The sequence below is a fragment of the Lampetra fluviatilis genome, chromosome 58 (assembly GCF_964198595.1).
Source record: "Lampetra fluviatilis chromosome 58, kcLamFluv1.1, whole genome shotgun sequence".
Taxonomy (NCBI): domain Eukaryota; kingdom Metazoa; phylum Chordata; class Hyperoartia; order Petromyzontiformes; family Petromyzontidae; genus Lampetra; species Lampetra fluviatilis.
In genome coordinates, this window is record NC_136332.1 from 1,168,550 (window position 1) to 1,240,638 (window position 72,089).

General features: G+C 46.3%; 1 protein-coding gene across 1 annotated transcript; it reads left to right on the forward strand.

Moving 5' to 3' along the window:
- The first annotated feature begins 8,765 nt into the window (after window positions 1–8,765).
- Window positions 8,766–48,873, forward strand: LOC144950582 (phospholipase B-like 1). The gene is made up of 11 exons (XM_078880725.1): window positions 8,766–8,874; window positions 17,782–18,007; window positions 18,924–19,007; window positions 20,953–21,091; window positions 23,965–24,126; window positions 35,802–35,946; window positions 39,108–39,308; window positions 42,175–42,315; window positions 45,283–45,468; window positions 47,701–47,807; window positions 48,346–48,873. The coding sequence occupies exons 1-11, from the start codon at window positions 8,820–8,822 to the stop codon at window positions 48,523–48,525; spliced, it is 1,626 nt and encodes a 541-aa protein (XP_078736851.1). The 5' UTR covers window positions 8,766–8,819; the 3' UTR covers window positions 48,526–48,873.
- Window positions 48,874–72,089: the final 23,216 nt, after the last annotated feature.

A 72,089-nucleotide genomic window follows, 5' to 3' on the forward strand; every position in this document is an offset into this window, starting at 1 on the left:
CTCCCAAGCCGTAGTCAGGTTTGGAATATCACAGACCTTGTCAATATCCGAGTGAAGCACATCATTAGTAAATGCCTGTATGCTGAAGTGTCTCATGGAGTGCTTCTCAACCAATTTAGGGGGGGCTTTGTGTCTGGCTGATGATCTCACCCCAAAAATGAAGGAGTGATCACTAAGGTTATTACCTAGAACACCAGTCAGTGCGAAATTGTGAGGGGCATTTGTCAATAGGACGTCAAGCAGAGATGACTGTCCCGGATTTTTTAGGTTGGGTCTTGTGGGGACATTTATTAATTGAAACAGGTTAAATTCATCTGCAAAATTTGTGGCCACGGCCGGCGGGTTTAGCCAATTCCAATTTAGATCACCCACTAAAACTATTTCACCTTTAGGGAGGCCCCCAAGAAGCTCTCTCAGTGCAGATGCAGCTTCAACATCCTTACCACTAGGCGGTCTATAGCAGCACACTACCAATATGTGTTGATTATTAGGGAGAGTTATTCTGAGAGCCAGACCTTCAAAGCAACATTTTTTAAACAAGGAGTGAGCTGGTGAACATGCAATAGTATTACGAACATAGATGGCAATTCCACCTCCTTTAGATCCTCGGTCAAGCCGAAAAAGGTTGTAGTTGTCAATCGTAATCTGCAAGTCATTGACGGCAGGAGTGAGAAATGTTTCTGTTAGGCAAAATATGTCTGGGTCAAGATTTGCTACTTCTAGTTTTAGTTGACTTAATTTAATCAAAAGCCCTCTGATGTTGACATGTAGAACACCAACACCTTTTCTGCCAGAAAAATCTACAGAATTATATGAGTTCTTTACATTTGGGCCAGGATGAAGCTCAATACCACCCAGAAATAAGAAAAGTATAATTAATAGTTTGCACAGGTATTTTCTGTGAAAGGATGAAGAGCGACGAACCTTGGACGAATAGCAGCAGCTCACAGATGGTGTTATTTTTAAGAGCAGAATGAAGTTTGGAAGGAGTGCTGGTGAAGTAATGGGACAAAGATAGGGTTTAAAAGGATACAATGATGGAGTGTAGAAGTGTCTATAAGTTGTTTCATTAGCAGGTGTAGTGGCAAATTTAGCAATAAGTATTGACGCGAAGTAACGCGGGTAGCCGTTTGTAGAGTTGAGTGTGGCACTAGATATGGCCGGGAGGGACAGTAGTAAGATACACAGCAGGTGAATTGACATCTTTAAAACACTAAATTTAAACACACACACAGCTCACTCACACGCAGCTCACCCTCACCCACTCTCACGCACAGCCCACACCCATGCAGCACAACGCACACACGGCCGCACACGCCGCCGCCATCTTGCTGCTGTTGTTGTTGCAGCTGCTGTTGTTGTTGCAGCTGCTGTTGTTGTTGCAGCTGCTGTTGTTGTTGCAGCTGCTGTTGTTGTTGCAGCTGCTGTTGTTGTTGCTGCTGCTGTTGTTGTTGCAGCTGCTGTTGTTGTTGCAGCTGCTGTTGTTGTTGCAGCTGCTGTTGTTGTTGCAGCTGCTGTTGTTGTTGCAGCTGCTGTTGTTGTTGCAGCTGCTGTTGTTGTTGTTGCAGCTGCTGTTGTTGTTGTTGCAGCTGCTGTTGTTGTTGTTGCAGCTGCTGTTGTTGTTGTTGCAGCTGCTGTTGTTGTTGTTGCAGCTGCTGTTGTTGTTGTTGCAGCTGCTGTTGTTGTTGTTGCAGCTGCTATTGTTGTTGTTGCAGCTGCTGTTGTTGTTGTTGCAGCTGCTGTTGTTGTTGTTGCAGCTGCTGTTGTTGTTGTTGCAGCTGCTGTTGTTGTTGTTGCAGCTGCTGTTGTTGTTGCAGCTGCTGTTGTTGTTGCAGCTGATGTTGTTGTTGCAGCTGCTGTTGCAGCTGCTGTTGTTGTTGCAGCTGCTGTTGTTGTTGCAGCTGCTGTTGTTGTTGCAGCTGCTGTTGTTGTTGCAGCTGCTGTTGTTGTTGCAGCTGCTGTTGTTGTTGTAGCTGCTGTAGCAGCTGCAGCCGACCCAACTGCAGTTGCAGGAGTCATACACGAAGCAGCCGCAGCTGTGTGTACTACAGCAGAGCAGCAGCGGGCGTGCGGCCTGGAGGCGCCGAGGCCGAATAGTTGCGTGATGTGGACGTGGAGAGGCGAGATGTTTGGCCCATCAGCTTCATTGTTCTGCTTCCATTGACGAGCACCCTCCACGTAGGCCTCGACGTAGGCCCCCACGTAGGCCCCCACGTGGGCCCCGACGTAGGCCTCGAAGTAGGCCTCGACGTAGGCCCCGACGTAGGCCTCGAAGTAGGCCTCGACGTAGGCCCCGACGTAGGCTTCTATGTAGGCCCCCACGTGGGCCTCGACGTGGGCCCCGACGTAGGCCTCTATGTAGGCCTCCACGTAGGCCTCTATGTAGGCCTCCACGTGGGCCTCGACGTGGGCCCCGACGTAGGCCTCTATGTAGGCCTCCACGTGGGCCCCGACGTAGGCCTCTATGTAGGCCTCCACGTAGGCCTCGACGTAGGCCCCGACGTAGGCCTTCTATGTAGGCCCCCACGTGGGCCCCGACGTAGGCCTCTATGTAGGCCTCGACGTAGGCCCCGACGTAGGCCCCCACGTAGGCCCCCACGTGGGCCCCGACGTAGGCCTCGAAGTAGCCTCGACGTAGGCCCCGACGTAGGCCACGAAGTAGGCCTCGACGTAGGCTTCTATGTAGGCCCCCACGTGGGCCTCGACGTAGGCCCCGACGTAGGCCTCTCGGATCCCTCAGGACAGCTGTTTTTCACCTGAGGACGGCTTTGCCAATCAACTGTTGGATGATGGCCTCCCCATGCCCTGCAGGTTGCTGTGGTTATTTTGACCTTACTTCCACGTGCTGGTCTCCTCCTCCTCCTGCTGGTCTCCTCCTCCTCAGAGCATGGGGCCAGTGGCGATGCAGTTGCATAATGAACTACATGGAGGAAAACTGTCCACGTGGGGATCGCATTCGACGATAAAGATCTCCGCTGTGCCGCCGAGGACACGTGGCAACAACGTAAGGAGAGGCTTACCACCAAGAAGACCCAAACATCACCCTCCACCATCATCACGTATCCTTGCCCAGTGCCGGAATACTCGTGCGGGGCCTGTAGCATATGTTATAAAGGAGCCCTAAATAAATATAAACACATAAATATTAAAATACAATTGTTTTAGTTACATATTAAAGTAATTGTATTTTTCCATTTGCTATACAGCCAGATAATACGACAAATCGCTAACCTTAAACACCCAGTCGTTCATAAAAGTTAAGGTACTATAGTAAAAGAGCAAGTGCAGAATCACTGAATCGGAATTGATAGCTTGAAAGCATTTAGCGCGGGGCCCTTGAAAGAGCGGGGCCCGTAGCATATGTAGCTGCTTTTGCTACTAGGATAATCCGGCACTGCGCTTTCCCACACTGCAGCAGAATCTGCGGCTCTCGGATTGGCCTCTTCAGCCATCTGGAGATCCACAAACGGACCCACCAGGAGGGCAGTCATACTTGATCCCGAGTGATCGCTGATGACAATGAGTTGCTTAATATTCCTTGAAAATTACGGGGAAGATTTGACTAAATATATTTTATGCAACCAACCACAGGTTTTTCACCATCCTTGACGGGAAACTGAGGTTTGCATAACAGCAGGGACTGCGCCCTGTTCCACTCTTTTGTAATGTCACTACCACGTGCCTGGGTCTTGATGGTCCGGGATACAGAGGTTGCTTCAACTGCAGTTTACACATGCACTGCTGGCGTGCATCATCGATTCGTGAATTGAACTGTGCCCCGAATCGGTTGAAGGGGAGGCAAATGCTACAGCCGCCATGCAACGAATCGATCTACACCCTTAGATCAATTGGAATGATGAATGTAATGGGCTGATAATTTTCCACTCAAGGCGGGTACTAAAACTAAATTAAACAATTTGGTATTTTAAAAGGTAAGGGCCACTGAGCTATATAGCTCTTTTTCAGAATCGACCTGGCCGAAAATGACAGTCTAATGAGGTGGCACATGATGTGCAAATTAAACACGTATTTATAAATGTGGAGTGAAAACCCGGAAGATGCGGAGAAAAATCCACATGATCACGTGGAGAACAACACCAACTATACAGCAGGCGTCATGGTCGGCATCTAACCCACGACCTCCTGTATACCAGGCGAGGTAGTTAACATCTCGCCACCGTGGCCCCCCATTGTGGTGAGGTATGGTAAACTGATAATGCAGCCGCCGTGACTCATAAAGTGTGCAGAGGGCTTTCATCTAGTAGTGGATTGTCAACGGGATTTAAATCAACGTAATTCTATGACCATGCACGGAGATGTCTCGTACAAAAAAAATCACCAGAGGACAATGACTCTGTAAACAAAATATCAGAATCAAAATATAACTTCACCTTGGATTTTCCAATCATGGAGAGTCAAAAAAACAATTCAATCAACGTACATCATCGGTCTTTGGCAGGGAGAGATGATGACCCGGTAGTTGAGACTTGCTTAAATGAGAAAACGAGCCCAGGGAGCAACGTTTCCCGTGGAGATGGAGCAACGAAATCGGCTCGCGTGCAGACGCCAGGTGGATTTGGTGCATCGCGAGACAGTGAGGGATGGCGACGACTTGGGGAGACCTCCACCCAGCCGTGGTTGATGATGATGGTAATGACGATTATGACTATACCAAACATGCCATCCAATTCAGGAACACTTAAAAATTAGGCAATGTCCAACCTTTGTTACAAAGCAGAGCAACAGTTTAACACGTATGCTGTCGCGACCAATATCATCCATAATACAGATTTATTGGCTTAGAAAATCGAAATGCGTCGTTAAACCCGCTAACACCCGACACAGCCAATTAGTAAGGTTTGTAACGTAAACAGAACGTGCCAATGCGTCGCTCGTACAGCACACCGGTGTGTTCGAGAGCAAATCCACAACATTTACTATCTGAGTACGACGTTTCGCCAGTAATGACAAACGGCATCGTCAAGCGGCAGCCAGAGCAACATTCACAATCACGTGATCCTTATGGCGCTACCCCGGGGTACCAAATTATACAAAATGGCCGAGGCAATTGAATATTTTATTTCTGGGACACAATTTTTTCCAGGTGTGTACTTAACTCTGCGACTGGGGTACCAATCAATCCGAAATCAGTGCTACTCCACGATGTCGAAACGCTAAACATTAGCATTAAAAATCTATTATCGAAAAATTATACTTTGAATAGTGCATCGTGCACAGCTCGTCGAGATGAGTTTATGATTGCTGCATCGCCGACCGTCAACAGACTAAAAATGACTATCACGGACATTAAGCGAGAGCCGGAGTACTATGGTACCCCGGGGTACTACCATAAGGTTCAATTGGCTGTACTGACACGAGACTGTAATCCTTTAACGCGACATCATGCAGAAAATAATCAACCTCGCAACCCTGTCAGCCCAAATATCAGATTTGTATCATTTTTATTATAATCTTCTTTTTGCCGATGTGATACATTAAAATGAACTCTACAACGCTACTTGCCTCTAAATCTAACCACGCGCGGCTAAACCTTGAAAACAACCAATTGCAGGCGCTAACAGCCGACACTTTCCATCCTCTGACTGAACTAAGAACGCTCAGCTTCACGACGAACCAACTGTCGGCTCTACCACTAGGAGTGTTTGATTGTCTTGAACACACACTGGCTCTGAAACGCAAATAGTGAATATGTATTATTTTTGTTTTAATCTGTAAGGCCCCACTGAGCGATGTAGCTGTTTTTTTCAGAAGCGACCTGGCAATCACAAACGATAGCTCAATGAAGTGTGCAAATTAATTGCAGCCAAATACACTAAACGCGTGACGTTGATTCTAAATGCGGAGGAGGAAAAACGGAGGACCCGGAGAAAAATCCACGCGACCACGTGTAGAGAGAGACACGCAGACGTCAGTGTCGGGATTGAACACACGACCTCCTGCATGCCATCTCGTCACGGCGGCGCCCCTGCAGGCCAGGCACCTCGGCTTTGAACAATGGAAAACCTCACCTTGGGTTTTCCAACGTGTGAAATACACGTGGCTTCTGAAGAGTACCCATCTAGTGACAGCCTAGGACTGGTGCCTTAAACACTATCTCCAAGCCCAAATATACAGGCTTCAGGGTCTGGATCAAACCCACGACCTCGTGTATACCAGGTGAGGAAGATAACATCTCACCACCGCGGCGCTGACGCCTTTTGATGACTTCTGGCCAAACCCCATTTGGTGGAGTCAGACTGAACCACCCCACCGCCAAAAACAGAAATTCACTACCGTTGGCCACGCGGAATGTCCCAACGTTCGCTGGAGAGAGGCTGTCGTTCTTGGGTCAAAAACTGGATCCGTACTGTCTAGACCTCTGTGGAATACAGGGGGTCCGGTTAACTGGTTTTGGCTCCGGTCACCATAAAGCAGTGATTCTAAGAGTGATCCCCCGATCACGGAGCTGTTCACGATGGTCCTCCAGGTGAGGCAAATTGCAGGTTGATTCGTAAATTATGACGATGATTATACCTTTTGTTTCGGACATTAATTCATATATTAGTGATGACATTTATAAAAGAAAACAAATGTAGGTAAACTCCCGGTTTAAACTACTCTAAGCTAAGATCGAAATGCTCCACAAAAAACAACCTTGTGAGCTGCGTGTATAAAAACACATGTGTTTTTCATGTAATGTGAATAATTTAGCACTCGTGGTATTTCGAGATAAGTGAATGCGTTTTATCTGCAGGGGGTGAGGCCCGGGCGGTGCACGGAAATGTTCACATGGGCTAAGCGGTCTGCAAGCCAAAAAACTGTTTGAGAAACACTGCCATGAAGGGTGGAGAAATCCTCCACTGGGGCCAGGAAACGGCCAAACAACAGGGAGCGGCTCTTGTTCAGAACAAAACAATTTCGGGGGTATGGGAGCGCGGAGACAAGGTGTGGAAAGCTTCTTCTTGGTTCTTTCGGTAAAGTCAGACATGTTCTTCACCTGAGGACGGCTGCTTGCGTTGTGGCCCAAACGTCGTGATAATTATTTTATTATGTTGTATTTTTTTTAATTATTTCCCTTCTACGTGACTTTACCGAAAGAACCAAGAAGATGAATCCCTGCAGTCACGAAAGAGTGTGGAAAGCTGTAAGTCCCAGGCTACTGTGGGCTCACCTCCGCATCAACGGGAGTCGAGGAATGGTGGTGGTGACTTATACTGCGACAGAAGAGTAACATCAGCAGAGGAATGCAGATCAGGCTGATAAGTCAGCCTGCTATGACCTACTTTCCCAGGCACTGACTAAAGTGGGTGATTTTATAGTTCAATTGGTAGTCATGGGCCAGATAAATAATAATAATAATAACTAGCCTTTTGCCCGTCCAAGGACGGGTGTGTTGCAGTAAATCTGAAACTTGCAAGCGAAAAGCAGATCGCGACGTGATATTCATTGCATTAATACGTGTGCAATTTGTAAGGGCGCGGTGACAGACCTATTTCATTTGAAGGTTATAATCCCTTGTTCATCATGATGTCCTTTTTACTTTGATGTCTCAATAGCCTTACGGAGATCGCGTGACGTGAGGGTTCTGGCTTTGTAGTGAGGGTTGTAAGTTGACTCCGAGGAGGGGGTAGGAGCCGAGGAGGCCCCTCTGTCCCCCACGTGGAGTGACGTCGGCCGCTAATCATTATGAATGGGGGGGGGGGTGTCCATTTGGAGGAGGTCACCTTATGAGTATTAATGAGGGGGGCTGTTCGATGTGGAGTGACGTCACCTGCTCATGAATATTAATGAAGGGGGCTGGCTGGTCGATGTGGAGTGACGAGCGTTGACAGACATTCCTGGGTGATTATAGTTGGTATAATAGTAGGAGGCTGCCGGACTTCTGTGCAACCAATGGACGTGAAATCACCAACTAAGTTGTTCCGTATTCAATGCATCCACGCCACATCATGGATGCATGCCGGATCCAAGCAAGAACATCTGCTGGACTACATGGGGACGGAACAGCGGATGCGGGCCCATGTCCTTGACATCAGCACCTGCCGTGGAGCTGATCTGCACACTGATCATCGGCTTGTCATCCTGTACGCTGCATCTGCCATGCATTCATTGCAATGGCAGGTGTCCATTTACGACCCCATTGAAACAAACAAAATCGCCTGGTCTCGGCAAAGGAGAATATTAATATATTAAAAACATAATTTATTGATTTTCTCTGTGTTTTATCCAGACTTTCGATCTCAGCTTGTTGTTGAATATGGATCATTATAAATGTTGGATTCAATTGATTGACGGCATAGCAGCGACACTCACAATAACAGTGGGGAGCACCGGTGGTGCATCTCCCAGTCACCTCAGTCCACCCATGGCACCTGGGTCTGTCCCGTGAGCTCCTGCCAGCAGCGAGCCTTCCAGACTTCAAGTGGCCTCGGGGGTGAGCGGGAGGGGAGAGGGTGGGAAGGGGGAAGAGTGAGGGAGGGGAGGGGGGGAGTGAGGGAGGGAAGGGGGGGAGGGAGGGGAGGGGAGGGGGGCACGAAGGAAGGGAGGCAGGAGGGGGGGAGGGAAGGGAGGCGGGGGGAGGGAAGGGAGGCGGGGGGGAAGGGAGGGACGATTACGTGCCCAGGAGGTGCGGGCTGCTAGTTAAAAAAAACCAAAGGTGTTGTGGTTGTGTTTCGCGGTTTCCTGCGCACGAGGGCTGCAACACGAAGAGTGGTGGTGGTGGGCGGCAGAGTCGGAGCAGCTTTGGCCGAGGAAGCTGCGCGCCTCCCGCAGGGGTTGAGTTCAAAACAAGTGCCGCGCACGCTGGTCACAGTGTCACCATGTGGCTCTACCCAGCCGCGTTCATCCTCTCCGCAGTCTCTCTGGCTGTCTCGGGTAAGCCCGCGCAGTCTCTTTTTCTAAACTGCCCGCGTGATGGCAGCCGGTCATAGCCACAATACGAGTGTTGACAGCGAGACCAACAGAGTTCAGTACAATTGTCTGGTCCGGTTGGCTCACCTTGCTGCTGACCGAGTCACCCTTGAAAAAAACCGAACAGCTCAGTGGGTTCTTTGCTCGGATAATAAATTTCTGAAACTTCCAATTGGAATGTCGCGAGTCAAAAATCCAGGTTGATAACATAAAAAAACACATTAAAAAACACTTTTTGCTGAAGTCATCAGTGGTTTGCCCTTATACTTTGTACCCACAAGAGGAATGTGGCATTTCCACAATTGGCTCAAGTTTTTAGGCAAGAGATAAGCATCTCCAATGGCTCATTTCATAATTAAATAATTGTACCTTTTTTCAGATTGTGTGGTGGGAGTTAAATGAACGTTGTAAATGAACTGTGCGGGCGCTGTGCGCATTTAGAAACGTGCATTGAGATTATTTTGCTGCTATACATGTCCACGTTATGATAAGCCACTTCGTTGAGCTATCATTTCTAGTCGGGTCGCTTCTGCAAAATAATTTGATGCATCCGTGGACTTTGACTGGTCAGATACAAAAGTAGTTTAGTTTGGCGTGTATATTTTTAAAGTGATTTGTTTACTTTTCTCATACTTTACACATTTGAGTGTTTTTCTATTGTCTTGTTGTAACTTTCTGACCGACTGGACATCTGTGAAAATGAGCTTCATAGCTCATCGGATTCCTCAAGTATAAATAAATATTCTGATTCTAATATATTATTTACAGAGTCGTTGTCCTCTGGTGATGTTCTTTTTGTTTAATAAATATCTCCGTGCATGGTCATGCAATTACATTGATTTAAATCCCGTTGTCAATCCACTTGTGGATTAAGGCCCTCCGCACACTCTGAGTCGTGGGGGCTGTATTGTCAGTTGACCGTACCTCACCATGATGGGGTGCCACGGTGGCGAGATGTTAACTACCTCGCCTGGTATACGGGAGGTCGTGAGTGAGATCCCGACCCCGACGCCTGCTGTATATTTGGAGTTTGCATTTTCTCCCCGTGGTAGTGTGGATTTTTCCCCAGGTCCTCTGGTTTTTCCCTCCACATTTAGAATCAACATGCGTTTAGAACATTTGGCTGCTATACATTTCCACATGATAAACCATCACTTGTGACCAGGTCGCTTCTGTAAAAGAGCTATATAGTTCAGTGGGGCTTACCTGATAACATAAATAGAAATAGTTTGCATGTTTTACCACAAGTTTTTAGTTCATAGTTTAGACATTGCTTGGTCGATAAAAGTGAGCACCACTTTGGGAAACCAACAGTTTATTTCAGTAGAACGATGGGTCCCCACCATAGGCATGTGGAGTCGCCAGTATTACTGGCTCAGCACCAGGCGTGGCCTGTCTGGCATCAGCCGCTATTATGTTATTTATAAAATGCACGACGACACATTTATATATTTACGCGATCTAACCCCAAAAAAATCTCTTATGGATATTGGTCGCGAAAGCCGACGTGTTAAATTGTTCTAACAATTTTACATTGTTGCCAGTAAATAGTGTATCATATCATACGACTATGCACATTTTTAATAGATGTAAGTATAACAGTGGAGTTGGCCGCACTGCGATTTACTGCCCATGACGTGTCGCCAAATCCAAGAATTATCCAAGGGTAACCCCTGCTTAGCTAGCATGATAACATCTACAAACTATGAACTAAACAATTTTTATTTTACCATGTATAAAGGCCCACTGAGCTATATTGGTCTTTTTCAGAAGCAACCTGGCCACAAATGATAGGTCAACGAAGCGGCTTATCATCATGTGGAAATGTATAGCAGCCAAATACTCTAAACGCATGATGTCAATTCTAAATGTGGAGGTGAAAAACCCGGAGGGACGTGGAGGAAAATCCACGTGACCGCTGGGAGAGAGAGACACGCAAACTCCAAATATATAGGGGTCAGGATCAAACCCACGACCTCCTGTGTACCAGGCGACGTAGTTAACATCTCCGAGCCATCGTGATGATGAGATAGAAAGGCACACAAACTCCAAATATACAGCAGGCGTTAGGGTCGGGATTGAACCCACGCCCTCCTGTGTACCAGGTGAGGTAGTTAACATATCCGAGCCACCGTGGGGCTTCATTAAATTGGGCACTTTCACCCGACTTGCATTGTTATGTATTGTATTGATTCCGAAGTTTACCCTGGAAAGCCTTGCGAATCTCGTGACTCTTTTTCAGGAGGGCCCTTCTGAAATCGGTTTGCAGTAGGGGGGTGATGGTTCAGTAATTTGCGGCTCATTTTCACTTTTAAACGTATTGGCAGTACACCGCTGGTGCGCGGTATAAAACAAAGCATTTTTTGCCAACAATTTTGGTGGTGGTGCGTCAAAATCGGTTCTCATGATGCCAGAGAGGTCAGAAGACGAATGTCAGTTCATATCTTGATTTTTAGAACTGTTTTACGAGGACCGGTGCATTGTGCTGCACCGGTGTACTGTCAATACATCCATTTGGCAAAATTTGGATGATGACACTTGCAAAAACAATGCCCCGTTCTCCCTCGCGAATGCCATCCACGGGGTATTTATATATTTTTAAAGTTCTACTGTGAAGCAAACGGCTCGTGATATTTCGACGGTCGCTACACCTGCGGCACTAACAAGGGCAACCGCTGGATTTGAACGGTGAACCAACCGCAACAAGCAGTGGACAGACGCGCTGCCATTAGGCCACGTCGCCATCCCAATGTCGAACGAGCCTCGTGTGATGATTTACATGTATTTAAATAAATACAGTTATTTAAATAAACATATTTTAAAAAATAAAGTTAATGAATCAACATATTTAATAAATAAATAGAAGTTTTCCCCCTGCGCCTCCGATTACCACAGTTGACAACGTACAATGGGAAACAAGTTAAATATACATAGACTACACTACTTTACACTACAGTATACACTACACTAATAACTACTACACACTACACTATTATCACCATGTCACCTTGTACCATCGGGTCGAGAACGACCTCTGGTGATGAGTACGACCTCTGGTGATATCCACGACCGGATTCTGCCATCCACACGTGTCTCGCTGCCTCTTGTAGCTGGGTTAGTAGTGCATGGCCAGTGGTGTTCTTGATGTTGTCCATCCACCTCCTCCGAGGTCGACCTCTTTCCCTGCTACCTTCTCTATTCCCAAGCAAGACCGATTCCTCTAGTCCACAGGTCCTCATAACGTGTCCAAACTATGTCAAATTCTGCTTTACGAAAAAGGCATCGAGTGGCACAGTGGGACCGATCTCTCTCAGGACAGACATGTTTGATATTTTGGCTGTCCATTATGGTATATGTCACACTCATCTCCTGCACCGCATCTCAAATGCGCTGATCTTCTTTCGCTCTCTCAATCTCGGTGTCTACGACTCGCATCCATGTAGGGCAACAGGGAATGCCTGAGCTTTGAACAAGCCTCTTCTTGGTGCTTCTGTTAATGCCCATATCTTATTGAGCTGTGACGTGGCTGTTCTACTGAGAATGAGCCGCCTTCTGATTTTGTAGCTATACTCCCCATCTTCAGCAAGCAAGGAGCCCAGGTATACAAAGATCTTCACAAATTCGATTGATTCATTTTCCAGACTAAATGAGTTCAGTTGTTCTGTCGCCATCACCTTTATCTTTTGGAGATTGAATAAAAGTCTATCCTTCTCATTGGCTTCTTTAAAATTTACCAACAGGGTCATCATTGCAGCTTGGCTATTTGCTGGTAGGGTGGTATCATCAGCACATCTTAAGTTGTTTATTCTTCTGCCTCCAATCTTCATGCCTGCTTCGATGAAATCCAGACCTGCCTCTCGCATGATATACTCACCCTACAAATTGAACACGTAAGGAGACCGCATACAGCCTTGTCTTACTCCTTTGCCAATGTCAAATTCTTGTGTCGCTTTTTGGTTGGCATATAGATTACGTAACAGGCACACAAGGTGAGTTGGGATTCCCATTTCCTGAATTGTAATCCACATCAGTTCGTAGTCCACAAAATCAAAGCTTTTCTGTAGTCAATGAAGCAGGGGTACAGCTGTTGCCGGTATTCATTTGATCTTTTCATGATCTCTCTGATGTTGGCAATTTGGTCCCTTATTCCTCTTTTCTGAAGCCTGCTTGAACATCCTGTAGTTTTATTTCTACGTAGCTCTCAATTCTATGTTGAATAATCTTCAACAAAACCTTCCCGATATTGGTTATGAGAGTTATAGTACACTACTATACACTAGACTATACACTACTGTACACTCCGAGTAGTACGGTTGGCTATGCATGGTGCGGAAGAAGTTCAACATACATACAAACCCCTATGTACTACACTACTATACACTACACACTATACTACTATACACTAGACTATACACTACACTAATATACACTCTAATTAGTACTGTTGGCTATGTACGGTGCAAAAGAAGTTCAACACGCACACACATAGATGGTGAGTGAGACTCGCCACTGCGACGTGTTGTGGCATGTTGTACGCGGAGACGATCTGTGGGCAAGACATAACTTGCAGGATGTGAGGTGCCCACGCCCCTGGACGCTGGCGGGTTGTTGTTGTTGTTTTTGGGAAAGAAAACCACGAGCTCGCGTTTGCAAAATTTGTTTTAGTCTCATCTTCGGAGAAAATGTTTCCCTCCGCGTATCTCGGGAAAAAAAAGTTTACTCTCGATACCTCCGCGTGGAGCGAGAATAATTGAAACGCGAGATAATAAATATTTGGCACATGTAAAATGCTACACTGAGATAATTAAGTTTGCAATTGAAAAAGATATAACCGCAATAGGAATTTACCCAGATGACAATAATTGGCCGAGCAGTGGCGCAGTGGTTGACACATCATGATATGAACCCAGGCAACCTGAGTTTGATTTCCAGCCACTGCTAACATCAGTGACGAGTGGGTATCTCAACCGGTTCTTGGTCCTCTCTTCATTAATCCGCACTGAGCAGCGCGGGGAGGTCTTTATCCAACGGTGGATTGACAAAACAGCTGAACATTTAAATTAGTCTGAAAGTTACTCATCTTTTAAGAATGCCATTAAGGCAGCAACATTCTATTTTTCTTGATATTTTTGCGTGGGACGTGTCTTCGGCGAATCTGATAAGTTGCCTTGGTTTGACTGTTGAAAGTTTTGGAAATTACACTGAACAGCAAGGATTTTCAATGTTCGGTGTGACATGCAATTTCAGGCAACCGACATGTCGAGGGAAGGTCTGCATCCAGCAGTGAATTTTCAAAGGCAGGAATACAATATTTGGGATTTATAATTCTAATTATATTCCTAATAATAAAAACGGCATGTGTAAATGTTGCATCTTCATTCATGTTTGAGGGTTATTTTGATGCCCTTTGGGATTTATCACTGTGGAAAATAAGAGATGCTTCTCGTATAAAGACGACATTATTATTGTATTGCTGCTTTGAGAGGCATTCTAGTCACAGACACACACTCTCCCCCTTATATAACCCTCACCACTACCCACCGATCACGCCGTCTCTCACTCAAATCTACTCGCCTTTAGACCAGAGTTTGCCAGGTCTCACGGGTCAAAGAGAGTGTCACTACTGGCCTTTGAAATACAAGCCCCAAAGTAAGCCCAAAGCCTGTGCCCTGGAGGAAGAGGGGGAGCCTAAAGAGAGATGAATGGGGCCTAAATATCAAGTAGGGGGGGGGCTAAAGAGAAATGGGCGGGCCCTAAAGAGGAAGAGTGGGGCCTAAATATCAAAGGAAGAGGCCTAGATCGAGATGGGAGGGGTCTGAAGAGGAAGATGTAGGGTCTAAACTAATAAACATTTTTTTTTTCATTTTACCAGGTAAGGCCCACTGAGCTATGTAGATCTTTCAAAATTGACCGAGCCACAAATGACAGTGCAACAAAGTAGCTTAATGACGTGGAAATTTAGAGCAGCCAAATATTCTAAGCGCATGTTTTTTTAAATGTAAATATATACAAAAATAACACAACTCATGCAAATATATAAAAGGGCAACAAAAATTATTTGGAAGTGGAGTGAAGGGGTCCCATTGTTGATCCTAACCTGTATCAGCTGCAGATTTTAATCACGTTGCAAATGTTACCCTGGTTGTCTTGCTTGTAAATTGTGTATTTTTTTATCAGATTGGGCAAAATAGTCCTTTCTATTTCTAAGCTATTTTATCTGTTTTTATTTAACCACTTAAAGCTCACTGAGCTATTTAGCTTCTTTTCAGAAGTGGCCTGGCTATAACAAATGATAGCTCACCGAAGTGGCTGATCATGTGGAAATGTATAGTTGCAAAATACTAGAAATGCACGTTTCGAAATGTGGAGGAAAAAATTGGATGACCTGGAGAAAAATCCACACTACCACAGGGAAAGAGAACATGCAAACTCCAAATATATAGCAGGTGTCAGGGTCGGAATCGAATCCATGACCTCCTGCACACAGGCGAGGCAGATACAGTGAGGGAAAAAAGTATTTGATCCCCTGCTGATTTTGTACGTTTGCCCACTGACAAATAAACGATCAGTCTATAATTTTAATGGTATGTTTATTTGAACAGTGAGAGACAGAATAACAACAACAAAATCCAGAAAAACGCATGTCAAAAATGTTATAAATTGATTTGCATTTTAATGAGGGAAATAAGTATTTGACCCCTCTGCAAAACATGACTTAGTACTTGGTGGCAAAATCCTTGTTGGCAATCACCGAGGTCAGACGTTTCTTGTAGTTGGCCACCAGGTTTGCACACATCTCAGGAGGGATTTTGTCCCACTCCTCTTTGCAGATCTTCTCCAAGTCATTAAGGTTTCGAGGCTGACGTTTGGCAACTCGAAAATTCAGCTCCCTCCACAGATTTTCCATGGGATTAGGGTCTGGAGACTGGCTAGGCAACTCCAGGACCCTAATGTACTTCTTCTTGAGCCACTCTTTTGTTGCCTTGGCCGTGTGTTTTGTGTCATTGTCATGCTGGAATACCCATCCACGACCCATTTTCAATGCCATGGCTGAGGGAAGGAGGTTCTCACCCTAGATTTGACGGTACATGGCCCCGTCCATCGTCCCTTTGATGCGGTGAAGTTGTCCTGTCCCCTTAGCAGAAAAACACCCCCAAAGCATAATGTTTCCACCTCCATGTTTGACGGTGGGGATGGTGTTCTTGGGGTCATAGGCAGCATTCCTCCTGCTCCAAACACAGTGAGTTGATTTGAAGCCAAAGAGCTCCATTTTGGTCTCATCCGATCACAACACTTTCACCCAGTTGTCCTCTGAATCATTCAGATGTTCATTGGCACACTTCAGACGGGCATGTATATGTGCTTTCTTGAGCAGGGGGACCTTGCGGGCGCTGCAGGATTTCAGTCCTTTACGGCGTAGTGTGTTACCAACTTTTTCTTGGTGACCATGGTCCCAGCTGCTTTGAGATCATCGACAAGATCCTCCCGTGTAGTTCTGGGCTGATTCCTCACCGTTCTCATCAAGCTGCTTGGAGATGGTCTTGTAGCTCATTCCAGCCTTGTGTAGGTCTACAATCTTGTCCCTGACATTCTTGGAGAGCTCTTTGGTCTTGGCTATGGTGGAGAGTTTGGAATCTGATTGATTGCTTCTGTGAACAGGTGTCTTTTATACAGGTAACAAGCTGAGATTAGGAGCACTCCCTTTAAGAGTGTGCTCCTAATCTCAGCTCGTTACCTGTATAAAAGACACATGGGAGCCAGAAATGTTTCTGATTGAGAGGGGGTCAAATAATTATTTCCCTCATTAAAATTCAAATCAATTTATAACATTTTTGACATGCGTTTTTCTGGATTTTTTGTTGTTATTCTGTCTCTCACTGTTCAAATAAACATACCATTAAAATTATAGACTGATCATTTCTTTGTCAGTTGGCAAACGTACAAAATCAGCAGGGGATCAAATACTTTTTTCCCTCACTGTATGTCCTAGCCACCGTGGCACCATAAACAGGAAGGAGGTAGGTTCTGAAAATAAAGGAGCAGAGTGTGAAAAGAACGCCTGAATAAGCAACCTCCGATTAAAAATAAGCAACCTGCGATTACAATTAAGCAACCTCCGATTAAAAACAGGAAGCCCAACAAACTAAAAACCGTAGACTCTCAAAAATTGTACAGCGACTTAAAACAAAATAATTTCGCATATAGAGAAGCCGTTAAACCATTAACTCCCCTGTCAATTTAAGGAAATTAAAATGTAACATCAAATAAGTACAGTAGTTAGCGATATTTTTTACGTCACAGACCAAGCCACAGGCCAATTTATTTTGAATCCAATTTCTGTGATTCGGTGTTGGAGAGTGGAGGCTTAACAGGCGCATCATGGGCTGGAGAAGAGATGGTCTGATGTGTGAGTGAGCGAGCATATGGATGTTTGAGTGAGTGGGCTAGTAGCAGGGACCAGAGGTAAGATGGACTGATGTACTACAGGAGGAAGTGGAGCTCAGTGGACTCAATGATGATTGGTACCAGGGGTGTCAAGATTGGCCTCGCTACTGGGGGCAGGTTGATATCACTTTGCCTTTTTTTTTTAAATAATGGTCATATATGTATGTATGGTAAAGTTCTTTCACACCATATGTAGCCAACCGTGCTAATCGGAGGTGCTGGGGGAAGAAAAACAAACTAAAAACCAAACGCACTTTTAAAGAAATGGGGTTTCAAACGAGACTTAAAAGTGCAAAGCTCCAGTGACTTCCTAATATCGGAAGGAAGAGTGCTTGTGTGAGAAGTAGCAGATAGGGGTGACGTTGTGAGATCATCCCCCGCTGCCCCACCCCCTCCTCCCGGTCTTCCCGTGTGTGTTGTGAGCAGAGGTCAAGCTGGCCACAGTCTACTGGAATGCCCAGGAGGGTGACGTGACGCTGAGGGCGGGTGTGCTGGACCGTTCCCAGGGGGACGCGTACGCGCTCTACAACGACACGCTGCCCCAAACAGGCTGGGACGTGCTCGAGGTGCGCGCCGGATACGGTCCCCACAAGAGAGGCGACAGGGAGACCCTCTACATGGCCGGCTTCCTCGAGGGCTACCTCACTGCTAAGTGAGGTCCCACCCTGCCAAATAACGCACAACAACAACCGCCATTAGCCACACCAAGTGGCGCTGTGACGTTACCACGGCGCCTGTGTCAGGCTATGTGCACTTTAAAGCCCCGTGAAGTGTCGAACACCCGCTGGCAGGTCACAGGACAGACCCAACAGGTTCCTTGAGTTGACTGAATGAGATGACTGGCCGATGCACCAACTGTTCCACCTGCTGTGCCAACTTGCTGTGGTTTAAGTGCTCGGCGCTCCGCTTGTTGTTGTGAGCATCGCTCCGATTTTGACACCGCTGGTACCGGTCATTGGCAAGTCCACTCAGCTCCAAGTGCTGTTAGTGGGCACATTTGAAGGCTGATGTGGTACACGAGATGGTGAGATGTTAACTACCTCGCCTGGTATACAGTAGGTCGTGGGTTCGATCCCGACCTTGACGCCTGTATATTTGGAATTTGCGTGTCTTTTTCCCTGTAGTCGCGTGGATATTTCTCTGGGTGCTACGGTTGTTCCCTCCACATTTACAAAGATGAGTTTAGAGTTATTTAGCTGAAAAACATTTCCACAAGGATAAGCCACTTTGTTGAGCTAGCATTTGTGGCCAGGTCACTCTGAAAAAGAGCTACATAGCTCAGTGGGCCTTACCTGGTAAAATACAAAAAATATAAGAGAAAGGACTATGTTGCCCATTTTTATAAAAAGACAATTCACAAGCAAGACAACCGGGGTAACATTTACTCTGCAGCGTGATACAAGTTTACAGCTGATACAGGTTAGAACCGAAAATGCAACTACTTCAATCCACTTCCGAATAATTTTGCGAAATAGACCACAGTGTATGAAAGTTGTTGTATTTTTATATATTTGAATGAGCTATGTTATTTGAATATATTTACCGATGCGATTCACTTTGTGTTACAGTCGCATATATCCTCATTACCGGAACCTCGCCCCGTTCTTCATCACCAACAGCCGTATCGGTCAAGAGCTGAACACATTCTTCAAGTAAGAGGCATTTGAGTGACACTGAAAACAGTACCGAGTGAGTTCTGGATAATGAAAAATAATTATAACATAAATTAAAATGAAAAATAAGAATAGGTTTTACCCTTTCTGCAATAAAACAGGTGTTCAACCACCAAATAGATACCCTTTTCAAGGAATCAAGTCTGCATTAACCACACGTACTTGCAGTGAACATGCAAACAAAACATGCTCTGATATTATATTCATGGTCTTTGAAACTGATTGATGTTTAACCAGAAAGGATAAAACATATTCTTATTTTTAATACTTTTGTAGTGACTGACTCAGAGACACTAAGAGTACAAGGCATGCTGTTTAGGAAAACGGCCTTAACAGTTAACACTTGGTAACTACGGTTCCCAGTCAGGGCAGCTGGTCGACTGCCTGACTGGCGATACCGAGATGGTGAAGACAGAGATGACGGTGAAGACTCCAGCAGCATGATGGGATCCCACTTCAAACGACAGCCCTGAGGTCCCCTCCCGTGGCCCCTTTATACTGTCAGCGTGGCCTGGCTCTGCCCCGGCCACGCCCCCTTCCCGAACCTACTAGCGGGTTCTCGATGTGCCCCCTACATCCTCGCTCTGGTCTATCACGTGACTTGCTATCAGTCAGGCCTGCTGTAAACTGCAGATCCCCTTCCTTGCCAGCAACCAGCGCTGTTGCTGCTACATGACCGATTTTATGTCACTACACTTTTATACTGGCAAAAAAAGTGTCCCATAATATATATAACAAATGTCTTATTAATGTCTTATTGTTTTCCCTTTGCAAACAAACGGACAATGTTAAGAGCTGTTGGGCACGGGTCACAGGCTGGTTTAGGTCCAACTTAAACCTGATGGTGGCAAATTCAACTGGGCTGCGCTGTCCACCAAGGAGATGGAGTGATGAAAGCAATTCGCGTGTAGAGCAGGCACTGGGTGGATGATTACGTCGCAGGATCGTAAGAGATAGTAACCTGCTTGGAGAGGCTTTCAACCAGCAGTGGATTGATAATGTATGTACGAACCATTCACAGCCAACAGCAGTGACAATTATCTGAATCAGTCTTGGGCGTCCCCCGAAGTCGATTCAGCTTCAAATGAGTACTTGTACCTGGTGCGGTGTTTAAACATCACCACTGGGAAGACAAAGGCGGCTGGGTGTGGTGCTGGCCACCCACCCCGTGTGCCGTTGCAACCTTCATAGGTGCCCCTTAACAGAACAGTCTGTTATGACTATATGGGGATCTTTGTCTTTGTCCAGTGCAATGGGTGAGGAGCGGAGTGCAGCAGGTTAGGGTGCTGTGCTACTAACCCTGCGACCCGAGATCGATTCACACTTACGGCCCACTCCAGTGACGTTTATCCGAACCAGTCCTGGGCCTCCGCTAGGTCAACTCAGCCTCAAATGACTACCTGGTGCAGTGTGTAAACATCGCCACCGAGGAGGCAAAGGCGGCCGGGCGTGGTGTTGCCATTCCACCCCCTCGTATGCTGTGTCGGCCTTCATAGGTGCTTCTCGCTAATAGCACTTGCCCAAACAATCTGTCAAGGCTATATGGGGGAACTGTGTCACTTGTATATGTGTGTATGTATATATGTCTGTCTAAATCTTCATGTATGTATGTTAAACTTCTTTCGGACCGAACATAGCCAATCGTGCTTATCAGACATGCGGAATGATGTTGATGGTGGAAAGATGATACTCGAATTGTAAATGTTGTGGGTTTACTCTCCAACACACCGGGTGTGCTGAACTAGTAGCTAATTGGCCACGTTTTGGTTTACGTGACAAGCCTTACTTAATTGACTGTGTCGGGTAGGTGGGCAGGTTTCACGACACATTTACATATACGCGATCTAACCCAACAAAAAACCAACCCCCTATTATGGATGGTGATCGTTTTGGTTATTTTCCCATTGCATCTGCCTTTGCTCAGCGAGCAGGACGATTGGGTCGTCGGGCAGATCAAAGCGAACCGCGGGGACCCGGCGTGGAGGCACGTGGATGCCCTGCACGGGCAGATGCAGGGACTGCAGAGGGGGGTGCAGAAGTGGGCTCTCGAGAACAACGTGAAGGTGGGTTGACGGTGAACTGCTCTCACCCCTCCCCCTTCCGAAAATCGAGGATTCTGAGAACAAAAAGAGACAGCTTAATGACGGCCGAATAGAATCCCTCATGCCCGTGGCGATTCGTCATCGCGGCTTGGATCGCGCAAGTTCGTGGAACGCGTCCCCTCTTACCGAGGGTGTGCTGGTCGCCATCTCTGGTCTGCTGCGGTACAGCAGGCACATCAAGTGGGTTAATTTACAGGTGCATAAAAATAAGAATGGGTTTTACGCTTTATGGCAATAAAATAGGTGTTAAGATGTAAAAAAAACTATGAAATACTCTTTTTGCAAGGAAACCCCCAAGACAAACATCAGAGCATGTTTGTTTGCATGTCTTGCGACAGTACGTATGGTTAACTAGTATGCATGAGGTCGTGGAATCGATCCCAACCTTGACGCCTGTATATTTGGAGTTTGCATGTCTCTTTTGCTCTGTGGTCACGTGGATTATTCTTCAGGTCCTCCGGTTTTTCCCTCTACATAAACATGGGTTTAGAGTATTTGGCTGCTTTAAAATCTCCACGTGATTAACCACTTCATTGAGCTATCATCTTTTTGTATTTTTGTTGTTGTAACATTGTTACCCACCCTTACTGGACATCTGCGAAAAGAGCCTAATAGCTCATCTGATTCCTCCACAATACATACTAATTATGATTCTTATTTGTGATAGTCTGGTCGCTTCTGAAAAAGAGCTAAATAGCTCAGTGGGCCTTACATGGTCAAATAAATAGTAATAGTTTTCACGTTTTACCACAAGTACATGAGGTAAATGCAGAATTTCTTCCTTGAAAAAGGTATCTATTTGGCGTTTGAACATCTTAACACCTGTGTTATTGCCAGAAAGGGTAAAACCTCTTATTATAATTTTTTACATGCTTTGTTACTGGCAAAAAAAGGTCTCATATCTTTACATACAGTATGTAGGTTTTATCTGGGTACTCCGGTTTCCACCTAATGCTCATTCATGGAGTTGGCCAAACATCTAATTATAGGACCACGGAGCTTGAGCCATTGTTGCCATCGGTAATTGGCCGCCTTCCCGCTTGTCTGTGTTTTCCCCCAAGCCTCCGTGCGGAAAACTGTTACAATTGTGCTTGAGCGTTGGTTCCACAATTTTGCACGAATGACATGACTTAAAAATGCAACATTATTGCTGTTATCGCGCACACACGTGGTTATTATGACCATGTATATGTAATAAGTGGCTCCGACACGATAAGAACTTTAAGTTGTTATTTAATAAATGTTCAGTACAGCTTGGGTGTATCTCTCTCTCACTCTCACTACGGATGTATACGCCGCCCAGGCGGCTACGCTGCCCCGCGCCACGTGGCGCTCACCCGCTCGCTAACACGCCGCTGGCTAACGGCGCGCTAGGGAGCGGTCGAGCGGCTGGAGGTCGAGCCGCCACATGGCCGATGGAGACGGCAGGGCAGCAGCGATGGGGAGCTCCTCTTGATCTTCAACACCTACCCCGCACCTTGCTCCGGCCCCCGCTTATATGTGCTCCCAGGTGGCTAAGCCCCGCCTCTGGCCACGCCCCTCCTGGAACTTTCAGGAACGTTCCAGAGGCTTCCCGGGTGGATCAGCCCCCCTGACCTTTGCTCCAGATATAAACCCTAGCATAGATAAACCATAACTGCATAACAAGTAACGTCCCACATAATACAGGAGATGGCGCTTTCATTACATATAGATATACTAATCAGTGACATATACTCGTAATATCTAGATATGACTACTTTATCCGAGCTATAAGTGCCGTGATACTTACATTGCTTTGTACTGTTCGACTTTTTCCGTTCTCTGGTCTAACACTGGTTAGACAAGAAGCCTGTGTCTGGTGTAGGCCAATCAGTTTCAAAGACAATGCGTACATTATCAGAGCATGTTTATTTGCATGTTTTTCCATAAGTATGTGTGGTTAATGCAAACTTGATAACTTGCAAAAGGTATATATTTGGTGTTTGAACATCTTAACACCTCCTGTTTTATTGCTAGAAAGGGTTAAACCTATTCTTATTTTTCATCATATGTCATAATCAATTGCTTTATCTATCTATCCGGGAGAGCCACACTGAGTCGGTCCTGCATTGGGTATTTATTGTAAGATGTTTCCAGCCAATTCATGATGAGTTGTGTTTATTGGACATGTAGGACGAAACCGGACCACCCTGAGAAAACCGAATAATGTGAGCAGGCAATGCTCCATCCCCGTACAGATGGAGAAAGATAGCGATTAGTCAACTTGCTGTGCAGCCATCTCCTGACACGCCAGGGAATGGCACGTCGATGCCCAAGGAGAGGGAATTTTTACATAGCGCTTGTGCAGTGATCCACCAACCCCTCACTACCTTCAGGAAGCGCCGGGCTACAGGTAGCCACCGTGCATAGCCGCCACTGCTTGCCATGTTCGTAGCTTGCTCGCTGGCACAACAGCTCGCGTTAGGCTGCACAGATTACGGTCGTCAGTTTAGCACAACAGGGAGTGGTTGAGCAGATAAGTGCTGGCACTCGTGCCACCGACGAGCGATGTGAAACCTGATGAAAAAATAAGAATAAGTTTTCACCCTTTCTGGCAATAAAGCAGGTGTTAAGATGGTTCAAACTACAAATCGATACCTTTTTTAAGGCATCAAGTCTGAATTAACTGCCCATACTTGTGGCAAAACATGCAAATGAACATGCTCTGATAATACATGCATTGACTTTAAAACGCCAAAAGCTGAATGGTACAAAGACAATGCAAGTCTCTGAACACCTATAGCTCGGGTCCGAGCAAAGTTATATCGAGAAATGTGAAACCTGTAGCCTGTCACTGCTCTGATTGCCCGCAGCCTCTGCCCAAATTCGCTTTCCACTACCTGAACGGCATTGGTGACATCATCGATCTCGTCAACAAGCTGTCACCTCAGCAAGAGCGAGGGTTTGGCGCCATGACGTCCGGCGACATCCGGAGGTACACGCTCAGGAACGGCCACTGCTCAGCTATCATCAAGGTAACAACAGTCCTTGGTCCACGTGCCCGTGTGGTGAGGTATTCTGCCTTCCTGTGTGTTTCTCTCTGCTCTCATCTCTCTCTCCTTGCTCTCATCTCCACGTCCACCCCGCAGCCGTTCATATCTTGTTGCACCACACTGAGTAATATGTAGTAATTTTATTATTCTGCTGATGATGATTCTGCTTAAGAAGACTGTCTGGTGTAGATCAATCAGTTCGACCCGAGCTATAAGTGTTCTGATACGTGCATTGTCTTCATACTGTTCGCCTCTTGGCGTTTTCTCTGGTCTAACACTGGTGAGATTAGGCCATTAAAAAAGCTGTCTCTGGTGTAGGCCAATCATTTTCAAAGACAATGTGTATTTTATCAGAGCATTTTTGTTTGCACGTTTTGCCACAAGTTTGTGGATAATGCAGACTTATTGTCATGTGAAAAGGAATCTATTTGGTGTTTGAACATCTTAACACCTCTTTTATTGCCAGAAAGGGTAAAACCTATTTTGATCATTCTTTATACTGCTAAAAAAGGTCCCGTAGATATGATTCTGCTCGTTTGCCTAATAAAGCTTTAAGACTCTTTGCGCAGTCGAGGGTGATGTTATTGCTGCTGCTGTGTGTGATCCTGATTACGTGATTTGCATGTGAGTTTTCAGCAGTGGGAGGTTTTGGGCCGATGCTAGATACAGTTTACGTTTTTATTTAGCCGTGGCAGGACACTGGAGATCCCAGAGAGAACCTGTGCAGGAGAAGGGGGAGAATATTCAATGGGCACGGTTGGCTATGTATGGTGCTTAAGAAGTTCAACATACATACATACATTAGCATGGATGGCTATGTAATGCGAAAGAAGTCCAACATACATATGTAATTGGTTCAACGGAGTCGCAGACGTAAACTTGGAGGCAACACATTTATTTCGTTCCAACACACGGGGTAACGTACCCTTAAGAGAATAACAACCTATGGTGGTGACCACCAGGCTAACTACACTAGTTCCAACGTAACTGCTACTACGGACCGGGACCAATGACTTCGGCCTGGGTCCATGTGTTTGAGACTCGTTGAATGGAGAACATAGACGAAGGGTTTATTCCATGATGTACAATAGCCCTGGTCCCTCTCGGGACACAGCTTATATTCTCTGTGGCATGGTCGCCTTCGCCCTTGGCCACGTCCACCTTCCAGAATCCTCGGGAAGGATCTGGGTCCTAATCACATAACCCCCCCTAGCCTCCTTTTGGGGCCCCTTTGTCAACTTAACCAGTCACGTGTCCTCCCGGGTCAAACAGAGTGCCATGGCCTGACATAGCCTCTTCCTTTGGCCGGCACTCACATATCCTGTCCTGTACGGTCGGCTTTGCACTTAAAGCGTGGTGCCATCTAGCACTAATATTCAGCACACACCGGGCCCCTCTAGGGCTGGTACTACACCCACATCATTGTGGTATCCGGCGATGTAGCTACACTGCACGCCATGCCCATCTAGGGTCGGTACTGTACCCACAGCCTGTTGACATGCAGCGATGTCACTACACATATGTACAGTGAGGGAAAAAAGTATTTGATCCCCTGCTGATTTTGTACGTTTGCCCACTGACAAATAAATGATCAGTCTATAATTTTAATGATAGGTTTATTTGAACAGTGAGAGACAGAATAACAACAACAAAATCCAGAAAAACGCATGTCAAAAATGTGATAAATTGATTTGCATTTTAATGAGGGAAATAAGTTTTTGATCCCCTCTCAATCAGAAAGATTTCTGGCTCCCAGGTGTCTTTTATACAGGTAACCAGCTGAGATTAGGAGCACACTCTTAAAGGGAGTGTTCCTAATCTCAGCTTGTTACCTGTATAAAAGACACCTCTTCACAGAAGCAATCAATCAAATCAGATTCCAAACTCTCCACCATGGCCAAGACCAAAGAGCTCTCCAAGGATGTCAGGGACAAGATTGTAGGCCTACACAAGGCTGGAATGGGCTACACGACCATCGCCAAGCAGCTTGGTGAGAAGGTGACAACAGTTGGTGCAATTATTCGCAAATGGAAGAAACGCAAAATAACTGTCAATCTCCCTCGGCCTGGGGTTCCATGCAAGATCTCACCTCGTGGAGTTGCAATGATCATGAGAACGGTGAGGAATCAGCCCAGAACTACACGGGAGGATCTTGTCAATGATCTCAAAGCAGCTGGGACATAGTCACCAAGAAAACAGTTGGTAGCACACTACGCCGTGAAGGACTGAAATCCTGCGGCGCCCGCAAGGTCCCCCTGCTCAAGAAAGCACATATACATGCCCGTCTGAAGTTTGCCAATGAACATCTGAATGATTCAGAGGACAACTGGGTTAAAGTGTTGTGGTCAGATGAGACCAAAATGGAGCTCTTTGGCTTCAAATCAACTCGCCGTGTTTGGAGGAGGAGGAATGCTGCCTATGACCCCAAGAACACCATCCCCCACCGTCAAACATGGAGGTGGAAACATTATACTTTGGGGGTGTTTTTCTGCTAAGGGGACGGGACAACTTCACTGCATCAAAGGGACGATGGACGGGGCCATGTACCGTCAAATCTTGGGTGAGAACCTCCTTCCCTCAGCCAGGGCATTGAAAATGGGTCGTGGATAGGTATTCCAGCATGAGAATGACCCAAAACACACGGCCAAGGCAACAAAGGAGTGGCTCAAGAAGAAGCACATTAAGGTCCTGGAGTGGCCGAGCCAGTCTCCAGACCTTAATCCCATAGAAAATCTGTGGAGGGAGCTGAAGGTTCGAGTTGCCAAACGTCAGCCTCGAAACCTTAATGACTTGGAGAAGATCTGCAAAGAGGAGTGGAACAAAATTCCTCCTGAGATGTGTGCAAACCTGGTGGCCAACTACAAGAAACGTCTGACTTCTGTGATTGCCAACAAGGGTTTTGCCACCAAGTACTATGTCATGTTTTGCAGAGGGGTCAAATACTTATTTCCCTCATTAAAATGCATTTCAATTTATAACATTTTTGACATGCATTTTTCTGGATTTTGTTGTTGTTATTCTGTCTCTCACTGTTCAAATAAACCTACCATTAAAATTATAGACTGCTCATTTCTTTGTCAGTGGGCAAACGTACAAAATCAGCAGGGGATCAAATACTTTTTTCCCTCACTGTAGTGAGTTCAACTGAGTAGCATACATACTCTTTGGAGGCAACACATTTATTAACACCAACACACGGGATATGGAACAGATTTTTGGAACAGGTGACACTGCTGTGGTTTAAATTTGAGATTCGCCGCACAAATTTTAAGAAAGACAGCACACAGTAATTTCAGATGCTCTTTGAAAGTACGGCTTAAGATGATAACATCGTCAAGATATATCAGGCATTAGTCCCACTGGAGACCAGCAGAAACCAGTTCCATTAATTGTTAGAATGTAGCCGCCATGGAAGACCCATCGGAAGCCGATTAAATTCAAATAAGCCCTGCGGTGTACGAAAAGCTGTTTTGGGCTTAGAGACATCATCTAGAGGCAGCTGCCAAAATCCGGATAGGAGGTCAAGAGTCAAAAAATAATGTGCTCCCTCTAGAGCATTGAGGAAATCGTCCATCTGAGGAAGAGGATACGCGTCAACCACGGAGATATTATTAAGCTTACGGAAGTCAACACAGAAGCGCAAACTACGATCCTGCTTGTTAACAAGAAGAATCGGGGCTCCCCACGGACTGGTGGATGGCAAAATAATATCAGCTGCTAATAATTTATCAACAGCCAGCCGTACGTGTTTTTTTTCTGTAGGGCTCAGCCGGGAGGGGTTCTCCCGGATGGCAGCAGCATCTCCCGTATCGATGTGGTGACTCAAAAGTGTAGTGCAGCCAATGTCAAATTTACCCTTGCTGAAGACATCTGAGAATTCACGCAAGAGCACCCTCAACTCACCCCTCTGGGACTTGGACAATTCTGCATTTTCCGAACACAGCGTATCCAACCATTTCTCATCAGAATCCTGTCTCGGCTGCATATCCGACGCGACCCCCACACTTACAACAATGCTATCTTCATGAAGTGCAGGCGACGCATGAGCTAGCATGGTGCCCCTCTTGAATGACCGACGTTTCTAACCCTGCATCAAGGACTTGAATGAAGGGTTCCTGATCGTTGGATACCAGAGTCTGGGCCCCTACTAAAGTCAACCCACGAATGGCCTTCTTTGAAGGACCCAAGAGGATTCCTCCTGTAGTCGCCGCCTGGTCTAGCGGCTTGAGCAACCGGAAAGGGACCAACATTTGCACGCCAGGGGGAATCTTTACGGTCTTAGTTGCAAGTGCTTGTACGGTAGCATTGGCCATGCACAATCGAGTGGGAGAAGGCAAAACGTTGATTCAGCAGCCCGATGGTCACTCAAGGTACCCTTGATCAATCAGAATTTTCAGGGGCATCTTCCCTAAAAAGTTAGTCTCGAGTAAGCAAGGGACATTGATGCAAGAACTGGTCCCATCAATTTCATATTACCAATGCACACCTCCGCTGATATTTTCCCAATGATGCTCAATGAGCCGCCATTTGCGGTAAAGCACATGGCCTCGATGTGGCATAGGGTACGACATTTAGGGGTCAAAATTTAAAAAATCAACTTGGAAATGATAGTCGCTGATGCACCAGTATCGACGAGCATTTTTATTTCAACCCCCTCTACCAATACAATAACAGCAGATGAACCTGCGGTCGCAGAAACCACCCTATGGACCGACCACTGACCCGATTGGAGCGGCCAGTCCTCCCGAGCAATTTTAGAACCTTCACGCACCAACGCATGATGGGAATGGAAACCGACTGAACGCGATGAGTGAGATGGATTCAGGGACCGAGTGTGTGATGTGTCGCGACTCGCCTTCAGGTGTAGTGGAGTGGAGGACGGCCGGGCAGGCAATGGCGGTGGTCCGGGGAGGCGTCGTCGCGGCACGCAACAGCCTGCTGAGACGGGTCTCGGTATGCTGCAGTTGTAACACGCAATGAGTCCGCTCCCGGGATGAGTAGAGGTCTTCTGCCATTGTTGTTGTTAATTTCATTGTGCCATGCCGTCCCCTTGCCAGCCTCCACCTTGGGTCGATGCGCAGGCATGGACGGGCTCCACGTCTTTGGGTGTATCATGCGCCTCACGAGGCGCAGTACACGCCGCCAACCCCTTATGTCATTGCAAGAGCAGGTGCACCTGGATGCATCTTGCAACCTTGAATGAAGTTAAGTCATCGAGGCTGGCAGGATGATGTGGAGGTCTTTTGCCAACGCCAACAATCTTTCGAGGACCAGTGAGTCGATTCCGTCGTGGTCCATCTTGAAAGGCAGCCTTTGCTAGCGCGAATAGTGTGCTATGGAAGGCGAGGGGCATCTCGGCATCCCCCCTCCTCCGCGCAGCGAACTTATGGCGCACATCTGATGGTGGTTCGTAAATGGCTGCCATTTGAGCAAATGCTTGATGCAGCGTGGCCCTCTCCAACGGCGGAATGGTGAGAAACGCTGCCAAGGCATAGTCGTCCAGCGCGGCGGGCAGCGCACTCAGTGCCTCCGTCCACCCCGTCAAGTCACCATTCGTCAAAAATCTGCGCTTGAAGCCACCCAGTCGTCTCTGATGGCAGTAAATTGTTGAACAAATGGCAGTCATTGCTGAAGAGATGGACAGTCAACGGGTGAACTTGACGCAGTCTCAGATTTGGCGGGCTCCTTGCTCCACTCCTCAAGCAAAATGGCGGCCGCATGTGCGAGCTGCTCCACGGAGGTTCCATGATGGTGGGAAATGTTCCACCCTACGGTTGGCTATGTATGGTGCAAAAGAAGTTCAACATATATACATTAGCACGGTTGGCTATGTATCGTGCAAATGACTTTCAACATACATATGTAGTGTCAACGATTCAGAGACAGAGTTTCTAGGAGGCACTTTCTTTATTAACAACTTTCACGGTCTCATCCGCACACTCTCCACAGTAGCTCAGCTTAGCCTGTACATTACACTAGCCGTCTAACACTGAGTGAGATAGCCAAGTACTATCATTTATAGCACAAAATCTAGCGGAGACGTTTAGCGACAACAGAGACGAGACGACAGCAACGACGAGACGAGTCCATTCCCAGAACTGGCAGCCACGAGCCCCCCCGCTCTCGGTTCTTATGCTACCAGCGCGGCATGGCTCTGCCCTGACCACGCCTCCCTTCTCGAATCTGCGAGCAGGTTCCAGGGGCCTCTAGACGGGGTCCTCCGTGACCCTTACCCTAGTTCCTCCCTCTGCCTACACCCCGTGCACACCCTTACCGGCATGTGTACTATCTATCCACCACAGTTGCCGCTACTGTCCACCAGCCAACGCTATTACACTACACATACATTAGCACGGTTGGCTACGTATGGTGCGAAAGAAGTTCAACATACATACATTCAAACTCCACGCACCAATGGCACCCAAATCTGGGAATCAAACCCAGGCGTTTCTCAATGTTAGATGCGAATGTGAACACCTCACCACCAAAATAGGAAAGCATCTGTTTTCGTAAAAAATAATAATAATAAAACGTTGAGATCTGCCAGATAAATTGTTTAAGCAGACATATCCTGGGGGACAGTTTCAGCTCAGTGCTTCATTAAATCAGTGCACTGCAACGCATGCTCATCACGCTGGTTATATAACGCAACATTACACGTTTTAAGTTTCAACGCAAATATTCAGTTGCTAATCTTGCTGTAAATTATATAAATCTGGACCGTGGCATCGGCAACTATGTGCTACATTACACAGCGTTGGGTTTATGAACGATAGATGTAAATGTTCCTCGGCATAGGACAAATTGGCTTTTCAGTTACCCTTACAATGTAGTCCCTCGGTTAACGTTAATCCGTTGCACAAAACTACTCTAAACCGAAATAACTGTTAATCGAATGCACTTATAAGTTAAACAAAGGTAAACATCACTGAGTCTGCAAGAGTGATATTTTCCACTACCAAAACAGAAAAGTATAATGTTAAACAAAGACAGTCGAGGTCTAAACGGCTCAAATGGGCGTCGCTGATTGGCTGAGGGCGTGGCTCAGCCCCACTTACGTGCACTCGAATTGGCCGAAATTGCCGCCCGCGTGCACAATGTAAACACCTGACCTTTATTCAACATTTTAACGTTGGTGGAAACCATGGGGTCCCTATGGGAGGCGAAAAGTTAACCTAAAAACCATTAACTGGTGTCACTTAACCGAGGGACTTCTGTATTGCCAGACTCGAGGTAGCCATTCGTTTAGAGCAGGGGTCCTCAAACTTTTTAAACAGGGGGTCAGTTCACTGTCCCTCAGACCGTTGGAGGGCCGGACTATAGTTAAAAATAAAACTATGAACAAATTCCTATGCACACTGCATATATCTTATTTTGAAGTGAAGAAACAAAACGGGAACAAATACAATATTTAAAATGAAGAACAAGTAAAGTTAAATCAACAAACTTGCCAGTATTTCAATGGGAACTATGGGCCTGCTTTTGGCTAATGAGATGGTCAATGTCTGGTTCCATATTTGTCACTGCTAGTCGTAACAAGTGATGCAAGTGTGCATCCGTTAGTCTAGATCTGGTTGGAGATTTCAAATGTTTCATTCTGGAAAAAGTCTGTTCACAGACATAAGTGCTGCCAAAGATGGTTGCCATTTTGAGTGCATGGTTCCTGAGATGAGGATATGTCTCAGAGGGGAGAGATGCATAGAAATTATGAAAGCTGCTTGACTTGAATGCGTCTTTCAGAGAGTCACAATTCTGCAGTTCAGCCAGTTCCATTTGGTAAATTGTATCCACATTTTCAATGTCAATAGAAAATGGGTTACGGAAAAGCTGTATGTCCTGTTCATGGAGATGAAGCTCTTTAAATCTAAATTGGAACTCCTTTTGCAATTTTCCAGTGAATCCACACATGTTTTGTTTGGGAATGCAACCAATGTTTTTTCCGCTAACAGATTTTTAGTTGTGGGGAGATGGCAGAAGTTTTCCTCCTTCACTTGTTTGATGAGGAGGCCTAATTTTACTTCAAATGCTTTGACATGTGATTGCATATCACAGATGAGCTTCCCCTTTCCTTGAAGTTGCACATTGAAACTGTTGAGTAGCTCTGTTACATCTGTCAGAACGGCAAGGTGCCATTTCCATTCTGCATCATTGAGCTCTGGTACTTCTTTGTTTTTTGAAAGCAGAAAAGCTGTAATCTGTGGAAGTAAGTCATAGAAACGTTTCAAAACTCTCCCTTGACTCAGCCAACGGACTTCTGTGTGGTACAGAACATCTTTATAGTCAACATTTAGCTCAGACAGAAATTCCTGAAATTGTCTGTGGTTTAGTGCATGAGCTCTAATGAAGTTAACACAAGATACCACAATTTTCATAACAGAGTCCCACTTCAGTGATTTACTACACAGCGCTTGTTGGTGGATGAGGCAGTGTATGGCTATTGGATAAAAATTGTTATGTTTGTCCATCTCTTGGTTAATGCGTGCAATTACTCCTTTCTTAGACCCCACCATGCTAGGAGCACCATCAGTTGTCACACTGGCTAGTTTAGCTCAGTTCAGCTCCAAACCATTCACAGTTTGGCAAACCTTTTCATAGATATCCTCTCCTGTAGTTGTTCCTTTGATGCTTTTCAGTGCAGCAAGCTCTTCTGTGACTTCGAAATAGTTATTCGTCCCACGAATAAAAATTAGAAGTTGTGCCGAATCACGAACATTATTGCTTTCGTCGAGTGCCAAGGAAAAATAGGAAAGTTTTTTTGTGGAGTTTTGCAAATGCTGATGCAAATTGTCTCCCATGTCTTCAATCCTCCGTGTAATTGTAGGTCCTGAAAGACTCACTGTACTAAATAAATCGGCCTTCTCTGGACACATCTCTTTGGAAACAGAAATAAGGCATTCTTTAACAAATTCTCCCTCCACGAATGGTCTGCCAGTGCACGCTATTAGCTTGGCAATTTGAAAACTTGCTCGCAGTGATGAAATATTTAGCTGCTTCTGCTTCACAAAAGTATTTTGCTGAGTTGTTAATGTATTTTTCAGTTTTAATATTTTATCTTTTCTCACTTCTCCGACCAAACAATCATATTTATCTTTATGTTGAGTTTCATAGTGTCGACGTAAATTGTATTCTTTGAACACATACACTATATTCTGGCATATCAGACACACAGCTCTTTCCTTGTACTGCATGAAAAAGTAATCATAAGTCTACTGTTCTTTGAATATCCTACACTCCGAGTCAATTTTTCTATTTCTTGACATCATTGTTTCCTAGGGAGTCAAAATTGCTATTAGTAAAATACCAATATATATACAGCGCTACAAAAAGAATATACCAGCAATAACTTTGCCCACACAGAGACATACAGACTGCACTGCCCATCAATGCAGTCTGATTGGGAGAACTCCGCTTTTACCCCAGGCTCACACTGGTGCGGGTGCCATTAAAAAGTTAATTACACCTGCAGTTTTGTTCACAGATCGCAGTGCGATCTGCGAACTCGCATAGGAATCTGATCGCATGGGGGAGAAGACCCATGCGATCCGATTCTACTGCAGGAAAAAAGAAGGCACATGTGCCTTTTTTCTTCCGAATCTAATGCAAGTTCAGCCATACAAGCATATGGCTGAACTCGCACTGCTCAGAGATCGCAACAGTATGAACCGGGGCTTACACAACATACAACATATAACCTCATACAACTGAATAGCAATCAGAATATAAATGCACTTACTGTCATTTAAATTGGGTTTCCTACTCCTCGGCTGTCTGTCACTGACCAGCACGGGAAAACAGCAGGCAGCCCCTCCAGAGATCAGAGATCACTCTGTTATTACCCCTCTATCATTTACTCAGCGGTGCGTGTGCTGGGGATCTACATCCCCAGCACACAGGAATATCACTGGGAGTGGAGCCGAGGGGCAAGTGAGGGAGCTGAGGGAGGGACAGCCAGTCAAGCGCAGCCAGGGGAGGGCTGGCAGCCTTAGGCCTGGGGGGCAAGTCCAGTCAATTGGCCCATTGAACCATTCACCAGCGCAGCCCAATGAGTGCCCACCGCCGCAGCTCAATCAGTGCCCACCGCCGCAGCTCAATCAGTGCTCACCAGCGCAGCCAAATCAGTGCTCGCCACCGCAGCCCAATCAGTGCCCACCACCGCAGCCCAATGAGTGCTCACCAGCGCAGCCCAATTAGTGCTCACCAGCGCAGCCAAATTAGTGCTCACAAGCGCAGCCCAATTAGTGACCATGGGCCGGATAAATGTCCTCGGCGGGCCGCATGTGGCCCGCGGGCCGTAGTTTGAGGACCCCTGGTTTAGAGTATTTGGCTGCAATAAATTTCCGCATGATAAGCCACTTTGTTGAGCTATCATTTGTGATAGCCAAGTCGCTTCTGAAAAGAGCTACATAGCTCAATGGGGCCTTACCTGGTAAAATAAATAAACTAAACAAATAAAGGCGACAGCTCTGAGGTGGCACCACTGAGATCCTGTCTCCCGATTGACGTCATTCAACCGACGTTGAACTGGGTTTCTCAAGCGTAGCGAGGTGATGGCCATCAACCCCAGCGCAAACACGCACGCATCACGTTTTCATGCGTATTAACACCGAATTCCAACTCTTAGACCCAAATAAATGTCGGTTTGAATGTCCTGAAACAATATGGTTAGCGGACTGTGTGGGAAAGTGTGTTAAAGACAGACGGGTCACTTGAAGGGTTTTTAAGAAATTTTGTTAAAAATCATTAGCGTCGTCATTCTTTGACACGGGGGGCGGGGGGGGAGTCGCGTTCTGCCCTGTGGGATTTCCATTAGACGCGGATTCCTTTATCGTGTTGTCTTTGCGCTTTACAGCACTATTTGCAATCAGGGGTTAGCCCATTTGGTATTGGGCTAGCACAATTTGATTGTGTAAAAAAACAATACCTTTTTAACCACACACAGCCGCATTATGAGGTGCAGTTTTATGGGCGGCAGCCTGCACCACGCCCGTGTCCGTGCCGGTGCTCCGTGTCCGTGCGGTGTGTCAGCCTTACGGAGGTCGGCTCGGTGAGCTGACTTTCAAGCCCATGGTGGCAATGCTCAAATCTGGAAAGTGACTAGGTGGGGTCTCAGATAGGGTTTGTTCCCACTACCTTTTCTCACACGCGGTCCCTAACTCATTTCTTAGTCAACCGAGGTCTGGTTAAAAAAAAAACAGTTTGTAACCATCAGCCGCGTCAGAACATCAGCAGGTCCGATGCGTGCATGTTCTCCACAAATGAAAAAAATGAAGACAAGCCACAGTAGTGCGATTGTGGCCATGCAACCCAAACTATGGACTGTATAGTAAAACCAGAGATATCATAGAGGCTCATACACATAGGGATACATATAGTGCTGTTAGCGAGTAGCACCTATGAAGGCCGGCACGCAACACGAGGGGGTGGGTGGCCAGCACCACACCCAAACGCCTTTGTCTCCCCTGTGCCGATGTTTACACACCACACCAGGTACTCATGTGAGGCTGAGTTGACTGGTGTTGGCCGTGAGCAAAAATCGAACTCGGGTGGCCGAATTCATAGCTCAGCGCGCTCTCCGCGACACTAGCCGCTCCCTATATGAGCGCCGATCACACCCACACTCAGACACGCGTGCTCCTTGGGGACTTGTGTTATGGCAGGTGACGCCGGGTTTTGAGAACGTCCTCTTCGGGCACTCGAGCTGGTTCACGTACTCGGCCACGTCGCGGATATTCAAGCACTGGGACTTCAACCTGCGAGAAGTCGCTGCGGCCGCGCCCAAATCATCGTTCAGCAGCTACCCCGGTGAGGAGACCTCCCCCACACCGACTAATGCTGCGTGATGCTCACGGCGTAGCAACAACCGCGTTTGGGCAGCGTGCACTCGGCTGCCATAGGGACACCAAAATCATTGCACCAAACGAAGACAAAGGTCCCCTGTGTAGCCTTAATAGACTGTTGGGGCAAGTTATGTTAGGAAACACCTATGAAAGCCGGCACGGCACACGACGGGGTGGGTGGCCAGCACCACGCCCGACCAAATGTGTCTCCCCAGTAGCGATGTTTACACAGCTCACTAGGTACTAATTTGAGGCTGAGTCGACCTAGTGGAGGCCCAGGACCGGTTCGGATAAACGTCACTGGAGTTGGCAACGGGCGTGAATTGAATTCGGGTGGCAGGGTTCGTAGTGCAGCACGCTAAACGCTACGCTACTGCTCCCCACTGCACACATACACGCGCATGTGCATGCATTCTTGCGCCCAACAAAGGCTCGTGCAAATCTTTCCCATTGAGTATTTTAAAATGGATTCGGGACAAAACAGAACTGTTGTGCTGGATAAGTGACGGATGTGAGATGGTTGAGGGTCTGTTACCGGGGCAAGCATTGGAGTGGCCTCCACGCGATCATAGATCGATGTTCAAGGGGAAGAGAAGACATAAGTGGATGGTGGGATGAGACGGTCAGGGCACAAAAACCTAACTACTAAACTATTCTTTATACCAGGTAAGGCCGACTGAGCTAATATTTGATGATGACGCAGTGTAGCGCTTTTTATCAGAAGCGACTTGGCCATCACAAATGATAGCTTAACCAAGTGACTTAAGGGCCGTCCAAAAATGACGTCACGCACCTGGGGCGGGGGGGGTTCAGACATTTGTGACGATGTGTGACGAGAGGGGGGGGGGGTTGAGAAATGTGACGTCACATAAAAATGCGCAACTTTAAATAAATATAGACAACACGTTCTACTTAATTAAATATACTTTTTAATAAATGTTTTCTCATACAAAATCAGAGTGCAGCGCCAAATTAAATACGCACTACAATGACAACAGTTTAAAGATATTTGAAGCGTGTTTAATTTTTTTTGAGGGGGGGGGGGGCATAACTTTGTGACATTATATTTGAGGGGGGAGTCTGACTTTTTGTGACGCCGTGTGACGAAAGGGGGGGGGTCAAAAATCGTCCAAAATCGTCCAAAAACACGTGACGTCATTTCTGGACGCCCCCTTATCGCGTGGAAAATTATAGCAGCAGCCAAATACTAGAAATGCGTGATGTTGATTCGAAATGTGGAGGGGAAAAAACTGGAGGACCCGGAGAAAAATTCCCGCGACCACATGAAAAAAGACATGCAAACTCCAAATGTGCAGCAGGCGTCAGGGTCGGGATCAAGCCTATGATCTGTATATCAGACAAGGCAGATAACATATCCTATCCACCGGAGTGCTGCACTCTCCTGTGCAGCAGCTGTGTGATCTGGCAGAAGGTAGAAAGTGGTTGGTATCAAGGTGTGGTGGTGGTGCTGGTGGCATCACCAGCATTGCAGATAACAACAATTTGATCATGAGTTGAGTCGGCATGCGCATGTGTGAATGTGGGTGGGAATCAGCGACGCCACATCAGCGATCACTCATCATCATCGTCGAGTTTCCTAAACTGTGAATTGTCTCATGCCTCACACCACAACTACAAACGAAGGCGAGAGAGATGGAGGAAGCGAGAGTCTGGACTGTGACCGACGTCAAAAATGAACGTCTCTCGTACGGGCAATCTACTGGTCGAACCTCCCCGGTTTCAACCTTGCACGCTGCCAATGTTCCGATCATCGACTGAGATTATTTTGATTATTTTGCTGCTATAAATGTCCAAATGATAAGCGACTATATTGAGCTATCAGTTGTGGCCAGGTTGCTTCTGAAATATTAGTTAATATATCAGTGGACTTTGCCTGGTAGGATGAGGGTGGTTTACTTTCATTTGTATGTATTTGAGTTATTTGTTTACCTTTCTTGTACTTTGCACTACGATCGTGTTTTGTATTGTTTGTTGTTTTAACATTCTTACCCCGTGCCCCTACTGGACATCTGTGAAAAAGAGCTTTATATCCCATCGGATTTCTCCTCCAGTATAAATAAATCTGATATTCTGATTCTGAAACGGGATCGGGGGAGGGGGGCGTGTGGCCGATGCGGCCACCTGATGCACGAATTACGCATCAAAGATTCGGCGGCCTGCGAGTGTGGCCACAAATCCCAAACCATCGACCACCATCGTGAACACTCCGCCGCTGCTGCTGTTTTCACTCCTTCAAAGGAGGGATGGACGACATCGACTCTGCTTCTGAACAGACAACTGAGTGGATAACAACATCTGAAATTGCATCTTTGGTCTACTGCTATTAATCCATGTGAAAGAAGATTCCCCAGCATCTGTCGACTTTAATGCACAATGGTTACTTATATAATAGAGGTTTTTGGGTTAGATCGCATAAATATATAAATGTGTCGTTAAAACCCGCCACCACCCGACAGCCAACTAGTAAGGGTTGTCACGTAAACAGAACGTGGCCAGTTCGTCACTAGCACAGCACACCAGTGTGTTGGAGAGCCAAGCCGCAACATTTACAATCAGAGCACGACGTTTCGCCAGTAATTACAACTAGCTTCATCAGGCCACAGCCATAATTGTAGAGAAGTCTTACTGTTTCGTTCCTTATATAGAGGCGTAGAGGTGGTGACCACCTTTCTGCGCTCTTGCACAAAAGTCGTACTCAGTTTGTTTTAACGACACATTTATATATTTTCGCGATCTCACCCAAAAACCTCTATTATGGATGATGTTGGTCGCGAAAGCCTACATGTTAAATGGTTACTTAATTACAAAACTATTTTTTTCGATAGTCGATTGATTTAATCGATTAATTGTAGTGCTACATTTCTTACAAAGTAATATCGTCTACCTTGTTGTAGTAGTGGCATCATTTACGTGAGCAGGAGATGAAATGCTCCAATGGAGACAACACGAAGCAAACGTTGCCTCGGCCATCGTGGCTGTGTCCCTGATTATATTTATCAGACGCGATGGCAGGGCACTTCTATTATCACCTGGCATTATGGCCGTCGTAAACCCGAACCGCCCCCCCCCCCGGGGATTGCGTCCACTGGTGCCCTTTCCCCGCAGGCTTCCTGTCATCACTCGACGACTATTACCTGCTGAGCAGCGGCTTGGTGATGCTCCAGACAACGATCGTCAACTACAACCAGAACCTCTTCGACGACATCACGCCCCAGGCCCTGCTGTCGTGGCAGAGAGTACGCACGGCCAACGTGCTCGCTCGCGACGGCAAACAGTGGGGCGAAATCTTAGCCAAGCACAATTCGGGTAATATTCATTTATTTACTCAGCAAATGATTTTACACGTGACTGTCATACAGTTAGAGCGCCAAATATGCCAAAAAATATGCTTGTCAATGTTATAAATGTTGTGAGTGGCGTTGTTGTTGCATCCTCCCCCCCACGCACCCCCAGCTATCTCAGCCTCCCACTTCCAGCCCCGCCCACTTCCCCCCCGTCCAGCTTCACGTCCCTCTCCTAGCGTCCACGCAACGCTCCCCTCCCCCTACCCCCCTCCCTTGCCTCTCCCCCCACTTTTACCTATATAACCTCTTCCCACGGCTGCTCTCTCCCACTTAAGCAAAAAAATAATTATTGCTGTGGGTTTCCCACCTGATGATGATTGCTTGTGTTGCAATCGAAACGTCGTGATTTAATTTATTTTATTTTATACCTACGTGACTTTACCGAAAGAACCAATGAGTTGTGAGTGGATGTCAGCCCCACGTAGCCACAGAACCATGTGACAGCCACCTCCTCCTTCAGCACGTGCAGAGCAACAACAACCAGTCCTCCCGGCACACTCTGACGGACTTAACAGCTGGAGTCGATGGTGTGCCACGGTCTCCTGTCGTAGGACGCCCCATCAATGGTTCAGAAGCGGCACACACCACCCCTTCGTAACACCAGATGCGGTTCAACTGAACCCACTGGGGCCTTTGGAGGTCGAAGCCAGGCACCTGGACAGATGTATTACTGATGAGGTCCTTGTTAGGCACATCCACAAATCTCCATTCTTTACCCCAGCAGTGCGGGTATCCTGCATACTCGTACCGAGTCTCAAAACTCTTTTGTCAGGAGGGTCATGCCAAGTTCTCCAAGTAGGGTGGTAATATCTATGGGGATCATAAACTGCGCAACCCGAGCTATTTTAATATATTTTTTGTTTGCGTTGCTTTTTATGCTGTTCACATTTTTTGGCGTTCTCTAGGTTCAACAACGGTGGTGAAACAAGGCCAAATATAAAGGAGGCTGCCTCTGGTGACGGCAAATCGATTTCAAGAACAATGCATCATCCAAGCATGTTTGTTTGCATGCATGTTGTACCACAAGCATGTGTGCTGCTTGAATCAGAATCACAAGTTTGTTATCCGACTCGGCCAGCAGACAAACACGGCAGCAAGAGTTAATAAAGAAGAAATACAATATAAAAAAAAATCTCACATTTGTATTGTTGCGACCTCAATAATGTCTGTTGAAGAGAGTACAGTGATGACAGAGTGGTGATCCCCAGAGAGGACACAAGCCAGTTGGTTCCAAAACTTCAGAGCAAGTACATGAAACGCTTTTGAACCAAGTTCCGTACGAAATCTAGGAATCGTGAACAAACAAACGGACGCGTGGCTGATATTTATTTTATCTTGTAATGGCACTAATACATCTGTTCAACAGATCGCAGATCTTTGGGTAATTGCCTTACAAATGAATGTTGCCCAATGAGAATGTCTTCATGCTTCCGGGGACATCTTAACACCTGCATTGTGGCCAAAAAAGGGTAACGCCAATTCGAATAATTTGCAGCGTGATTGTTCAGCATTGGGATATGTTTGCCAATACCAGTTACATCGTGAGTATATTTTATTTGTCTTAGTTATAACAGAAAACCAGAGAACCTGGAGGGAACCCAGGCAGAATAGGTGGAGAAAATACAAATTCGACGCAGAAAGGCGTCCGGATCGATTGAGTCTTTGCTCTGGAGACCAGGAGATCGTTGGTCGATGTTCAATTGCTGGGTTGATGGCGGCCTGGGCCCGTGTAAATATTAGGGTCGTTAAAATATTTTTTTGTAGCTTAACTAGTAACCTAATGAATAATAAATGTGCTGTTATAGGACAGGGTTTTACTGGATGTCATCTAGCTGGACTCTAGTGGCAATCCATGTGGCCTGCCATCCAACACTTGTGGATGCAGCAAAGAGTGAGTGGATCAGACAAATGTTGTGAAACTCCCTTGGATTTCCATGAGAAGGCACGTAGAGCAAAGGGCATACTAATCTTATCTACTCCCTACTGAAGCATCTAGGTTCGATTCCCAACTCGGACACCTTGCCGTACAGGCGTTGCGTGCTTTCCCTCTGTTGTTCATGGATTTACTCTCAGTTCTCCGGTTTCCCTCCCATAGCTAAAACACCCACTCGGGGCGCCCCGGTGGTGAGATGTTAACTACCTCGCCTGGTATACAGGAGGTCGTGGGTTCGATCCCGACTGTGATGCCGCTTTATTTGAAGTTGGCATTATCTCACTGTGGACACGTGGATTTTTCTCCGGGTCCTCCGGTTTTTCCTTCCACATTTAGAATTACCATGCTTTTAAAGTATTTGGCTGCTATACATTTCCACGTGATAAACCACTTCGTTGAGCTATCGTTTGTGGCCAAGTTGCTTCTGTAGAAAAGCTATATAGCTTAATGGGCCTTACCTGGTGAAATAAAATTAGTTTATAGTTTCGTTTTACATACTATTTAACTGGCATTGGCCAAACATCCCAAATGTAAAAAATTGCACTGCAAATTACTCGGGTGTGATTAAACACACACGGCAACATCTCTCTCTCTCTCTTGTGAAAACTTGGTGGGACCCTTCGTGAGAAAGGGCCTTGCGATTCGGTGCGGTATTTCTGGCTAACCAATCCTCTTGATACGTAGACGACTGCAGAGCTGAGTAATTTTGTTGACGGCGCCAGCTAGCTACCTTCCAGCTTATTATTATTTGGTTCTTTCGGTTAAGTCATGTCTAAAGCCTGTCCGTGATTGCTCAGTGACCGTTATACACACTTTGTGCAACGCGATGCTGCTTAAAAACCAAAGGGTGATTACTGACGCTGGCAAAATATTCCCCTCTGTTGTGTATCCTCAGGAACCTACAACAACCAGTACATGATATTGAATCTGAACAAAATTGAGCTGGGCGTAGGCATTCATGATGGTGCCCTGTACGTGGTGGAGCAGATGCCGACGCTGGTTCACTCCGCTGACCAAACCGACATCCTGCGGAACGGTACCCACTCTCATCAGTGCTGTGCGTGTCTGTTAACAATGTACGAGCATTCCTCGAACTTACGGACATAATTATTTCTTGAGGCCTGCTTGTAAGTCAGACGGTTCGTAAGTCGGAACACAATGTACTGTATTTAAATGTGCATACACACAAACACTCACTCCCAGTACGAGGCTTACTCATTACATCTCGCGGAGGATCGCTCGTCTTAAAAAAATAGTTCCACCACCGATGACAGTCATGGCCAAGAATCAAACTCGTGTGAACGAGACTCATAGCGCAGTGCGCATGCCACTGCCACACCCCACCTTTATACAGTCACACCTCCTGGCTTTGACATTCTCTCCTTGAAAACTAAACTATAAACGGTTAAAGTATTTTGTATTTGACCAGGTAAGAACGCCCACTGAGCTAAATAGCTATTTTTCAGACGCGACCTGGCTATCACAAATTATAGCTCCACGAAGTGGCTTATCACGTGGAAATTTATAACAGCCAAATACTCTAAAGGCATATTTCTAAACGTGGAGGGAAAAACTGGAGAAACTGAGAAAAATCCCCACGACCACGGGGAGAACATGCAAACTCAAAATATACATCAGGCGTCAGGGTCGGGATCGGGATCGGATTTGAACCCATGGCCTCCTGTATACCAGGCGAGGTAGTTAACATCTCGCCACTGGTGAAAACACCGGTGTAACCGTCGACTGCATCGTAACATCAACAGGCCGGTGTGCACATCGCCTTCATGAATGGAAAATTCAAGACGAAGCCACAGCCGTGTGACTGTGGCCATACAACCCAAAACTACGGACCACATAGGAAACCCAAAGAGACACGAATAAATACATAGGAACTCCTAGAGATACATAAAGACACATATAGACCCACAGAGACTCGTAAAGACACATAGAGATACATTAAAGACAAGCTAAGGTATGTGATTGTGGCCATGTAACCTAAATTATTAACCATATCGTAAACCACTGTTTCACGCTTTATCATTGACGCTGACCACCCAACCCCTCCTATGGTGCCGGCCTTCATAGGTGATACTCGCTGACAGCACTTGCCCCGACAGTCTGTTTAGGCCAGGGGTCGGCAACCAAAATAACAAGAAGAGCCATTTCTTTCCAATTCGGTACAAAATTCAGTATTTCAAGAGCCGCAATGCATCTGAGTACATACTGTACATACGTACATATCGTCAAGAAGCAGCACGTAAAGAGCCGCATGCGGCTCCGGAGCCGTAGGTTGCCGACCCCTGGTTTAGGCTATTCTGGGGATCTTTGTTTTTGTCAGTATATTTAACTTATCTGTGGGTCCATTTTGTCAGTTTCAAAATGATGAAGCGATAAGAATAAGTTTTACCTTTTCTGGCAATAAAACAGGTGTTAAGATGTTCAAACGTCAAATAGCTACAAGGCTACACCAGGCTGGCTTTGGTGTAGGCTAATCAGTTTAAAAAAAAACAATGCATATATTAACAGAGCATGTTTGTTTGCATACTTTTCCACAAGTACGTGTGTTGAATGCAGACTTGATGCCTTGAAATATGTATCTATTTGGTGTTGGAACGTCTTAACACCTCCTGTTTTTATTACCAGAAAGGGTCAAATCTATTATTATTATCATTCTATTGTTAAAATATATTGTTAGTTCGCACTGTTGGTAGCCAACTGCGTTAATCAGAGACAGGGGTGCTATTCTGGTTGAGGGTTTGTGGCAGCGTCATGCAACGCATAGGTGCCCAGTCGGCCACAAGGGGGCCCCGAATCAACAGATAAACGAGTAGGAACAATGTTAAGAAAATGTTTTCAAGAAAAAGATATTCCTTAATAATAACCTGCGGTCTATCGTGGACCAAGCTCGACTAACGCATCTGGCTATCGCATCGATAGAGCAGCAGAAAGTTGCCCTTTGAGGTATCCCTAGTGCGATGGGGTCTTTGAGGTATCCCTAGTGCGATGGGGTCGGTGTGCTGGGGATCTACATCCCCAGCACACAGGAATATCACTGGGAGTGGAGCCGAGGGGCAAGTGAGGGAGCTGAGGGAGGGACAGCCAGTCAAGCGCAGCCAAGGGAGGGCTGGCAGCCTTAGGCCTGGGGGGCAAGTCCAGTCAATTGGCCCATTGAACCATTCACCAGCGCAGCCCAATGAGTGCCCACCGCCGCAGCTCAATCAGTGCCCACCGCCGCAGCTCAATCAGTGCTCACCAGCGCAGCCAAATCAGTGCTCGCCACCGCAGCCCAATCAGTGCCCACCACCGCAGCCCAATGAGTGCTCACCAGCGCAGCCCAATTAGTGCTCACCAGCGCAGCCCAATTAGTGCTCACAAGCGCAGCCCAATTAGTGACCATGGGCCGGATAAATGTCCTTGGCGGGCCGCATGTGGCCCGCGGGCTGTCGTTTGAGGATCCCTGCTCTAAACCCATTACATGGTGCAATAAAAAAAATATATATAGTTATAGCCTACATATTATTGTATACGGGTTAAAGACATCCTTAGCTATTTCAGTAAAAGTGAGTCTTGCATAGCCCCCCCCCATTTAAATAGGTAGTTACACCCCTGATCGGAGATGCGGTAATGAGTCTGTGGCGTTACCTGTCTGATGGCGAAGGGCCATCAGCTGGGCCTTACCTGATTTTTAGCCGTGGCTCATCTATGATGTGTGATCATTGTTCAGTTTGTTATCATAACTTAACTGATGTCAATTTGTAAAGCGCAGCTACCGCAAACGTGTTTACTCACTCTCAAAGAGAGAGAGAGAGAGGACGACTCGAGGTGCTCGGAGGAGGAATCACAGATAAACGAGAAAGGCAACAGCCACGTGATGAGCTGGCAGCCAACGATTGCCCGAGCTCTGCAGTCCTCTTTGTGAAATTTAATCCATGCAGAAGCTGCCTCTGGTTTTGTGAATGCGCCAACGGCAGGCGCCCCTGTCTTTTGTCTCACCGCGCAACAGGGTACTGGGCTTCCTACAACATCCCGTTCTACAGATCCATATACGAGCTGGGCGGATACCAGAGGCTGAATGACTATATGGGGAACGAATACTCCCATCAGCTGTCATCACGCGCCAAGATTTTCCGTCGGGATCAGAGCAAGATCAGGAATGTGGAGTCTCTCAAGGCAGTGCTGCGGTACAACGGTACTGCATAACTTTATACAAAACTAAGTTGTTTTGTTTACAACTCACTCTCACACCACGCTTTGGGCAGCAGGGTGGTGGCGAAGAGGTTAACACACGTGCCTTACAGCAAGAAGGGGACTATCTTTGATTACCCACTCAGAACAGCTTTCTCTGTGGTGTGTGTATGTTCTGCCCCTGTTATACAGTGAGTGGAGTTTCTATGTCCTCCCCCTCTTCAGCAGTGTGAGTGAGTGGAGTCTGTACATTCTCCCCCTGTGAGCGAAGCGTGTATATTTTGTAAGCGTTTGCTGTGGGTTCTCTGTTTTCCTCCCATTGCTTAATTATTAAAAAAAAACATACACAGTGGTATTGCCCAACACATCTGAATGCCTGAAACATTGCCTGCAAATGACTCGGTTGAGATTGAACGCAGCAACGATCGCCCCCTATTGAAAAAAAAATTGGCAGGACCTTCTTGAGAAAGTGTTTTCTGGATAAACAACAATAAAATACCGATGTAGTCTACAAACATTAGACCTTGTGACAAACTTTGCTAATTGGATGTGTCGGGTGGTGGGCCGGTTTACCAACACATTTATAGTCACGCGATCTAACCCAAAAAAACTCTTATGGATAATATTGGTCACGAAAGCCTACGTGTTAAATATCCATCATGAGATTAGATATACATATTGTGCCGAATTCTTTGATTGAACAATTATATACACACAAAAGTCATCATTATGTAGTATACAGTATAGTTGGGCATCGAACTACGACCGATATCTGCCATGAAAGGGCGTTTGCCCATAAACGTCTGGGCACCAGCATTGTTTGAATGAAGCCCCACTCAGCTGATGAGACACTTGCACAGTTTTCGTGTGTTAAAACAACGCTGCTGAAAATGTTTACTCCCAGGAGGCCGTATGGCTCATGAGCATGTGCAACAACACAACTACAGTTTTATGTGGAGAGATAAATACGCAAAGGAGGCACATTGTCTGCTTAGTTAAATCGTTAAATACATTTACTTTGTATAAAGTGTGTGTATAACATTGCAATGAGCCTCATTGCTTCGCCAGTATCACTCGAGTAATTTGTGATTGCGGTCATGCAGTTTAGTTTTACAGGGTATCCGAAAATGAATATACCAAAAAGCACGTTGAATTGTTGTAAATTTTATATAAATACACGTAAGAGAAGTCTACGTTTTTACATAATTTAAAAAGGTTAATTGTATTGATTAAAGATTAGCGAATTATTATTACACCTATTATTACACCTCTACATGTCGCCCATCGTTCACTATAATCAATCTAATTTGGCGTTCAATATCTGATAAAAGATTTTCAAACACAGCTGTAGGGATGGATGCTGTAGGGATGGATGATGACACAGCAGCATCAACAATACGATGTTTGCGTTCTTCAAGGTCCCTAGGTTTGCTAGTGTAAAACCCAGAGATAACAAAAAATATAATGGTGTTGTCTGGTGAACGGGTGGACTTGTCATTATATCAGAAAATGGGGTTCCTCCTGAAACAGAATCAATCGACATTCACAACAAACTAAAACGTACGAGCATAATGCATATATTCATATACAATTTATGTCAGTATCTGGAAAAACAATAAAACTTTATTTTTGGTATATTCGTTTTCGGACACCCTGTATTACCTCGTCACAACCGTGGGCAGTCCCTGATCTCTGCTGGGCGTCGTGAGAAAGTGGCGCAGCGCTCACAACCCTTGAACCCCCCATCCCGTTCCCTACACAAGGCGGAAGGTATTTTACCTAGGCGCGAAAAAAAATGATTGTCGAATGGATGATGCATGATCTCGTGTGCCAATGAGCGGTAGTGTAGCAGTTAGCCTCCTGTCGTGCAGACTGGTTGTTGTTGTCCTGCACGTGCTGGGGGAGGAAGCTGTCACGTGGCTCTAGGCCTATGTGGGGATGACGTCCACTCACAAATATATTAAATTGACAAAAAATGCATTATTTTTCTTGCATATCTGGGTCTCTAACTGTACTACAATCACGTGTAAAAGCATTCGCGGAAAACTATAAACCCGGCAACCCGAGTTCGATTCTCGCTCACAGCCAACACGGGTGACGATTATCTGAACCAATACTGGACCTCCCCTAGGTAGACTCAGCCTCAAATTAGTACCTGGTGTAATTGTCCAAGCAAGGTTCGGACTTCATGAGTTCCACAACTGAAGTGGTCGTCACCGCAACGCTGTTTCTGAAGGGTACAAGACGGATCGCTACACGTCCGGGAACCCCTGCAACACCATCTGCTGCCGCGATGACCTGCAGCCTGACACAGGGAGCCCCGTGGGCTGCTATGACACCAAGGTACGAGTCCGTGTGGCGGGTCGTAAACAAATTTCCTAGCTACCGCGGCCGCCATTGCTCGTGATTTTCTGCGTGCCGTGCGGCTTGCAGAGCGGGCTCTCCGCACCGGGGTGACAGAAGATGGAAATCACGCCGCACCCGAACGTAAAAATCGCCCTGGCGTAAAATGCGGAAACATTTAAGACCGAAACAGGAGGATTTTTCTACAACTCTGGTTGTCGCCTGATGAGGCTGGTTGTTGTAATTACCGACGAATCGTCACAGAAGTCGCATTGTAAATCTTGAAGTCAGTTTACTCTCCATCTCACCGGTGTGCTGAAATAGTAACGAATTGGCACGTTTTGGCTGTTTTGGATGGTGGTGGGTTTAATGACATTTACATTTACACGATCTAACCTAAAACAACCTCTTATGGATGATATTGGTCGCGACATCCTACTACGTGTTTAAAATGCAGACATTGTTTGTCGTGTCCGGAGCAAGCAGAAGAGGAGCTGCGGTGACTTCTATCATTTGTTGATGCTACGTGCCTGAGCAGGTGGCGGACATGAGGATGGCAAAGAAGTTCATGACGTCTGCGGTCAATGGGCCAACGATGGAAGGAAAACTGCCCGCGTTTTCGTGGTCGACTTTCGACAACGTCAAACACGAGGGCCTTCCAAACACGTACAAGTTCCCGTTCGTGACGATGCAGCCTACCCTGTTCACCATTCCGTAATCGCGGTGTCCATCGGGGCTGTGTTTTTTTATTCCTTTGGCGCTCAAAGGCATTAACACAGTGGTGGATTTTGCTTGACATTTGCAGGGCGGGAACGTGCTCCAGTATCAGATGTCTCGTGCTTAATGGCTTTCCAAGCTTAGATGACTCATGCTTCACAGCTTTTGACAGTTCCAGACCACTCACGCTTCACTGCTTTTTAGGTATCCAATGACTCATGCTTTACGGTTTTTACAGCTCCAGATGTAACACATGCTTAATGGAGCTTGCTGTTGTTGCACCACCTGCGTTCGTGCGTCAGTGATAGTTGGGGAAAAAACCCCGAGATGCAATGTCACCAAAGATGGAACCTTCACCCCCCCCCGCCCCACAACAACAAACCAGAACCAATGCGCTGCCACTGTCCGATTTTATTCGAAAAGGTGAGCCCATTGCAGTCACAGTGGAGACAACACTTTTGGCAGCACTTGCGTTTAAATCATTTGTAGTTCTTTAATAATGGCTGTGCTGGAATTCGCTTCATGTAGGTAATTATGATTTGCACGGTTGGCTACGTACGGTTTTTTGGGTTAGATCGCGTAAATATAAATGTGTAGTTAAACTCGCCCACCACCTGACACAGCCAATTAGTAAGGTTTGTTACATAAACAAAACGTGCAAATTAGTTACTAATTCAGCACTAACCAGTGTGTTGGAGAGTAAACCTACAACTTTTACAATTCGAGTACCGTGACGTTTCGCCAGTAATTACAACCAGCCTCATCAGGCGACAGCCACAATTGTGGAGGAATCCTCCGATTTCAGTCTTAAATAGAGGCGGTAAATGTGATGTTGTCATTTGTGAGCCAATCAGGTGTGAAGACCAGAGGGGAGGGGTTAATGTATTCATATAAATTACAATGGATATCTATTATTGCTTCGGTTATTCACAGTTAATCACCAGTAATAATAATTTTAGCTCCTACAGGAAAAGTAATGTCAACTTATGACACAATTCACCAATAATTAAGGATTATGATGGTGCTATAATGCTCCACCACAATGTAAAGCTATTCGATGCTGCTATGGCTGTGTAACAACAAAATAAAATGCTTTTCTAAAAATGTCGAATCTGCGCATGCGTGTTATGATTATGATCTGTTGTTTTTTTACTTAAAAATATTAAGAGAAATATCTGTAGCATAGAGTTCAATGGGTGTTGTTACTCACAGAAGCAAAATTTACACATAGGTTTAGTAATCAATATCCATAAGAGTTTTTTTTGGATTAGATCGTGTAAATGTAAATGTGTCGATAAACCCGCCACCACCCGACACAACCAATTAGTATGGTTTGTCGTAAACAAAACGTGCCAATTAGTTGCTAGTTCAGCACACTGGTGTGTTGCAAAGTAAACCCACAACATTTACAATTCGAGTACGACGTTTCGGCGATAATAACAACCGGCCTTATCAGGTGACAGCCAGAGTTGTTGAGAGTCATCATGGGGTGGAGCAGTGGCGCGGTGGGTTTACGGCACTGCATTATAACAGGCGACACAATTTTTTGATTCGCGGACAATGCTCGCACCAATTGGCACGTGATATATGAACCCTTCCTGGAACTGCTGTCACCGATATGGCACTGACCAGTTGTGATGAAGTATGGTCAAACAATCCCCGTATCCGACACGGAGTGGGTAGGCCTTCATAAACCTTTGGCGTGACAAAGAGGCAGCGCATTGAAAAGTAAGAACAAGTTTTACCATTGCTGGCAATAAAACAGGTGTTAAGAAATTAAAACACCGCAGCACATTCGTATTATTATTGTTTGAAAATGACTTTGTTGATGCTGCTGCTTCTGCATTGAAAGTGGTGCAGAAGAAAATTGTCATTTGTTTGCCTTTCCTGTACCTTCGCACTCTGTAACGTGATTTTATTTTGCATTGATTGTTGTAACGTTCTAACCCCATGTCCATTCTGCACATCTGCCAAAAAGAGCTCCATAGCTCATCGGATTCCTCTTCTAGTATAAATAATAAATTCCGATGCTTATGCTGACAACAAAAAGTTCAACGTATTCATCAATAGCACTGCGGCCTTCTAATAAAAATCACATAATAGGTGACGTTGTAAACATTGGCCCTTCTTCACAGCACAGAGGCCACAGAGATCGCGTGGTGTATCGATATCATTTACTGTTCTATTTTACGTGCTGTAAAGAACGGCCATTGCCCGGAAAGCGGCACCTGTTTATACCGACATTCCTTTTAAAGGCCACAGTAGTTATTGACGAAGATGTTGAGATTATTGTGATTACGTGCAGGTGTTTGCTATCGACATGTTTGTTATACATGTCATCAGATGTTTTTTTATACATGTGTGTTATACGTGTTTGTTGTACATGGCATCAGATGTTTATGTCTGTTATACTTGTTTGTTTTATATGGCATCAGATGTCTGTTATACATATGTTTAATATATATATGATTCCTTGCATACGGTTTTTATTTGGTGTTTGAACATCTTAACACCTGTATTATTTCCACAAAGGGTAACATGTATTATTGTTTCATACTTATACATGTTTGTTATACATGTCATTAGCTGCTTGTTATACACGTTTGCTATACATCTTAGTTATACATGTTTGCTAAACATGTTCGTTGTACATGTCATCAGATGTTTGTTATGAATGTTTCCACCTTATGTTTACAAACTGCTCCATGACTTCAAAGCTTCGGCAGAGACTCAGTCCCTCCACAGGTGCCAAAGCCCAGCATGCCCGCAGAGCTCGCTGCTCTGTGAGTGGGAATCGAACTGCCTCCACACTCGTGAGGAGCGGTGCTCATCTGCTATGATGAGGGAGGGTGCCGCGGCGGATCGGATATGTTATCTCCCTCGCCTGGTATGCAGGATGATTGCGGGTTCGATCCCGACCCTGACGCCTGCTGTATATTTGGAGTTTGCATTTTTCTCTCCCCGTGGTCGCGTGGATTTTTTTCCGGGTCCCCCGGTTTTTCCCTCCACATTTAGAATCAACATCACACGTTTAGAGTATTTGGCTGCTATGCATTTACATGCGATAAGCCACTTCATTGAGCTATCATTTGTCATATTCGGGTCTCTTCTGAAAAAGAGTTAAATAACTCTGGGCCTTACCTAGTGAAATAAAAATAAACATAGTTTAGTATCGATTTAAAGCTTTCGTGACTGCAGGGATTCATCTTCTTGGTTCTTTCGGTAAAGTCACGTAGAAGGGAAATAATAAAATAATAATATATTAAAATATAACATAATAAAAAATATATTATGTTTTTTTCCCCCTTCTACGTGACTTTACCGAAAGAACCAATAAGACATAGTTTAGTAGTTTAATTTATCTGCCCTGATAGTCTCATCCCACCATCCACTTCGGCCTTCTCTTCCCCTTGAACATCGATCTACGATCGCGCGGAGACCACTACAATTTCTGGGACTTCAGGGCCCAGTTATTAAGTGTTTTATTTAATTTTTATAAAATTCAAACAGTGACAGACATTGGAATCTGCTCCACTCGTCTATTTTCACCTTGGCTTTCATCATCTTGCTCAATTCAAGGCGCGTGTTACATCAAATGTCTGACACCTGGGATAGTGCTGTTTGTTGCTGTCCGCTAGACGTTTTGGGCCTTGACCTGCGATTGTGATTCCACTGGGCATTGTTATAATTGCAGCTTAAAATAAGGGGCGCCTGCTTGGATTACTACCGGTGTATGGCCCGCATTAACCACTTGGAGGAAGGGATCGCGGTTTGCCGGCACAATAGTCAGTGCCCCCACCAAGGAGGGTGTTCACGATACCACGTTAGAGGGGGTCAAAAGAATCCCCTCCTCCGGATTTAGCAGGGCCAAGCTCTTACACAACCGAAATGGCACAAGCATCTGCGTGGCTGGCGGAACGCGCACTGTCTGGCTAACCGTAGCCTCCACAACCGCATTAACTGATGTATATGTTGTGGGGGATTTCAAAAAATGCTGGTGATGCCCCAATGATATATCAATACACCCCTGGTCCACCATTATTGAGGGGCATCCTGCATTAAAAATCCGTGCCCAACAAGCAGGACACTGCCAGAGTTTTAGAAATCAACACAGGCCCGTCCATTACCACATCTCCTTTTTGCACCGTTGCGATCATGCGACCAACTATCCCCAAACTACCCCAATTTGCCGTTACCTGCTTAAGAGGCCGAGGAGACGCCGGCAACGAACGAAAAGTAGGCAACGACATGAGGGTGGCCGAGGCACCTGTATCGATCAACACCCGGACTTGCACCCTATGGATAAGGCCCATTACATACGACGATCCCTCCACGGCACAGACCACTCGATAGGCCAACGCACACCACTGCTCAATGTCCTGCGGACGCACAGCCAACAAACCAACACGGCGAGCTTCCGATACGACGGGATGAACAGTAACTTGGTGAACGAAGGCAAGGTGTGCTGTGGATGAGTGATGGGAGGGAAACGGCCGTGTGCATGGTTGCGTCGCGACTCGCCTGTGGTCCTTGGGACGAGGAGGTGTTGGCACTGGAGATTGAAGGGGGCCTGGGCGAACCAGCAGAGTGCAGACGGCAATTCCTGGCAATGCGTCCCGTCCGACCCTAATTAAAGCATGCCCGCAAAGAGGGCGCAGTTGGCGGCCCACTCCTCGGTGTCCACTCGACCGGCGGCTGGCCTCCTCACATTTCTTTGCGCATCAATCTTGAGACCAGGATACATATGCCAAACTGCTGTCACTGGGCTCAGAGTACCATTTTTCATAAGTGCACGCCATCGCTGCAGGCCATCCTCTGAGGCTCAGGTGAGCTTGTATATTTCGAGCGACATGGAGGGATGTGAGGTCGTCGGCCATACCAGCGCCAAGAGCCGCTTCAGGGTTAGCAAGTCGAGGGCTGCTCGATCCATGGAGGGGTTGGCCGCTTGTCCGAGGGCCAAGAGAGCGCTGCGGAATGCCAGGGCCATCTCAGTGTCCCCCCGTTTTCTGAGCAGGAATCTTCTGCGGATGTTCGATGGTCGGTCAAAGATCGCTGCCATCACGGAGCAGGTGTCGGTGAACGAAGAACGATCAGCCTCAGGAATGAAGTACAAGACGGCCAATGAACCATCATCAAGGGCCGTCTACAAGGCCCGTAGCGTCTCGTCCGCAGACCAGTCCACCGAATGATATGCAACCTCAAAGCGACGGCGGAACGCCATCCAGTCGCCCCCAGCTGCGGAGAAAGCACGGACCGGAGGCAACCGGCGCATCGGAGATGGCCACACAGAAGGCGAAGTATCCGTCAAATCTGGCGCAGTTGCTGAAATGGCAGGAGCTGCTTCCGGTTGCGGAATGGCGGCGGCTTCCTGCGTGATCGCCATTGTTGAAGTGGCGGGAAGAGTCAGCGCATCCGCCAGCGCTTCCGCCGAAATCGTCGCCTGGGTTGCTGTTATCAGTATGTTGAATAGGTAAGTAACCGCTGACAGCGTCCTCTCCAGATGGGCAGCGACGTTCCGCCAACCCTTCATTGATGGGCGGACCGGGCTTGCCCCGCGCTTTCCCTCTTGCGCCGGCAGCAGCAGGTCATCTGGGCCCGCCAGCTAATCCGCAGCGTCGGGGGCCATGGCGAAAACGATGTCTCTGTCTTTTTTAGCATGGGAGAAGTCGACCGTAAGTTCCTTTTCTTAGCTGCTTTATTTGACATGATGGCGACGTAAGTTATTGACCACTTCGACACCAAATGTAGTGGTGTATTCACACGGACACTTTTAGATTTTCTCCTGTGTTACTTTATTACTTCGCATCCCGTATGGATGCTCCTCACACTAACACAATGCACCCTTGCTCCGAACTCCCCTCTCTCTATACTCTGCTAGCCTGTCACTTAATACTCTGCTAGCCTGTCATTTAATACTCCGCTAGCCTGTCACTTAATACTCCGCTAGCCTGTCATTTAATACTCCGCTAGCCTGTCACTCTTCTCTCACACCTCCACCCTCGTCCTTGCCCCCAGCAGGGGATCAGCTAACACCACTGGGGAGGATGAAGTGTGGAGGGTGAGGTCCCAGGCTTCTTCTCCCCGGCTCTTGACCTCTTCGTTCCTTCAGCTCCAACCAACAACCCCGTGTCGCTCCACACACAATCTTATATCCCCCTCTTCATTAAGGGTCCTCAGTTACCCCCATTAAGCTGGTGCCTCAGCGGCGCCTCCTGCACGTGCTCTCTCTCTCTTATCATCTCCATCTCCTGCCTCTCTGGAGTCTACCCCGTTTTCCCACGCTCGCACCTGCCTGTCCCCAAATGCACCCGCTTAATTACTGCTTCTCCCCCTAATGGCTGGCACCTCTCTGGCTGCTACTCCATGTCTTGACGCTTGCACCTGCTCGCCCTCAAATGCGCCCGCTGTTTGCAACCCCCGCACATTACACAACTGTTGGTGATTCCCATGGATTGGGGTCGAACCCGGGAGATGAATTGAACTCGTTGTGTGCTTGCTCTGGGTCAGATGCTCTACCGCAGCACATAACCGGAGAGGCCAAATTACCCGCAATGCGCTAGATGCAAAGCACAGGTGCTGAGCCTGGATAGTGTTTGAATGGGGTCGACCATCGTGTATAAAACACGTGTTATAGGCCGTTACTGGTCTACGTGATGAGTAGTTATATGCTTAACAACACACAGAGCTGTGCATTACGTGTACACATTCCCTCAGCCTGATTCAGGTCACCAGATCAGAAAAAAGTGAACGTGTGGCAATGGTGTCGTTTAGACCACCAAATCGACGATTCGAGACAATTGTGAACCGTCCCAACAGGGAGCAGTGCAATACGACACGCAACCATAGGTCTGTCCAATGTGCATTGTGTTTCAGCTGATATGCACGTGCATGTCCAGCACTTGGGGTCATCGTTGGTTATGTACGGTGCGAAAGAAGTTCAACATACATACATTGTGAGGAGTGGTGGCACAGTAGTTAGCGCACTGTGCTACGAACCCGGCCGCTCACGATCGAGTCCCGCTCACGGCCAACACCAGTGATGATGTTTTGAACCGGTCATGAGCCTCCCCTAAGTCGGCTCAGCTTCAAATGAGTACCCAGTGGAATGTGTAAACATTGTCACTGGGGAGACAAAAGGCGACCGGTCGTGGTGCTGGTCACCACCCCCGCCTCGTGTGCCGTTCCGGCCTTCATAGGTGCCAACTTACGGCACCTACCCCCAACGGTTATACGGGGGATCTTTGTCTTTGTCATTATTACACTGTTCCTTGGCCCCACTGGCGAACGCGTTTATTTAATGATCATAATACGTCTCGATTGCACACTTGTATTAGACATTTGTGCGTGATCTCTATGATGCTCAAGTTGATCTTGTGTTACTAGCCGAGAACTGAGGAGACCAGGGATACAGTCTCATTAGCAAGAGTGACCAGGGTCAACAAAATAATAAAAGCAATGACGTAAACAACAAATACAAACAATGAAGCAAACAAAAACAACCACATATAAATAAGAGCAGAGATAACCAAATAGACATCTGAATCTAGATAACCAAATAGACAGAGCCAAGTGAATAGCATTCAAGAAAATAAAAACAGTGCACATGTATAATGTATAAAATGTACATTATACATGCACATTAAATACATTATATATGACTATTGTACATGCTCTATATTTACAAATATATATATAAAACCCATTCGTATATTATAACTCTCAACAAACTCCCCTCCGACGCGTTCCAGGGGCTGACGGCGCTGACGTGGCTGAGCGTGAGCAACAACGAGCTCAAGTCCGTGCCCGCTGGGCTGTGAGAGACCACGTGCGGCGAGTCCGGGAGTCAAGGCACCAGTGGTAACCCACGTGGGTTGCAAATATGGGGCAGCTGGTGGCTGTGGTGGCCCGCATGGGGCCCAATGACCTCTTTCAACCCGTGCGACAGCTCCTGTGCGATAGAAGCTCTCGACCTGCATACGTGACGTGATAGTGGTGATGATGTCATACCTGTCAATCCCTTATCAGTGCCCTACCGTATTACAGACCAATTCAGACCTTATTGGTCACCCCCGTGCCCTTATTAATCTCAGTGTTCATCCCATAACGTCCCATCACAAGGGAGAAACAGAAAAAATAGACAAAAACATGTTTTTTTTGCCCATATTGAAACAGATGTACGCCATACTGACCTGAAAACTCAATATCCCTGTACATGAATACGGCTAAACCATATGGGTTGACAGGTAAGTGATGTTGATGATGGTGATGTTGAGAATGTACCTGCATGATGAGTAAGTGGGGGATGTTGACGTTGATGGTGGCCATTTTCATGTGGTCGTCTAGAAGGAAGCCACCGGAGCTGTGCACTTTTAAATCATCTGGGTTGAAAACTCATTTCTCTAAAACTGCTTTTTGTGTTTAGTTTGTTGTCCTTTCCCCGCACCTCCGATTAGCACGATTGGCTACGTACGGTGCGAAAGAAGTTCAGCAAAATGTACATACATTAGCCAGGGGAGGAAAAAAGAGGTGAGGTAATGGTGACGTGTGTCAGATGATGTGGCCTCATATTTGTAATGCGGGCGTAAACGGCTTTGCGGATATGACGTCATGGGGGGAGGAGTTAGGTCACGTGGGAGAGAGGGGTGAGGTCTTAAGGGAGAGATACCGGAAGAGACGGGAGAGTGTGGGAGACAGAGTTAGAGTGAGGCCACGCAGGGCGGAGGTCGAGGAGTGGCGAGATCGCCACCTACACGGAGGATAAGACTTGGCACCGTCGGCCAGCGGTGACCAAGCACGGAGGAGCGACGGGCAGCGGTGGAGCTGCAGTGAGGGCAGCGGTGGAGCTGCAGTGAGGGCAGCCGGAGGACTGCACCGGGGATCTGCAGCGGAGCTGCAGAGGTGTGGAGGCTACGGGAGCGAGAGCAGCTATGGAGCTGCCAAGGGGAGAGCTCTGAGCGAGGGCCGTGCGGGAAAGGTGTAAGAACCCGAATAAAGGACAATGGAGACAGAACCAGGATCGAGTCCCTTATTACATATTGAATGCAGCACAACCCGCAGGCACGTGTGTTTGTGTGTAAGGAATGATGAAGTCGTTCTCTCGCCTATATGAACCAACGTCTTGAGGTGGAAATGTAGCATTGCCAGGGATGAGGTCAGCACTAGGATTCAGGAGCGCAGCTACCTACTTCAACGTGTGGGGGGGGGGCTATGTAAGATCCGACTGTGGCCCCCCTCCTTTCTCCCGACTCACTTTTACAGAAATAGCTACGGATTACTCATTGGTTCTTTCGGTAAAGTCACGTATAAAGAGATAATAATAAATTAAATACTAGCATACGACGTTTCGATTGCAACACAAGCAATCATCATCAGGTATAAATGAAATAGAAACACAAATCTAGTATACTTAGAAATGTAATGTAATACAACAGAGAGTCGGATAACATAACAGTCAACACCCTACCTGGTTGATTACGTTCTTCCTGAGAATGCTAACTTTGAGAGAGAGATAAAACACAGAACCAGAGACATATAGACAGACATATAAGCAGACAGATATCAAATATATACATAGAGAGAGACACATACGCTGTCTCCCCGACAGACCTGGTCTTCACCTGAGGACGGCTGCTTGCGTTGTGGCCGAAACGTCGTGAGAATTATTTTATTATGTTTTATTTTTATTATTTTATTACTTCCCTTCTACGTGACTTTACCGAAAGAACCAAGGAGAGGACATTATTCTGTTTGGACACTTGCCCCAGCAGTCTGTTAAGGCTACACGGGGGATCTTTGTCTTTGTTGTGACCTGCAGTGTGGTGCTTGAACACAGTGTGGGTGAGGCGAAACAGTCGGCCTTTTAGACGTGAGTCCTCAAAAATAATGGGAGGAATCAATGAGTGATGTTCAGGCGAAGAGTAACCATGAGAGTAGTGATAACGGAGTGATAGGGAGGCGACTTACCGCCGGAAAGCGAGTGACTGAAGTGAATCAGTCAGTGCCGGATCATCAATCACCCTGACGGCTGCTTCACTGAATTATATCCGGTGCAGTCAGGTAGGAACTGGGTGCTTCATCCCCGATATAACAACAGACTGTGTATGTTGGACTTCTGTCGCACCGTACGACGCCAACTGTGCTAATCGGAGGTGCGGAAAACTAAGGGTAATATCACCGTCTATCCTAACCAAGGGAGGCCTCACTGAGTCCCAAGACTGAGTAACGAGGGTTCCTGCCATGGGGTGTTCAAGTAGCAGTGGGTAATCAAAGGGCTGTAAATCATGATTAATAATACTATTTACTGTCGTGCCGGTTTAGCACCACAGTTCATGATTCTACAAGTCATGGTTTCTTAAAATGAATTTGTTTTAGCTATATTTTGTTAAAGGAAATATATTTTGGTTTGAAAATTATTTATATTGGGGCACTGTTTAAAAAATCCCCTGCAATGCTGTAGATTTTGCTCTGATTTCTATTTGGTGTTCTTACTTTGAACTCTTATTTTGATGTTTTTATGCTCCAATTTATATTCGCTTCATTACTGTGCTTAGTTTTTACCTAATTTATTTTTGTTTGTTTGTCATTTTTACGGTGACTCTGGTTACGCTCGCGAACGAGACTCTTCCACCCCACTCTCCAGAGTGTCTCACCTGGGTCACACGAAATCGACACGAACACTTGGCAACGATGTGGGAACTTTTTTCCCAGTATCCAAAATTATGAAACGATAAGAATAGGTTTTACCCTTTCTGGCAATACAACAGGAGGTGTAAAAGATGTTCAAACACCAAAGAGATACCTTTTGCAAGGCATAAAATCTGCATTAGCCACACATACTTGTGGCAAAACATGCAAACAAACGTGCTCTGATCATTAATAAACACATTTTTATTTTTAAATTGACTGGCCTACAGCAGAAACAGCATTCTTTACGTATCTATTTGGTGTTTGAACATCTTCACACCTACTTTTTTCATTGTCATAAAGGGTAAACACATTTTCTTGTTTTTCATCAACTTGGAAATACTTCCACTCTCGCCACAGCCTTCGCGGGCAGGGTCTGCAACTGGTTGCCGTCTAGGGCTAGCCACGTGAGCTTGGTCAGGCCTTGAAACGCATTGGAGGGGAGGTTTAACGCGAGATGACTTTATACGCTTGGTACTTCAATGATTATATCTCCAATCAACGTAAATATGTTAATAACGTGAACACTGTTCAGTGATTTCCATCATAATTAGTGGGGTTATTTTAAAGGTGGGGTGTCGGTTCCTGTTGCAGTGTAAGTTATGTCTCAGGAGTGTTTAAGTGCATACATATGTGTACGTAATAATAAAAAATGACGAACTTGGTTTTCTACAGCGCAATTCGCACAAGGCCTCAAATCACCTTACACGAAGCTTAAGTTATGAAGAAAGAATGTTATAAAACCAGAGTTTTTAAGATACGATTTAACTAAAAGGTGTAACATACTCAGATTCCCTTATGGACCGAGGAGGAAGGGAATTCCACAATCGTGGAGCCTGGCTTGCACAAAGCTCTGTCTCTCCACAGAACAAAGTCTGGTACTTGTGTAGTGACATCGCTGGATGTCAACATGCTGGGTGCAGTGCCGGCCCTAGAGGGGCACGGCGTGCGGTGTAGCGACATCGCGGATACCACAGTGGTGTGGGTGTAGTACTGGCCCTATAGGGGCCCGGTGAGCGCTGAATGATAGCGCTAGATGACACCATGCTTTGCGTGCAATGCTGACCCTACAGGACAGGGTTAGTGGGTGCCGGCCGAAGGATGAGGTTACTTGAGACCATGGTACTCTGGTTGACCCAGGAGGACACGTGACCAGTTAAGTCTACAAAGGGGCCCCAGGAGGGGGCTCGGGGTGGTCACGTGATTGGGACACAGATCCTTCCTGAGGATTCTGGAAGGTGGACGTGGCCAAGGGCAGAGCCGGCCATGCCACAGAGAATATAAGCAGGGTCCCGAGAGGGACCAGGGTTGTTGTTCATCCTGGAAGAAACCTTCGCCTACGTTCTCCATGCAACGAGTCTCCAACACGTGTACCCGGGCCGAAGCTGTTGGTCCCGATATGTAGTGGCAGTTACATTGTAACTAGTGTAGTTAGCCTGGTGGTCACCACCATAGGTTGTTATTCTGTTAGGGGGAAAGTTACACCGTGTGTTGGAACTGAATAAATGTGTTGCCTCCAAGTCAACATCTGCGACTCCGTTTAATCCATTACATTTGGAATAATGAGTAGTAGACCAGAATCAGTAGATCCAAATTTTGGCAGTGGATTATAAAATGTAAGCGGATCGGTGAGATGTTTACGAGCCAACTCATTCAAGGCCTTTAAACGTGAGAATACGAATCTTAAAATCGATTTTTGAACTTGAAAGGGACGAAAGAATAGGAGTGATATGGTCACACGATTACATCTCAGACAGCTGAGTTTTTAATAGATTGTAGTATCTTTTCCAACACTTTTTTTTAAACGCCAGAAAGCAGAATATTGCAATCGTCCACATTGATTATAAATAAAGGCATGTATGTTGGCGTGTGCAACAATAGTTGCTTGCGCACAACCACGTCCACGCCGCCGACTCTCGTGTACCACGTCGTCCATTCTTTTGGCCCCGCCCCCCTCCCCCTCCCGATACGTTCTACGTAGCACTTCGTGCCTTCTTTTAGCCCCGCCCCACTCCCTCCCGATACGTTCCATTCATTGGCTACCACATTCTGATGAGCTCCCCCCCCCTCTCCTCCCCCCTCAACTTGCATTTAAGGGATTACATCTTGAATCCTTGCCTCACTTGATGCAGAAAATCTGGCTGTGACGGTCCCACCTGACGTAGACTTGTGTTGCCTCCGAAACGTGGTGATTTTTATTTTATTTTACTTTTATTAATTTTAATGTTTTACCTACGTGACTTTACCGAAAAAACCTAAGAATATGTATCAGCCTCTCTGCATTAGGCAGGGATAGCATGAGGTCTAAGTCAAGCTATGTTGCCTAAGTGGAAAAACGATATTTTAGTAATATTACATACGTGGGCCTCAAATGTTTCTGACCTCAGAGGAAGACCGAATGGCAGTTCCCCTATAGCCATGATGTGGACAGCCCAACAATACAGGGTGTTTCAAAAAGATGGACCCAATTTCAATGCAGTATATTTCACGATGGCAACATGTTACAATTGCACAAAAAGTTGCAAACGGTTTAATGAGTTATCAAGTTTTACTAACCATTTTATAAATGGTCGGACAACATCGAGACAATAGTTTAATTCGTCCGAAACGCCATTCAAAGTGTCTTCTTCCACTGAAGTCACCGCTGCCGTGATTCCGTTTTTGAGGTCATCCAGATGAGTCGCTAATGGTGGCACAAAAACACGGTCTTTGACGTATCCCCACAATAAAATGTCGCAGTGTGTGATGTCTGGGGATCTTGGGGGCTAAGTGTAGCGCTAAGTCTTAGGGTCTCATACGACCTATCAAACGTTGAGGCAGTGTGTCATTTAGAAAACGTCGAACCTGCAGGTGCTGAAAAATGAAGTGATCGGAATCTTCATTAAGTTGTGGAGCCATTTCTGCAGCATTTCGAGATACGCTTGCCCCATAATTTTGTTTCCCTCGAAAAAGAAAGGGCCATAAACTTTTCTTTGAGAAACAGCACAAAACACGTTCACTTTCGGGGAATTATGCTTATGCTCTACAGTTTAGTATGGATTTTCTAATCCCCGTATGCGCACATTGTAACGCTTAACTTTACCGCTTAGATGAAACGTTGCTTCATCACTAAAAATCAAACGCGGTAAGAATCGGTCATCTTCCATGTTCTGTAACATTGTATCACAAAATTCTACACGCTTTCCTTTGTCACCTGCACGAAGAGCCTGTACCATTTGCAACCGGTATGGCCTCATGATTAAACGTCGCCTTAACACACACCAGCCAGTCGTATGAGGGATCGCAAGTTCTCAGCTGGCACGACAAGTGGACTTGCGCGGGCTACGCAGAAAACTCTCTTGAATTCTTCTCACGTTTTTATTTGAGGTGCGTGGTCGCCCTGTGCTCTTCCCCTTACATAAACAGCCTGTTTCCTCAAATTGTCGGTACCAACGACGAATGCTCTTTGCCAAGACGCCATTGAAACGCACGCTGCACTGCAATTACGGATTCAGTCTTTCTGAACTGCAGAACGCAAAACGTCTTGTGTTGTGGGGTCGCCATCTTGCGAATGACTGAGGCTAGGGGCTGTTTGTGCATTGGGAGAGGCATCTAGTGGTAATCATTTGAAACGCCATGCCCCGCCCTTTCAAGTGGTAAGAGTTTCATTCACGGGCGGTTCGTGGTTGCAGAGACATAGCAATTTCAAATCGGGTCCATCTTTTTCAGACACCCTGTATAATCTGTCTTATCACAATTTAATTCAATAACGTTGAGGTTCACCCACGACTTGACCTCAGCAAGACAACGTGATAGTACAGAAACTGCCACTTTGGTATCAGTCAGTCTGAAGAAAAATCGGGGAGTCATCAGCACAAAAGTGCAAATGTTAAGCCATGACGACGACAAATATATAGGCTGAACAACAGACGCCCTAAAACTTATGATTAAGACTTTGGTAAAATATTGTAAATGGGTAATGGCTTGTACATAATAGATGTAAAACTTGTGCATTGTTTGCCCGAGTTGTAACGTTGTATACTTTCCACATTGCAGAATGGATGTGTAAATCAACACGTGGCCAGTATTCAAGGGTGTAATAAATGCTGTTATCGGTTTTGTTAATTTCAGTTGCACACCGGTTCCGACCAATATATTGGATGTTATTTGCCGATTCGAATTGAACTTTAGAAAAGACATGTGAGTTGTGTTCAATAAATGTGACAGAAAGGTTAAAAGGTAATTCTGTCCGCGCGTAACATTGTTGGGACGGTGTTTATCTATCGGTCTAAGTCGCATAGCATCACGTGCAACGAGGACAGAACAAGTAAAGTCTGTTCTCCCATAAACGAATTGGATATAACATGATAAATGTATGAGTGAATACATTTCATTATAACGCAGATGCGAATTGGATATAATGCGATGAATGTATTAAGGAACATATTTGATTATGACGCGGATGCGAATTGGATATAACGCGATTAATGTATTAGTGAACACATTTTATTATAACGCAGATGCGAATTGGATATAATGCGATGAACGTATTAGGGAACACATTTTATTATAACGCGGATGTAAATTGGATATACCGCGATGAATGTATTAGGGAACACATTTTATTATAACGCAGATGCGAATTTGATATAACGCGAATGAGTGAGCGGAATTACGTCGCAGCGCGAGCAGCAATAAGTGGGCGTAAGGCTGCTTCGGCGTAGCATCACAACACAAGGCATTGGGATGGTGCTGGGTGCTTCTAGATGCTACGACGTGCAACCTCAGTCTTTGTTCAGCCTGTGTTACGCATCTTACGTGTTTTCGCGGACTGTACTTTACCCTTATATTATGTATTATTATGTATTCTAATGCAATGTTTCCAAAACGCGGTGTTCTTCAGGAACGCAACTACCGCGTTTTTAGGAGAACAGACGGTACTCAGATCTTTATTATTGCTTATGGCAGCAATATGTTCAGTAACTAAATGCCAATGTCGGTCTATGAGGCACGAGAGAGAGGGCTTCTGGCGAGAGTTCGTGTAGTTGTGCTGTTCCTCCGATTTGATTCGACTCGTCCCGATTTCCCTTTCAGGGATCGGTGCTGTCACCATCCTAGCGTCTCCTCCCAGAACCGGAAAACTCTGGCGAATAAACGGAGGAACAACACGATGTCCAGAATAAATACCTCCTATTCGAGACCCAAACATTGGAAAATTGAAATATGAACCACAATAATGCGATTATGGTCATGCAACCCGAACGATAGATCGTGATAACTAAACAACTGTAGTATGTGCTCCTTCAATGGAGTAGAAGCAAAACTACAGAAACTCTCTCCCTGAAACTTCTCTCTTGACTGACAGACCTCGACGTTTATATTTAGTGGCTGAACGTATTGTCATTCGCCACAAACAGAAAATAAATCACCTGTTGAAGTGCAGACTACAGTGGGTTACTATATGGAGGTATTCGCGGTACACCAGTGCAGCACAACACACCGGTCCTCAAATCTGTGTATCAGTCTTTAATTAACCCTGTCGCCAAGTTTTACGCGATTCGAAGGTTTATTCAGTCTACTAAGGCTTGCTAAATAAGGTCAACATTGACCATTGATTTGTTTCCCGTTGAATCCAGAAACCGTCCTACCTAGTCTAGGGTCTTTGGAACACGGATGGGTGCTGCTCTACAGCACCAGACTGTGATGCTTTGTGTTCAGCTGCTCATATAAACATTCGTCTTCCGACCGCTTCGACATCACAATAACTGATTTTGATGCATCACAACCACCCCGCAATATTTTCCGATCGGGGTTGTGAATTACGTGTAAATAAGTAATTAATATAAAAAACGTCTTCTTTTTAAATCAATACCGTGCACCACCAGTGTAAGAAATACGTTCACATGGTCCAGAGTTTGCGTTACATGGCCACAACTCAGTTAAAATCATTTCACTCGCATGAACCCAGAGCCGTGTGCGCTCGGAACTCCCGGCAATACTCTGCAGCTGATTCTGTGCCAGACTCAGATACGTGAGACGTGTCAGGCTGTCAAACACGCGATCTGGGAGAGACTTTAGTTAGCTTAATAGACACGCACACATATTATTCCACAATTCTTGTTTTTCACAATCTGAAGTGCATTTTATATGCAGCGGCGGTGAAACATTTTACGATTGATCGATGCACGTGTGTGCTTTAACGAGGTGTGATTTATCCACTGCGTAGATGCAAACTGTTAGTCGGGCGGTGGTGGCCTATGCACGTGGCCTGTTCTGTCCAGCACTGTGGAGGACGTCTAGGAAGGGCCCTAACCCGGGTTTGCTAGGAGTAGGTGGTACGGGCAGTCGACTTACGAACATCATTCGTTCCTGAGACCGTTCGTAAGTCGGAACACAATGTACTGTACTTAAATGCCCATGCGATTATTGTTATGAAATGTGTCACGGTTCAATAAGAAAGGGAAGCATTCTTGAAATTATAAATGATAAGATATTTTATATTTGTATGTAACACTCTAAAAAATACTGTATAGTAAATGAAACGTACAATAAAGTAATACAAATAAAAAACATCACTTTTATGTTCACTTACCTCGAGTTTTGATGCTGGGTTGCTTGTCGGAAGGTGGCAATGAGTCCATATTCTTGGGGTCTTTCGGTAAAGTCACGTAGATAGTCTCAAATTGATAAAAAAATAAAATAAACAAAAACCACGACGTTTCGATCACAACACAATCGATCGTCATCGCTTGTGTTGTGATCGAAACGTCGTGGTTTTTATTATTATTTGATTTTTATTAATTTGAACCTATCTACGTGACTTTACCGAAAGACCCAAAGAATATGAATTCCTGCAGTCATGAAAGATTTAAGTCAAGATTTTGGCAATGAGTCGTCAGGATTGCGCACGCACAGAGACACACTCCAAGGAGTACGAGGCTGTTGGGGCAAGTGCTGTTAGTGAGAGTCCCGTGGTTCAGTTTGCAAGCGCGAGTTCGTGTTTTAAGTCAACATTTCTTCATTTTAATATTTCATGGATGCCGGTTCGTAAGTGCAAGCGTTCGTAAGTCGGGTACTGCTTCCGCAGCCAAATTGTGGACCCTACCTGCGCCATCCATGGGAGGAGAATGTTGCCCCCTTACGCACACGTAAGTTCTCTCTGGGTGCTCCGGTTTCATCGCACGTGTAAACACGATTTCAGTTGGCCGATTGTTTTAAATATACAGAGGACCGCAAAGCTTGGGTAATTGATGGTAGCGCCCGCTCCTCGCCGCATGGCTGCTGCTGCTGCCTTCCCGATCGTCTGGTTCTTCCTCGTACTTACTAGAGCAAACAAACACTGTGCAGTGGCCGTGCCGTGCAATTGACATTATTGTTAATTTTAAAATACTGTATTTGTTTCAGTGTTTGACGCGTACTCGCTCTCCAATGTGTCGATTTTATACCCAGGGCGTGCTGCTTACAAACGAGTTGATCCATTAGCGGCTTTTTTCCAAGTGAAAACATTTGGATTTCATTTTTTTTTCATATATATATCGCACATCCGTGAGAATGTGCACGGGTCAAGACGATAATGTTGATTGTATTTCCCTTTAAAAACACAAGAGCAATAATGCAATACCTAATACAGTGTGTCTATGAGCATTATTAATTAACATATTAATCGAAAGGTGGAATTTGTATCACAAACGTAAAGTATTTGCCGCCGTCCGTATTTGACAGTCTGACTAAACTTACATACTTGACCCTGTCTCAGAATCAGCTGCAGAGTATTTCTGCTGATCCACGGTGCCAGAAGCATTCCTCCAGCTGCACAGTGCTAACAGCACAGCACTCTCACTCTCTCAGCCTGGTACAGGAAAACCAGCCTGGTGGTTCGGCTGGGCTCAATGCGGTCGCTTCGTCTAGGATCAGTGGTTCTCATCCGGGCGGTGTGGGGGGGGGGTTATGTTGCTAATGTCCCAGGGAGGGTACGTGAGGTGATTTTATAAACGTGTGAAATTTATATAATACATGAGAGTCATTGGTGACTAATCACGTATGAATCCGCTCGTTAAAAAAAACTACGGTTATAATGTAATCCAATGGTCACCGAGAACCAAAAACATTGGTATAGGCCAATAAACTTCAAAGACTGCATATATTATCAATCACGTTTGTTTGCTTGTTTTTACAACACGTATGCAGCTTTGATGCCTTGCAAAAAGTTTATATTTGGTGTGTGAACATTTTAACACCTCCTGTTTTATTGACAGAAAGGGTAAACCTATTGTTATTTTTTCAAATTTTTTGATACTGGCAAAAAGGTCATATTAGATACAAGACGATGTTAATTACATTTTCCTTCAACAACGCAAGAGCAAATAATACAATACTAATACAGCGTGTGTGTAATACGCATGGTTGTTTTAGATATTAAACTAAAGTTTGGATTTGTATCACAAACTTAAAGTCTTTTGAAGCTAGCCGTGTTTTATAGTCTAACTAAAGTGACGTATCTGGGCCTGTCTCAGAATCAGCTGCAGAGTATTCCCGCTGATCCACTGTGGCAGATGCACTCCCCTTGCTGCACATTGCGAACGGCACAGCTTTCTCTCTCTCTCAGCCTGGTTCAGGATAAGGGGCCGTTCATAAATGACGTCATACGATTGTGGACGATTTTGACCCCCCCCCTCGTTACACGGCGTCACAAAAAGTCAACCCCCCCCCTCAAATATGACGTCGCAAAGCTCTGCTCCCCCCCCACAAAAAATATATAAAACATGCTTCAAATCGCTTTAAACTATTAATATTGTAGTGCGTATTTAATGTGCCGCTGCACTCTGATGTTGTAGGAGAAAACTCTGATGTTGTAGGAGAAAAAAAGTATGTTTAATTAAGTAGAACGTGTTGTCTATATTTATTTAAAGTTGCGCATTTTGATGTGACGTCACATTTCTCAACCCCCCTCGTCACAAATTGTCACATATCGTCACAAATGTCTGACCCCTCCCCCCCCCCCTAGGTGCGTGACATCATTTATGGACGGCCCCTAACCAATCACCGGTGGACCAGCTGGGCTGCACCAATGAGGCCGCTTCGTATAAGGTCAGTGGTTGTTAACTGGGGGCGTGGGGGGGTACTGACCATTGGGGATGCGTGGCCAATGTCCCAAGATGGTACGTGCGGTGATTTTTTTTTATAAATGTGTGAAATTATATTATACATGCGAGTCATTGGAGAACAATTATGTATGAATCTGTCAATATAAAATAACTACGATTATATTTGTAATCCATATGGAAACTTAGAACGATATAAGAGCTGAACTTTGTGATCGCAAACAATCCGGTTTCCAAGAGTAACCAGCGAGCGCGAACAAATCACGTCACGTGTGCACAGCCTCCGTAGATGATTTTTAATCGCTTGCAGTTATTCGCTAGTTAGGATACCTCCACAAAATGGACAATCGGTGAAAATATTTGCGTTCATTAATTCATATGTAGAGGTGTTACGGAGGGGGTGTTGTAGAGTTGTTACGGATGGGAAACAAACACACTGGGCGTGGCTATGTCTGTACGCGAGGAGGTGCTTACAGCGATGTCCGCACCGTTCAGCCTGGGGGGCTGACACGGAGCTGGGATCCCCCGCGGCCCCACCCCTCAGTGGGGGAGTTGATATATAAGGCGGTGAGCCGGAGGGCTCGGGGCAGTGTGTGTTCAGCTTTAACCAGTGAAGAAGATCTGCTAGATAGGCCCTGGGACTCCCCTGGATTGCTGTCCTTCTCAGGGCCGACCAGGGCGAGCCAGTGGCGTGGCCCCGAGAGCCCAGAGGCGATGCTCTTGTCAGAGCCGGTCTGGGGACTCAGGGTGCCGTAATCCCAGCTTAACCAGGGCTGGGTTAGCTAGCCTCCCCTAGCCCGGTAGTGGAGGACCTAGGAGTAGGCTAGCTGTGACCTAGAGAGTTGACCTTCCAGTTAGACGGGTGAAGGGGCCGATACCCCTTCCAGTGTTGTACATCCCGGCCTGTTCTGTACTTGGTACTTAATAAATAAGTGTGCCTCCAACTACGACGTCCAAGTCTCCTTGAACCACACTACACATACATTTATTTTTCAGAGCCATGTTGGGTCGGGCAAAGGAGTTACTCGGTTGAAAATAAATTCAACAAGGGGGTAAAGTAGCCAAAAAGGTTGAGAAACACTGTCTTAGATCGGCATCGATTAATGTAGTCAATGTGGGGTATGGTGAGACAATGTGGCGTGTGGTGAGACAATATGGGGGGTGGTGAGACAATGTGGGGAAGGAGGGTGAGACAATGTGGCGGTGGTGAGACAATGTGGGGGGGGGGGAGACAATTTGGGGTGTGGTGAGACAATGTGGGGGGTGGTGAGACAGTGTGGGGGTGGTGAGACAATGTGGGGGGTGGTGAGACAATGTGGGGTGTGGTGAGACAATGTGGGGGTGGTGAGACAATGTGGGGTGTGGTGAGACAATGTGGGGTGTGGTGAGACAATGTGGGGGTGGTGAGACAGTGTGGGGGTGGTGAGACAATGTGGGGGGTGGTGAGACAATGTGGGGGGTGGTGAGACAATGTGGTGGTGGTGAGATAATGTGGAGTGTGGTGAGACAATGTGGGGGTGGTGGGACAATGTGGCATGTGGTGAGACAATGTGGGGTGTGGTGAGACAATGTGGGGGGTGGTGACACAATGTGGGGTGTGGTGAGACAATGTCTTCGATCGGCATCGATTAATGTAGACAATGTGGGGTATGGTGAGACAATGTGGCGTGTGGTGAGACAATGTGGGGGGTGGTGAGACAATGTGGGGGTGGTGAGACAATGTGGGGGGGGGGGGGGGAGACAATGTGGGGTGTGGTGAGACAATGTGGGGGGTGGTGAGACAGTGTGGGGGTGGTGAGACAATGTGGGGGGTGGTGAGACAATGTGGGGGGTGGTGAGACAATGTGGTGGTGAGATAATGTGGAGTGTGGTGAGACAATGTGGGGGTGGTGGGACAATGTGGGGTGTGGTGAGACAATGTGGGGGGTGGTGACACAATGTGGGGTGTGGTGAGACAATGTCTTCGATCGGCATCGATTAATGTAGACAATGTGGGGTATGGTGAGACAATGTGGCGTGTGGTGAGACAATGTGGGGGGTGGTGAGACAATGTGGGGAAGGGGGGTGAGACAATGTGGGGGTGGTGAGACAATGTGGTGGGGGGAGACAATGTGGGGTGTGGTGAGACAATGTGGGGGGTGGTGAGACAGTGTGGGGGTGGTGAGACAATGTGGGGGGTGGTGAGACAATGTGGGGGGTGGTGAGACAATGTGGTGGTGGTGAGATAATGTGGAGTGTGGTGAGACAATGTGGGGGTGGTGGGACAATGTGGCATGTGGTGAGACAATGTGGGGTGTGGTGAGACAATGTGGGGGGTGGTGAGACAATGTGGGGTGTGGTGAGACAATGTGGGGTGTGGTGAGACAATGTGGGGTGTGGTGAGACAATGTGGGGGTGGTGAGACAATGTGGGGTGTGGTGAAACAATGTGGGGGGTGGTGAGACAATGTGGGGGTGGTGATACAATGTGGGGGTGGTGAGACAATGTGGGGTATGGTGAGACAATGTGGGGGTGGTGAGACAATGTGGGGTGTGGTGAGACAATGTGGGGATGGTGAGACAATGTGGGGTGTGGTGAGACAATGGGGGGGGGGGGGGGTAGTGAGACAATGTGGGGTGGTGAGACAATGTGGGGGGGTGGTGAAACAATCTGGGGGGTGGTGAAACAATGTGGGGGGTGGTGAGACAATGTGGGGGGTGGTGAGACAATGTGGGGGGTGGTGAGAGAATGTGGGGGGTGGTGAGACACGGACAGGCAGCAGCGAGACCAAGATATAACTGTTCACCTGTCTCTTCCAAGATTAGGACTCATCAGTATGCCACGGTAATCAATGTAATCAATGCTTACTACAGAGTTTTCATCAGCCGTTATTTTACCAGGTAAGGCCCACTGAGCTATGTCGGTCTTTTTCAGTAGCGACCTGGCCACAAATGATATCTCAACGAAGTGGCTTATCGTTCGGAAATGTACAGCACCAAAATACTCTAAACGCGTGATGTTGATTCTAAATGTGGAGAGAAAACCCGGAGGATGCAGTGAAAAATCGACACGACCACAGGGAGAGAGACATGCAAACTCCAAATATATAGGCGTCAGGGTCGGGTTCGCAACCACGACCACCTGTATACCATGTGAGGTAGTTAACATTTCCTAGCCACCGTGATGATGATGAGAGAGATAGACATGAAAACTCCCAATATATAGCAGGCGTCAGGGTCTGGATCGAACTCACGACCTCCTGCATGCCAGGCGAGAGAAAATAACATATCCTAGCCACCGTGGCGAGACTTGGAGAGGGCAGAGTCGTGTGTAAGCTATCTTACGGAGTACAAACTAGCCATTACGCATACAATTCGCCTCCTTCCCATATCTGTCCCTCGATCTAAGAAATATTTTGTTTTTATGCCTGCATGATTTCAGCAGCATCTGGTTCACCACGAGCACAACTCCTGAATCTGTTTTGATATCCCGACTCTCCTGACGAGTCGCTGAAACATCGACAACGTTCCACAGTTAATTCTGAATCCATGTTGAAACTAAATATATAACTGCCTCTCTCCATACAATCAGGAAAACATTTCCCCTCACACTTTGCGTCATTATGCAAGTCAATAAACAATTTCGGTGAACTTGTGCTGTCGTACCATCTGGAGGTCACCTGCCCGTGCCGACTCGCGATTTCGTGGAATCATGTTTGTGCAATAATTTTTAATTCCTCACGTGATGCAATTGTTTTTTGTACAGATTTTTATTTTCTTAATATTTTGTTGTTGTTTTGGTGACCAAAGGTCCACGCTTGCAA

Coding starts and splice junctions, on each gene's coding strand:
- LOC144950582 (XM_078880725.1), top strand. CDS start 8,820: ATGTGGCTCTACCCAGCCGCGTTCATCCTCTCCGCAGTCTCTCTGGCT. Junction 35,947..39,107: donor ATCGTTCAGCAGCTACCCCG/GTGAGGAGACCT, acceptor CTTTCCCCGCAG/GCTTCCTGTCATCACTCGAC. Junction 39,309..42,174: donor CTTAGCCAAGCACAATTCGG/GTAATATTCATT, acceptor GTGTATCCTCAG/GAACCTACAACAACCAGTAC.